At 37.1% G+C, this 60,948-nt stretch overlaps 1 protein-coding gene across 2 annotated transcripts; it reads left to right on the top strand.

Annotated features, from left to right (window-relative positions):
* Nucleotides 1-824: 824 nt before the first annotated feature.
* LOC149068453 (S-formylglutathione hydrolase) lies at nucleotides 825-45,898 on the top strand. Of its 2 annotated transcripts, none has more exons than XM_089251541.1 (8): nucleotides 825-954; nucleotides 10,467-10,619; nucleotides 20,768-20,866; nucleotides 23,442-23,566; nucleotides 24,118-24,179; nucleotides 25,133-25,352; nucleotides 41,183-41,287; nucleotides 45,674-45,898. In XM_089251541.1, the coding sequence occupies exons 1-8, from the start codon at nucleotides 861-863 to the stop codon at nucleotides 45,749-45,751; spliced, it is 936 nt and encodes a 311-aa protein (XP_089107667.1). In that variant the 5' UTR covers nucleotides 825-860; the 3' UTR covers nucleotides 45,752-45,898. The 2 variants fall into 2 exon arrangements, with proteins under 2 accessions (XP_089107667.1, XP_089107668.1); XM_089251542.1 differs by lacking the exon at nucleotides 825-954 and adding an exon at nucleotides 1,117-1,225.
* The last annotated feature ends 15,050 nt before the right edge of the window (nucleotides 45,899-60,948 follow it).

Raw genomic sequence — 60,948 nt, 5'->3', positions numbered from 1 at the left:
ACTGTAGAAAATATAATTACAAGAAAATGTACTTAATATGCAGGAAAAATAAGAACATAAAGGTACATGTAATGTAGGAAAAGTAATTACAGGAAAATACACAATGTAGGAAAAATTACAGGAAAATGTACTTTTAATGTAGGAAAAATAAAAAAAATATACGTAATGTAGGAAAAATAATAACAGGAAAATGTATTCAATGCAGGAAAAATAAAAACAGAATTATACACAATGTAGAAAAAATAATTATAAAAGAAAAATCAATTAACCTCAAATACATAAACCCAAACCAACAGGAAATTGATGAAAAAAAGAGAACTATAAGTATTTGTACTTGTATGTAGAAAATATTGATGGAAAAAAATAAAAATGAGAGCCAGAAAAAAATGAGAAAAGAGCGCAGAATCAGTGATGGTAACCTCGTCAAGCAAAATTTCCCTCAAAAATTTCCCTTTTGACTAAATTTTTCCCACACATTCCGAAGTGTTTGCTGCCATCTATCGGTGGAAATATGTATATTTTACACTAGAAAAGCATTGTTTGGCATTTATATATTTTTTTTCAACAGAAATTCTTTTGTTTGACCAAATTTCAAAATTTCCCACAAACGCCAAGAAATTTCCCATATGGACCAATTTTGGCCAATTTTTCCCACGAATATGGGAAATTTCCCACGAGTTACCATCACTGCGCAGAATATTACAAAATTACGAGAACGCGCGTGCGCATTGTAAGTTCCGAACAGTTTCCTAAGTATTGTACACGAAGTAACGACCGGTTCGAGAGTAACTCACTCCCGCTCCTCTGTGATTGGCCAAGTTCACCAGGGAATGTCGGATTTTTAGCCGCTTCTTTCCTCCATGCGTTTCACCCATCGATGGTTGCCTCCCCCGATACAAAGAGTTTACTTTTGTTTACTTACATTTGCCAAGGATACAAACGTCAGCAACACAGGTCTGTCGGAAGGAAAACTGTTATAACTTACAAAAAATGAAGTTAAAATTGATGTAGTAGTGAGAGGTTTCATATAATGACTATTCCGTTGAATTAAATAATAAAATTTGTTCTAAGACATTGGTGAAAAGTCCCTTGTCAACTGTAGCTACCGAGAAATTTCATAATCATTTTCGTAAACATTAAAAATAACCGGCGTTGGTAGAAAGATTAGATAAAGGCTGCATTTTTTTAAAAGAAATTAGCGACTATCATTTAATAATCGGGAGAGGTAATTATAGAAACATTCAAATCATCAAGAAATTTTAATAATCTTTTTCTTATCAAATGAGATGTCTGTTTTAGCAAATGGCCAATTTTGTTCAGTATAATTGTGTACACAATGATCAATCTTACTTAAGCCGGGTTTTCCTAGGAGTAGGTTTTGTGCATCGCGTGAACCGAATTAGCCATTTTGCGTCGGCGGAGAAGTGTTACATAGTCACGCTACGCGTTTTTTTCCCATAGCTTGGTGCGTCAGCTCTGGGCCGTTATCAGTTATTCTGTCGTCTGCACGCTCCGGTTTGAAGGGAAAGCCGGGTTTTCCTAGGAGCAGGTTTTCTATGCCGCGCGCAACGTGAATTGCCCTGCGCGACACGCTGTCCACTCACCAATAAGAAAAGCAGCATGACTGTTTTCCAACAGAGCGCAATACGCCTCACGGCAGCGCTTTACGTCGGGCATGATTGGCCGACTGCTGGAGGAGTCAAATGGGTCGTGCGCCAAGCGTTTTGCCTTCACTGGTGAAAAAGCAGTATAAGCACCCTTCTTGGCACTGCTTTGGCGCCGAGTCTAATATAACCCTGAGAAAGGGAAATAAAAAAGTTTTTTTTACCGCTCACCTGTTTTTTTCCCCATCCTGAACGGCACGGCAATAATCCATTAGAAACAGAAATAATCATTGGGGCACATGCACACGAAATTATCCTTAAGACACAAACACGTAAATAATGCAAAATCCATGTAATAAATTGAAAATAATCCAACGGAATTGAATGGGCGGTAAACTCATACTACCGAATTTTAAAAATACATCACGACAATACAAAATTAAAATCGAAGTGGTTGAAGTTACTAGGCCTTGGCCCAACAGAAGTCATTTAACACAGTCAAGAATTAAAAAAAATCGGTGCTGAAACGCGACTGCGAGCAGAACATTCGGCAACAAAGCGCGATGGAAGTGAAATGAGACGTAGTTCAGCAATGCATTAGTGCAGAAAACGTTTCGTCCAATCACTAACAGGTGCATGCGAACATGCAAATCAGTGGCTGCACCAGTAGGCCGAACTTCGTTCGGCGCACCCGCAAACAGTTTCGCTCCTCCGGCCATTAAAGGGGGGGGGGCCCCCCGCTCCCGGCCTGTAATTATCAACTATGTTTGCACCACAACTAGAAACAAGGCAATATTATTTCACTAAGCAGAATACATGGCAAGAATATTTCACTAAGCAGGAATAAAGCCCTAGAAGACAGTATAATCCAGTTGAGACTGAAGGTAAACGTTTCCAAGGTGCCATAGTTGGCGACTTTCTGAAGGGGTCTAAACTACATCCCACCCATCACCAGCATAGAAAACGTGACAAAAGCAGAAATCAACTATAATAGTATAAATAAATATTCTCAATATATAAATATAAAGCCTGGACTCTCTTTAAAATAATAAACCGATCAGGGCATAAGTCACTGTGGGTATCCAGCCTCTTTAAAATACGTAGTAATAAACTAAAATAATGATATTTAGGAGACTAAAAACGGTATTTAGGAGAGTAAAAACGGAAGGCATGGCAAAAAAAAGTTACAAAAATAATAAGAAATATATTGGAAAAATACAACCTGACAGTATGCTGTATAATCCAGATAATATCTTAATAACGACACAATGATGCATTGCAAAACGAAATGACGCTATTTCAAATATTACACAAATGGGGAAGATGCCATTAGCCGTTTGAATTGCTCGAGCTACTAGCACCACCTTGAATGCATGATTCTAGAAGTTATGGCAACCCAGCGTCATTATGCCATCCTTGTCGTTGTTGGCAATCTGTTAAATGCTGCATATGTATCGAGTTGCCAGATTAGTGGTTTTCCTGCCAATGCCAACTAACCACTCTAATAAAGTAATTAGAAATTGCCAAATAACATTAACGATTAAGATTCCGCAAACAGGGTTGTGTCAAATTTGGTGGTTTCTAATTTTGCCAAAGTTTTTGCCCCCTCTTCTACCTATAATTTTTTTTGATCAACATCATAAAAAGATGACAGAGAAAAAATAAATTTGGCAATATTTTTTTGGCAAGCTAAACAGGGCTGAACTTAGGCAGGTGTGAAGGGTGCAGTTGCACCAGGCCGCAAAATTTTAAAAGTCTGCGAAACAAAATAAAAAGGCTTTGATTTCAATGAGTTTTACTTTTAATTGCTACCATAGCAATAGCTTAAAATTTTGTCCAAGACAGGAAACCCACAGGTGTGGTGTTTTGACAGCCCCCCCCAAAGCCAATAGTGTGCAAGTGTTTGGTCGCTAGACCAGAAAGAGCGAAATTCTCTATTCGATGACGTGTTAAAATTGCATGGGGGGGGGGGGGGAGTAGCAGAATACATACTTGTCCCAGCTGAAACAGTATTTAGTTGCAGCTCTTGGTAGATTATCCGTCGTCTATCCCTGACATTCATTCATTCAAACCGAACTCAACTCTCATCTATCACCATGGGCAATTTACTATCAACTGAGTTATACTGGAAGTGTGTCTGTGTGTAAGACGTAACAGTCTGAATGAGCATTTAGTGTAGTGTTTTGAATTTTCAGTGCCGCCATCTATGAGTGAAGCGTAGTGATTGAATATTTGTACTGTTTGTAGGCCTGTTGCTCTGTGTGGCAATCTAGCCCTTCTATTGTGGTGTACAGATATTGTGGATATATGCCCCACATTTTTGCTGCAAGGGCCCCTAAGCTGGTATCTGTGGCGGGCATATTTTCATGGACCCCTTCTATAAGGAATTCACAAGGTGAAGCGAAATTGAGAATTATTAAAGGTCAGAGCCCTGTCACCCCCTTTCCTTTTGGGGAGTCATAATTGTAGAGTAGTGGTTCTCTGCCTTCAAGTGTGTTTAAATTTATTGCCAAATGTGTTTTTTCACCATTAAATGTAGTGCGTAGTATAGATTTGATAGTCGTTCTCTGGTGCCAATGTAAACCTGGCTGCGCCAATTTGCCAAAAACACCAGAAAATCAGGAAAAATCATTTTCAGGGACCGCGAAATACTAAAGGCAGTTCCTGAAGCTAGAACATGGTGAGGAGGAATTTTGCACTGGGCCATCTTAAGAGCATCATGGACTAGATTTTACCAGAATCCTCTTATAGGAAGATATGTTCTTTTTTATGTCGTTTCCAGAATCCTACTTTTCAGAAAATTTGCGCTTTTGTACTCCTTTTCAGGTTTCTGGAATTGTTTTTTTTCTCTGGAATTTTTTTTTGACATGGGTGTGTGTTTTTTCCACATGTTCAGTTTGCACACTTTCACCCCTTACCGTTGAAATTCCTAGAATTTAATAACGCAAGTTGCCTTCAGGCTTTGCAGATGCTGTTCTAAACACGGCCCAGCTTGCTCCAGTGTAATATGAAAAAAAGACGAACTGAAAAACATCTCTGAATGAAAAAAGCTGAAACATCCATTTTGAGAATACTATTGTTTGCTCACCAACGACTAAAGCTGCGCACTGAAGTAGGGAGGAAGGGTCGTGCCTGCATGGCTCAGGGTTCCTCAAATGCAGAAAACATCTCATGAAAATGATACCTGGGCAAATTTTTGACAGTGGGTATGTAAATTGGGTAGCAGGTATTTCTGACCAGTTAGGGGGGGAGGGGAAACCCGAGAAAAATTCTTTTACTGTGGGAGCTCTGATGCCATTTAAACACCCATGAGGAAGGGGAAATGTTACCTCTTCAGAAATATAGAAAACTAGCTATAATACCCGGTGCTGCCCGGGGTTTTTTTCAATTACTGAGAGGTAAAAAAGTGACAAACCATTATAAGGGCATATACATGTCTGAAATGCATTGGTAGGGAACCACGGTAACCAAAGTAAACATTCTGAAAGTGATTGTTGAGGCAGAGAAACCATTGTTGCCAGAGAGTTTTTCTTCAATTTTGGGCATTTGCCCATTTCTGAAAATTTTTTAAAGTAAGCCCATATCATTTATAAGTTGGGTCCTATTTGGTGTATATGCAAAATTTGGCGACAATAGATCTGAAATTGTAGATTTGTATAGGGAACACATGCACGCACGCACACACATACACAGAGATAATCAATTTTGTTTATATAGATAGTGGTCTAAAGTTCCGGAAAAATTAGAGTTTTTTTTGTCACCCCTCATCTTTTGTAAAAAGTAGAAAGCTCACGTAGACCTACAAAGAGTATGCATGCAGCGTTCTCCTTCTTCGGTTTCTGAATCTAGTAACCCTATCATGGGTCCCTGGACGAATGAATTTTTCACTATTTTTAAAAATTTCAACCGGTTCTATTTTTTATAAGGACTTTTGGGCTGTGCCCATGTGTTAAGACGGTACTGATTCTGGAACCAGTTCAGTGCTGATGATACTACTTTATTTTTTAAAATATGTTTAAAAGTTCTAGCGCGAAAGTGATTTAACATGAAGCAACATTGCTATTCGGCTAAAACAGGGGTGTCCAATCCATGGCATGAAGGGTAGGGTGGTCTGATGTCCCTCTCCCCTCCTCGGCTCTACCAGGGGGAAGGACGCTCAGAGTTCATTCTTTTTCTGTTAAATGTTGAAAAATCACTGGGAGGGGCTGCTGCAAAAATGGGTATACTGACCCTGAACAACAGAGTAAATAAATTTTTAGGGTTGGGGTTTTGGGCAGGACACGCAGGATAAACTGTCCAAAATTGTCTAAAACTGTCCAAAAGTGTCTGAAACTGTCTAAAACCTCCAAGTTTCAAAATGTTATGTGGAAACCTTTTGGATTTTTTGTTTTTTTTCATGATACTAACGTATTACAAAAAATACTAGCAGAAAATAAAACTAAATCAAAAATATTTCAAAAAGGTGTCATTTGTTTTTTTTCCTAAGTAAACTTTCACCAAATTGATGGTTTTAAGTTGGAAATCTGATAGTAAATTAATATCACGTATACAGTATCTACCAATAAGTATTTGGACACCTGTGATAGAAAAGCAAAACTAACTTTATTCAAAATCAATAGTTGGTAGAGCCTCCACGAGAGGCAATTACAGCGTGAACCCTCCGGGGCATACTTTCCACAAGTCCTTGTGTGACGGCTAGTGGTATTTTCTTCCACTCGGCTTAGAGAAGACATGTCAGTTCCTTCACAGATTTTGGACGGGTAGGGCACCCCTTAATCCGGCGATCCAACTTGTCCCAGAGGTTCTCGATAGGGTTCAGGTCTGGGCTCTGGGCAGGCCAGTCCATTCGATGAACCCCATTGGCACCATACCAAGCCCTTGGTTAACCTCGCAGTATGACAGCTGGCATTGTCGTCCTGGAAGTAACAGGGGTCCACCCCGTAAAACTGCCACAACGTAGGAAGCAGATTGTCATCCAAAATAGTGCAGTAGGCATCGGCGTTGAGCTTACCATGAATGGGGACCAAGGGTCCCAGTCCATACCAGGAGAAACACCCCCAGACCATAATTCCACCTCCGCCAAACTTGACTGTTGGCACAATGCATTCTGGCAGGAGACGTTCTCCAGGCAGACGCCAGACCCAGACCCTGCCATCCGAACGGTAGAGGGTGAACCTTGATTCGTCGCTCCAAAGAACCCGTTTCCACTGATCTACGGTCCAATTTCGATGTGCTTTGCACCACATTAACTGAGCAACGCGGTTGGGCTTTGTGATCAAAGGCTTATGGGCAGCAGCACGACCATGAAAACCAATCAGATGTGCTTCCTTACGGATGGTATTCATTGAAACAATACTCCCGGATGCCTGTTGAAACTCCTCGCGGATGAGGGCCATCGATTGGGTGCGGTTCTTCCGAATTTCTCTGGACAGCACCCGTCGGTCTCTATCTCCCAGTTTCGTTGGTCTGCCGACTCGGGGCAAATTCCGACAATCACAGCTCACCTTCCACTTCTTAATCACATAGGCCACTGTCAATTTTGGGTACTTCAGCTCGCTAGATATGTCCCTTAAGGATCGGTCATTTTTGTGATACCCGATAATTATACCTTTCTCAAAATCAGAGAGCTCCGAACTGCGCGGCGTCTTGCATGCGACTAATGCCGATGTTGTTTCCTACACGATATATACCGGCGGAGGGCGTGACGTATCTCAGGACCGCAGATATCGTCATTTGCATAGGTGTCCAAATACTTATTGGTAGATAGTGTATAACTGTTTAAATATAAACACGGTTTTCAGTTTTTTAGTTTGTCATAAATGTTATTTCTACTCCACATCTTATTTTTCATGTATGATTATGAAGCAGGTACTGTATTTAGTACAGTGATTGTCCAAAACCCTGCCGGATCTCTCCAAACACTTTTCTTTAAAAAATATATTATATTGAAGGTACCAAATACGCATAGTCACAGTTATAATCATTGCATTATTATGAAACTCAACATAAATATTATTTTTTATTAGATAGCAATATAATGATGTGAATATATATCAATGGTGTAGTGTTTATTTGATGCAAATTGTTCTGTTTTGACTTTTCAAACTTTTTTTTAAAATTTTAAACAGATCTTTCCATTTTACATTCTCAATTTTTAAAAACTAATTATAAATAAAGGAAAATATATCTGAAGAAAATGAGGCCACTATGTAGCACCTACTCATGACTAACAAAACACAATTTCACAAACACTGATTACGCCTATATTATGATAAAAGACTTCAAGACCCAAAGTTTTTGTTAAATTTAAATTGCTTCGGTTATGAGGCTAGGAGCTAATATTTTACCAAATAAATTCAAGCTATATTTACAATTCTATCACTCAATACTATCAATACAATACAATTGTACAATTCATACAATTACAATTCTATCATTCAATACGAAAAACACTGGAAGAAGACTTATCAAAAGACTGTCTTTAACACATTGTTTTTTTTTTATTTTCATGTCGCCCAAATTATGCATCAATTGAAAGAATATTTTAAAATTTTGTTATCTTAGAAATCATTTTGGCACAGATAGGGCAGCTAAATTAGTTATGTGTTATATCGAGTGTTAAAAGGTGCAGCTGCGCTTGATTATTAGTGCTCGATTATTACGTACGTTTAATTTCATTCTGTAGTCATATCTATTGTTTTTTTCTGATTTCCATGCAACAACTTTTCATCTCATTCTTGTATCTTTCATGTTTTCATAAATCTTATATCTAACCTCAAGACAGTTCGGTTTCAATTGTTTGATAACCTGATATCAGTCATATAACCCTTTGCACATACTGTTTTGAATTTCAAAATTTTATATTTAATGTAATTTTAATATTATAATATAATTTATATAATATAAAGTTTATTATTTGATTATAGAAGTTACCTCTTCATCAAATTGCAAAGTTTTTCACTTAGTTATAAATATGAGGTTTTGGACAGATTAGGACAGTACGATTTTATATTTTACCGTACTATCCAAAATCTTGCCAACTCTGGTAAATATTGTTTATGCCTATTCATGCCTTAAAAATACAGAAGACAACTGAATGCTATTGGGTAGCATCAGAATCACCAAACTTAGAATAGGCCTATGTATCCAACTGCTTTGTAATGCAAACTGTTGTTTCACCTATTTGCACCATAATTTTGAATGATGAATGCCAGTTACTGTCCAAGACCGTGAAGAGTAATAAATACAAAATTATTTTTTTTCAACCAGCAGAAGTTTTTAATGACTACTATACTTATTGAACCCTCAAACTAACACATGAAAAACTAATAAATCAAATGGTCCACATACACCCCGTCCCCAAATAACCTTTAAAGCGATATAATTTCAGCTTTGGCAGAATCATTAATTGTAATCTCCAACGTTTGTAATATTTGGCAATATATCAAGGATTCCCTGCTCAATTAAACTCAATTACATAAATTTTGTTGATAGAATTTGTGGTAAAAAGTAGGACAAGGAGGACATTTTACTGAAAAGTAGGACGAGTGGGAGCCCTGAAAATGGGTGCTTGTTGCACACCTCTAACCAGTTTAATTTCTGACCTCGCAGCAAAAAATCATGGCTCTTAATTAATATTCTTGTACTGAAATAGGTATTCTACTACCTCTCTAATATTTGGTCTAACTTTTTGAAACACCCTGTTTTCAAATAAAAAAAAACATTCAGAAAGTGACAAAAAATTTATAAAATGAAAAATAATTTACACTCTTCATGTTTCCTCTTCGTTTCCAACCCTTTGCATATACTGTTTTGAATTTCAAAATTTTATTATATTTAATAATATAATGTAATTAATAATATAATGTAATTAATAATATAATGTAATTAATAATATAATGTAATTTATATAATATAAAGTTTAATTGATTATAGAAGTTACCTCTTTATCAAATTGCAAAGTTTTTCACTTATAGTTATAAATAGGAGGTTTTGGACAGTACGGTAAAAACCACGGTATTTACCGTGGCTTTTACCGTATTGTCCAAAACCTTGCCCAACCCTGCTTTCTAGTTACAGATCTAGTCCAGAATATTAGCCCGAGGGCCTCCGGTCGTTTGTTTTTCCTGCCATATTTTGCTCAAATGCTTCACATCTGTTTTACAGGATCACAGGAGCTAAGATTCTGTAAGCTGGGTTGCGTCAAATTTGGTGATTACTTTTTTGCCACCAAATAATAACCTTGGCGCTTTAGCTTTTTTGAGATTTTTCTTTGGCGACAATGCTTCAAGTCAGCATACTATCCTTATTTATTGTCCGGGGCTGTGAGCGGTTCTATCTATCTATCCTTATCTATTTTAGCACCTTTTGTTTCTTATTATCACCAGCATTCTAGGCAAGGCAGCAACTAGACAGTTAGTCAGCCGACCAAGCATACATTTTGAACTGTAATGTTGAAAATGAGGTTAAATGGTTGAATAAATTCTATTCTCTCGTTGGATCTATAGACCCACTGATCAAACTTTTTAATGATAAATGACTGAAAAATATGATCATTTGTTTGGAAATTCCTGAAATATAACCCAGTAGCTCGAAAATGCTCATAATATGACTTGTCATAAAAATCATAGCCCTATTGATCACTTTAAACAGCGTGCACTGTATATAGATGATTAAATTGGAGTTTATATCAGTTGTGTTTCTGACTGGTTTTTTTTCCCTTCTAGTATCAAGGAGAAAATCAGCTTTTTACATTTTGTCGAAAGGATTAGAAATCACTACGAATGCTTAATTTTGTATGATGGAATGTTATTTGAGGCCTGAACTCAATGTTTTCATCATTTTTTTTTCTCCTTGTTCTAGCCATGCAGGTAACATTGTCCTCAAAATGCCACGATGGCATACAACATATCTACAATCACAAAAGCGAAGTTTTGAAATGTGATATGGATATCTCCGTCTTCGTACCATCGCATGAAGATGGTGAAAAGATGTCTGTCTTGTACTATCTCTCAGGTAAGCCTGTTTATTATCTATCTCCTCTCTTTGTTTTCCGGAATTAGCCCCAAAAAATAATGCTAAATTATTCTTCCTCTCATACTGTTAATCACAATGGAATGGCTGAAAGTATGTTGAGTTGTTAGTTATTTATACAATATTGTTTGGCTGAGGCCTATACAAGAGAATGTGGTGGTGAAATATATAACAGAAATGACTATGTAGGTTATAAATAAAATCGGAAACTGTTGTATTATCAATGATGTTTGATGGGAGGTTGTTCCAATCGGTTATTGTTCAAGAGAAGAAACTCTTTCTCTCTCTCTAAATTTGAAACAATCTGGGAATGCAACGATAGGTTTCTAATTTGGGAATGATTGATTCCATTGGAAAAGTGGGAAGGTTTTGGACTAGAATATGAGAAATATCGATATGAAGAAGGCTGTAGAGGGTTTTGAAAAAGAAAGTTAATCGGGAGATGTGTCTATGAATAGAAAGTGGTTGGATATTGAATTCACGCTTAAGTTCAGTAATGGTGGTAGAGGATTACCCATAGGCGGAGATAGACTTGGAAGTCGGGGGGGGGGGCCCACGATGATGATGATGTCAATTCATATGTACATTAGATCAGTCCACTCCACCTTTGATGCTGGGGGGGGGGGGCATATCTCCGCCCATGGGATTACCAGCAGTTTAAAATGAAATTGGCAAACTTATTTTAAATGGATTCTAAGTTGTCTATATCATAGGCGGAGATAGACTTGGAAGTCTAGGGGGGGGGGGGCACGATGATGATGATGCCAATTCATAGGCTATATACAAAAACATTAAATTAGTCGACTCCACCATTGACGCTGGGGGGGGGGGGCACGCCCCCGTATCTCAGCCCATGGTCTATATATTTGAGAGAGTATGGGGGGTGGGTGTCCCATATTTCACAGGCATATAAGAGTACTGGAAGGATACATAGTCTGGAAGCAGAAATGTTGGAGGTGACGGATGGAGTTTTTAAAATTTTACTTAGAAAAATAACGTTTTTGGAGACACTTATGAAAGACTTGATTAATATGATGGTTCTAACAGAGGTTGGCAGAAATTATTACACCCAGATATTTATAACGAGAAACCTCAGTGATTATAGAATTGTTGATAGAGTAGAAAAATTCAAGGGTGAGTCTTTTGCAAGAGAGTGTTACAAAAAGTTTTTGAGGAGTTAGGAGTTTATAATGTTGAAGTTATGTTGAGATTCTAGGTAAGTGAGATTTGCGTACTGATACAATCAACCGCAAAGAGTCTGATATGACAACTAATGGAATTAGATAGGTCATTTATGTAAATCAAAAATAATAACGGTGAGGGGACAGAACCATGGGGTGTGCCAGACCTAGAGGAATGGAGAGTTCTGACCCTTAAAGTAGACTTCAAGTAACTAACCTTGTAACTGACAGCAGTTGGTGAGGAAGGCTTCCACTCATTTAAGTAGTTTAATACATAGGCCGAAAAAGGTTTTGGAGGTCAAGAACAAATTATGGGGCAGCCTGTCAAAAACTTTAGAATAATCCAAGAAAATTATATCAGTTTGCAGGATTTTGTTAATACTTCTAGATAAATCGTGTATGAATATGAATGTTTCTATTGTGAGATAACTTACACTAGGGCAGCGGTTCTCAACCTGTGCTCCATGGAACCCTTGGGGCTCTCACTCTCCAGGGGCTCAGCGGCCGCTCGGGGAAAATAAAAAAACTATAATTAAAAAAAAATTATTATAAATATTTTTAAATAGTGAAAACAAATCAGTAACTATGATGGATAATTAAAAAATGGGCCTACGGGCGCTCCACCATAGAATATTTTTACTAAAAAGGGCTCTGCGAGTCAAAAAAGGTTGAGAACCGCTGCACTAGGAGATTCTTTTCACTTATCCCAAATTGGAAAACAGCAAAAGGAATAGATGCAAGCCAATTTTTCACAATAAATAAAACGTTTATTCACATTAACAAATTTAAAAATTACACTGTCAATCAATTACTTCAGCATATCATTTTTCATAATTAAATAGTTTAACATTTTCTGTAAAGAAATCTTTTCACAATCGATGCGAACTTGCGACAAAAAATATTCAAGTCTCTCTTACCCAGAGATTGCACTCCAATTTAATTTATCTGGCTCCCAGACTCAGGTTATTGGCAAAATCTAGTTCCTTTTAAAGTTAAAATGGGTTCCTCTCAAAAAGAAAATGAAGTTGGGTTTTCCACTCGTTTACAGTTACCATGTTCAATCTAAAGATTCACTGACAAAAAAAGCTTAATTCAACAATGTTTGGTTATATTCATTGCTAAATATTCTACTCGTAGAGAAAAGTTGCAAAGAAACCGATCAACACTGAGGAATTATCAAATTTAAAACAAATGTAATTAAGTTAGGCACACATTTATATATTTACTAAATAGTTGTATATCAGTCTACATATAAATTCTCTTTATGATTGATTTTTTATTTCAGAAAGCCTCAGTTCTTTCAATAATATCTTCTGATTAAAGCAAATAATTCTGATGTGTGACCATCTTTTAATACATATAAATCTTTTTTGAGCGATTTTCTGGTGGAATGATTTTGTTTTCTGTCTCTGAATGGTCCACAACTCTGGTCCACCACCATTTAACTACCACATATTTCACAACTGAATATTGGGAGCTTTATCAGATTCCGTAGTGATGAAACCTAACAATGCATTGTGAGTGTCCTGTGTTCAGTAGGTGGTGCTATATCAACCCTCCAAATCGCTAATGTGTGGATTTGCAATTTAATCTATATTTTTGTTGTAAGTCTGTTGATCAGCATGGCAGGCGCGGTTCAAGAAAAATCTCCAGCCATGCAGGACTTGATTTTGGTGCACTTCCTGCCCACCCCATCCCAATTTTTCACTAGCCCAACAATTCATAAATTTTTTTTTTCTCTTTTCATCTCAGGTTTGGGGCGCCTCTTCAAGGGGTAGACAGAAATATTTTCCTTTCATTTTTTTTAAAAATCAATTTTTTTCACCCCTTGGATTTGGTGCCTCTTCCTAAAACAGCACCCAGTGTGATGGCATGGCCCAAGAGTTGCCTTTGCGTCATGGCAACAGAGTGTAACATGTCTTTGTTGGATGCTTGCCTGACCTTTTGACCTTATGTAACAACAATAATAAGGCATATATTATATTTATTTTGAGTTTATGCTATGTCTGCATAATGTTGTGCATGTTGTTTACAATAAGCAATTTCTGTTGACCAAAAACAATTTTAGGTTTTTCTACTTACGGACATTCCCAGTATCAACGTGTCATGAACTACTCTGTTGGGAAAGGAAACTGTTTTCCAAGGTTGCTGGTTGGAACATTGATGTCAATGGGGGTGCATGTGCATTACTCCTCATTTGCATGTTCAGTGAAGTGATTTAGAAGCTGTATATATAATCATGGCCGTGCTCCAATATGGCACTTCATTCGCAAGCAGCAATAAATTCGCAAGTTGACTGAACAGTTCCACTGGTCTGACACTCTCCTTATGGAACTTGCTGCCAATCTCTGTCCTTCAAAAGAATGCTATTCAAAACCGCCAAATGCTCATGACAAAAAGCCATTAAGGATTGTTTTCAATCATGCTACCATCATCAGGGGACCCTCCCCATCCCTGGTTTTAAAAAATACAATGGAAATGGACAAACAAGGTGAAATATATATGTATGTTATAGTGAACCATCTACAGACCCAATAAAAAATTCACTATAACCCAAAGTTCACTATATCCAAATTTGCTGAAACATTGTTTCTTAGCATTTGATGGTAGTTTTATTGGAAACACTCACTGCGATAACACACACAGAATTTACTAATAAATTATTAATCACTTAAATAGACAAATATTAGAAAGGAAAATTTTTTGAAGCAGTATTACTTACTGTAATTTTTACATCCTTGGAAAAAGTTTATTATTTTTGATTGAATGCATTTCAATTTTGAGTAAAGCTCATCAATTTTCTTATTGACGATTAGGAAAGAGTCCAAAGTTTTTTGTCCTTATTTTCTGTGGAAAAAAAAAAGTATTCAGAATGTTTGCGCAGCTACTTTCACTTCAGGGACTAATGCAGCTTCTTTGCTCAGGGTCGGAACTAGAAGGGTGGGGGGGGGGGGAGTTTTAGGTAAGAACAAAGAACACTGTTATAGAATTATTAGATTTTAAAGTTGTGAGAGGCAGCAAAAATTCTGGTTACGACCCTGTCTTTGCTCCATCCAGATTTTTTTTTCATGAGCAGCTGCGATTTTTCCAAATGTTGGAAACTGTAGATTTCAATAAGGAAAATTCCTTGCATATTGCCGATTGATTGGCTTCATCTTCAATAAGTTTGATTATTTTTATTTTATCATCAATTGAAAATGCTTTTCTCTTTTTGGAATTCAACATTTTTACAGAGTTTTTTTAAAGATACTGCTGAGATTAGAGGTGTAAAATTCTTGAGAATAATCTTTTGAAGAATATTCTTATCAAGGAGAATATTTGAGAATATTATCTGGAAAGACTACTACTGTAAATAACATGAGAATATTCTTATTCTTAATGAGAATATTCTTCTGTTATTTATAATATAATTATATATAATACCTTCAGGGTTGTTTGGTTTAAACCAACTGGTTTTTTTCAAAAAATCAGATAAAAGTTGCCTAAATACCTTTTTTTTTCCTTGAAAAATATCACATTTGTTCATTATTAGCCAAAATGTTTCATTTTTACCACATTTTATATCCTTGGGGTACATTCTGATGGTATATCTTTAAATGACATAAGATTTTATAAGTGGTTTTTTTCAAAAAGTCTCATAAAAGTGGCCAGAATATATATATATTTTTCATATGAAGTATCTTTAATCTTGAAGTCATTTAAAGTTATATATAAAAGCCAAAATTTCTCATTCCTACAACATTTTCTAACCTTTGGCTACATTCTGACGCTCTCTCTATCTTAAGCAAATTCATGAATAAGGATTGCATCACACATCTAAATGTAGTGGTGTATTATCTCACATGGTTTCTTTTTCCCTTCACAAAGAAACAGCTACAGTAGTGACACCATCATGCTAGGGGCAGGTGGTCCTATAATCCAATAAAGACACCAGCTGTCCTTAAAGTACAAAGACTAGTGTACTAGTGGTTACATTACCTCACATACATTTTCATTTTCTTTCCCATAAGAAGTAGCACATCTCCTACTGTATATCTCCCAGTCTTAATATTCAATAGTTGTTTTTTTTATACTTTCACACACACGCACACGCACACACACTGTTAAGCCCAGTTAATCAAGGTTCTACTGTATAGTAGTAACAGATTTATGAAAAATAATCAGCTATATACAGGGTGATTATAATTAAAGTTTTGATTCCAAAACTATACAATAAGTACTGATCGGAATGACTTGAAAATTTGCATGGATACTCCTGAAGCAATGAAAGTTTCTTTCGCAAAAGAAAAAAGTACAAAATGTGCAAGTAGATGATGCTGTACTTGGCCAGCAGTATAATCTATTTTGTGCAACCACATTATTTCGGCACATCCACAGCATCAGTGTGCGGATAGAACTTCTATCAAGATGCACATTGCAATACCAGCAAAGCAGCTGCTGAAGACTTATTTTGACAGGATGCACCTTAACCCTTGCAACTTCTGGCTGTGGGGGTACCTCAAAATGTTATAAACAGTGGTCAGATTGCAAACTTTGGTGAATTGCAATCTCCAGCACATTCCCTATATGTTAGAAGTTCCTCATTCCTCAGGAATATGAACGGGGGAAAGGGGGTGCGTTTGGTTTAATAAAGCTGAATTGCAAGCACATCCACATTATGACCATGGCATACTCCGATTCTGTTGTTGAACAAGAATTTTTGTGCTTTCAACCTCATAGTCAGAACACGCGGAGGACAACATATTTAAAATTTTTTGAGTAAGTCGTAGTTATTTGTTCAATTACTGCATTTTTTTTTTGTGATGCTTCCGTGAATTATGGAGTCGTGCAATGCTATAATTAAGTTATAATTTTGCCATGACTGGCTGTCGTTTCCATTCTGCAAGCAAATTTCCCACATGTTAGATGATGTCATTAATTTTACATTTTCAAGTATTTTTTCCCCTTTATCAAATAAAATTGAATTTTTTCAGGAATATTCATGTCAATTTTCCAGTCATTCTGACAATCGTTCTTTTTTTACAGTGTTTTGAAATCAGAACCTTAGTTATAATCACCCTGTATGTCGTAAATCATTGCTAATTAATCTGCATTAAATGCATTATATTCACCTAATTTTTATTACTTTTTGTAAAATAGCTTCGTAATTAAGTATACTGAAAGTAACTGGAGAAAAACCTTTATACAAGGGGTGATCAAATGAAAAGGTACGAAACGACGTAAAAACGTGACAGTTAAATATTGCATATTCCGCCATGGGAGAACGTAGTGAGACATCTCGGGATGCGATTGGAGTCTCTGACTGGGATCGGAGCATGCGCAGGCACCCGCATGTGCAGGAGAGAGAGGAGAGGCTCTTATCAAAAGCCTCGTCCAAATGATGCGGCAGTCCGTATGAGGACAAGATGGCGTTTGTATTGCAAAATTCGACGATTGAGGAGCAGCGAGGTGTTATTCGATTTCTGACAGCGGAAGGTGAGAAACCGGCAGCTATTCATCGCCGGATGGTGACAGTTTATGGGGAGAAATGTGTCTCTGACAAGTCTGTCAGAAAATGGAGTGCCCGTTTTTGTGCAGGCCGTGAGAGTGTGGGTGATGACCCGAGACCAGGCCAGGCAAACACTGTCATCACGAGCGATCTCATCGACAAGGTGGACAACCTAGTGAGAAGTGATCAGCGTGTCACATTGCGAATATTGGCGGTGAAGGTGGATGTCAGCTATGGAACCGTGTGGAACCGTGTTCACGACAGGTTGCGATATCGGAAGGTGTGTGCCGCTTGGATTCCGAAGCAGCTCACCGACCAGCAAAAGGAACTACGTATGGGGCTAGCACTGCAACATCTGTTTCGGTATCAGGAAGACCCCGCTTTCATGGAGCGGATCGTCACAGGTGATGAGACCTGGTGCCATCACTACGAGCCAGAGACAAAGCGGGACAGCATGCAGTGGAAGCATGCGTCGTCACCTCCCCCTAAAAAGTTCAAAGCCGTGCCGTCAGCAGGCAAGGTGTTGCTCACCGTCTTTTTCGACGTTCAAGGTCCGCTACTTGTGGAATTCCTCAAGTACAGCAAAACCATTAACTCCGATGTGTACTGCGAGACACTCCGACGCCTACGCAGGTCCATCAAGAACAAAAGACTGGGGCTGCTCACGAAGGGTGTGGTTCTGCTCCATGATAACGCGTGTCCACACGTCTCCAAAGTCACACACATGGAACTGGCCAAGTTCAAGTGGGAGCCGTTGGACCATCCGCCCTACAGTCCGGACATGTCGCCCTGCGATTTCCATGTGTTTGGTCCACTGAAGAAACACCTGAAAGGGAAGCGCTTCAACTCGGACGACGTACTCAAGGACGCTGTGAAGGACTGGGTCTCGTCACGGCCACAGGAATTCTGGGAACAAGGAATCCTGCAGCTTGTTCATCAGTGGGATCGTTGTGCTCAGGCCTATGGTGTATATTTTGAATAAAGTCTACATTTGTACCCACCGTGTCATTTCGTACCTTTTCATTTGATCACCCCTTATATATTATATGATTAATAATAACATTAAAAGAGTTTTCAAACACATAGTAATCCATTGAGTTAAGCAAAAAATAATTAAATGGCAAAAGTTGGTTTTTGTTAAAATGTAATAAATATTTATTGATTAATTAGCATGGGAATAGTGTTAATTACATTAATAAACATTTTATTTTTGTTAATTATTGGAAGTTTGAATGATTTTTCAGAAATTTCATTGTTTTTAATGTTAATACTATTTAAAACAAAAAACCGGTTTAAACCAAAAAAACCCGGTTTTTTGGTTTTTTTCAAAAAAACTGGTTTTTTTACCAACCCTGACCTTAGAGCATATTCTCTGGAAGTACTACTTTCATAAATTACTGGGGAATATTCATATTGAAAATAATAAGAATTATTCTCAAGTTATTTATAGTTCTTCCAGAGCGATACAGAATTTAAGTGTATGAAGAGTGCAACAGTTCTGTATCTTCTTAGAACGAAGGTGATTATATAGGAATAGCTTCCTTTATTAATTGTGGTTTAATTTTTATGTTTTGAACTTGTTTCTGAAAATGTATCTGACTTTAAAATAATTTTTCACTGTTGAAAATATGTATAATATCTTTTAGATTTCTAACATCTTTACAACCAAACTATTAAAACCTCTCATCATGACCTGGAGAATATTCTGAGAATATTCTCAAACTAAAAGTTGTCATTAGAGGTGATTATGCTAAAAATTGTTTTCTTTTAAATGTTTCAGGCAATGAAAACTGATTTATATTTCACAATATAAACAAAATTAGTAAAAAAATTCATTATTTAAAAGAAAAATGAATATTCTTGATTATTCTCCAATTGTTACACCCCAGAGAATATTCTTGTTCTCCGAGTATATCTGGTTCGATCTGTGGGTCACCTATCACATTTTGTATATAATTTTTGAAAAAATAAACATTTCTGTCCATTCCATTATGGGAAGCATTTTTGCTGTTCAAAGGCAAAAAAAAAAAAAACTTCAAACTAAGATGTTAAATTATAAATTGCCAACCCATTGTCTATCTGAAATGGAAAGTTTTGATTTTAAAGTAGCTAAATATAGATGAAAAATAAATTCTTCTATGTGCTATTTCGGAAAAAAAAAAAAATCATGAAAAACTAACAAAACGACAGAAAAAAAGACAATTTTTCTTTTTCAAAACTGTCTTCTTTTCAGCATATGTGTAAGAAATAAGCTGATTTCATTATTTTAAGAGATAAAACAGCAGAAATAATATTTTTTAATGCAATATTCGTTTTTGTAACGGTGGATGAAATCCGTGACTTTCAGTCTTAAAACCAAAAAAAATATTATTACAAATTAAAAGTGGAAAATATTTATGAAATATTGAATTTCAAGTCATTGGCTATAATTTGAGGTCAATTTCATTTTGAAATTTCAACTTTTGAGTTTTTCAAAAATATGGAATGTACACTTTTTTGGGAATGACCCATATATCTTATATGTAAATGTGAAAGTATTTATGTATGCTCTTTATACAAATCCACACCGTTGATCACACTCAATTTTTTTTTAGGATTCTCTGTTAATGTGTGGAAGGATCCGTAAGCATATTCCTGCCAAAAAATATTTTTATCAAATTTTTTTCATTGCAGAAATTTCTCGAAAAAAAAACCCTTTCTTTTCACAATTTTTCCATGTTTCCAATCAGATGCAACAGTTTTTTTCCTAAATTTTTTCAACACAAAAGATGCACATTATAATGGGTTGCTTTTCTTATCTTCACTCTACCTCTACACAAAAATGTTTCCATACTCGTACAAAAATAAACAGACGCGGTAGCCCAGGTCGATAAGATAATTGCTTCAAGTACCAAAGGAGGTTTAGAGGTGTCACGAGTTCGATATCCGCTCCGTCCTTGTCAGAAAACTTTCCTGACATGGGTACAATAGAAACGCAGATAAGACCACAGAAAAAACTGCTACCGCAAGGAGTTCCCCCATCAAGGGGTTAGCTCACCAATCTCTCGATGAGTATAAAAAAAAACAAGCCTGCTGTTCGGAATTGACATTAAATTTTAGGTCCCGGTCTAATTAGCCCTCGTGTGCAGAAAATGATTGTGGTGCGACAAAAATGATCAATGATCAACAAAAATAAACCAAATCATAACCACTGTTCATTAGATCCACCCTTATATGAACAAAATTTATCAACATACTTACCAAAATGGTCTTTATGCATAATAACCACATATATCACATTCGTTATGACATGTAGCTGACATCCTTCTCTGTTATACCTTGTTATATATGTGTATAGCATGACGAAAATGAGTCTGATATCCACACGTTGAGGAAAAAGAAAAATTGAACTAAATATTTCTAACAAACCATTGAATGCATACGTTATTCAGTACTGGATGTTAATGTCTCTTTCAATCCAGGTTTGACTTGCACTGAGAAGAATTTCATAGAGAAGAGTGGTTTCCAAAAATATGCTGCAGATCACAGGATAATTGTAGTTGGACCAGATACAAGTCCTCGTAAGTTTACATTTGCTCGATCCTTGAATTTACCAGTTTCTTTGATCTTATTATTGAATAACTTCATTTGTTGGCTCAAAGGTTGATTTCTTTTAATAGCGGTAACAATGGTGTAGTGACACTGAAATAGAGCCAAAAAATGTTGTTTATACCACAGGTAAGTTAAATGCCCTCCCTCAGAGTAAATGAAATCGCCCTTCCCCCTCCATATGTGTGCACAGTGATGAAAGGAACAGCAGTTGTGAATGAGAAGGATACAGTCACAATGTTTTCAAAGCAAGAGTAGAAGCTGATTAAAAATTGAATGTGCTAGAGGCCTGATGACTGCCTTCAGAGCAAGACTCGAAAATGTGTCAGACATGCCTTGATCTGGTCATTCTCTAGTAAGTGACTGATAATTGTGTGACACAGACTATGTTTGTATTAGTTGAGATGCATCTAAACTCCATGATTCTTGCCCATGATGTAGAACTGGCGCCTTTGACTTTGCTTTTTATCCTGAAGAAGGCTTTTTAGCCTGAGAATGTGTGAAAAATTGCCTCACGATGGGTTCCACATGATTTGATGGAAATCCAGCAATGGTTGTGATATGGCGCTGTGCATACTCACTTGGAGCACCATAAACATGGAGAGTCCTTCTTACAGCATATCATTGCACTTAATGAGACCTGGGTTGAATCTTATGATAACAGTGAAAAACCACCACCACGGATATAACATATTTTCCTTGATTTTTTTGTTTCTGTTTCAATGGTGCTTTTGTAGGATTAGTGTTAATCACGTCCAACGTTCATCTGTTGTTCTATTTATATGTAATGTCGAAAAAAATATTTATTACATGTTTGACACTCCGACTTGCTCATTCACATTGTTGTTCATTAAACAAAGCATTTCCGTATTTTGCTTTTCCTGACTTTTTGTCATAAAAATATTTCATTAACGAAGCTTGCTTTTACTCCTAATCTTTCCTAGAACCAGGAACAAAGGTAATTTGCATAATTTATAAATTTTGTTATAATGAATATATCTCACATATTTGGAAAGTTAATTTTTTTTTCCATGAAATAAATTTTCATCGGCCCTGTATTTGTTGTCAAGGGGTATTTATAAGCCACTATTTGGATATTTTGTTGACAATTGGGAACATGTTTGGCAAGAACTTGGGGTTTTTCATATTAATTACCCCAATTCGGTTTCTCAATCAAATATGGTCACCCCTAATCATAAAGAAGTAAAAACTCCATGCACTTGCTAACCTTGGTTGCAATGACACCTGTGTTATAACAACATTGACATATTGATGGACCTGTAAAAACCAGCTTCACATGTCCAAGAGGAAATTTTAAAGCCATTCCTAAGGAGTGTGTGCATCCGGAAGTCCTAACAAATCTTTATTAAATGGTTGTAACAACAAAATTTTGTGGAATCTTCAATGCTGTTATAACTGAGTTTGCCTGTATTTGGAAAAAAAGGGAAAAAATCCTATAAGGTGACACCATTTCCAACAAGATGTCTGGATTTAATGGCAAGCTACAAGCACTGAGAGATTGGGGAGGTGCAAAATCAGATTGTAGCCAAAAAATACATTTCTATGTATAATTGTATTTCTAGACTACTGCCACATTCAAAAACTTCCGAGACTTATTTTATTACAGAAGAATGAATACAGATAGAACCTGTTTATTTGGTGTTTCCTTCAAAGTAACTACCCTGTGCAATTATGCACTTTTGCCGTTGTTCATACAGAGATATAAATGCAGAATTAATTTTTTTTTTGTCACACCCTCCAGTGCTTTCGTCGCTGCACTTCTTTGGAACCTGAGAATCGTTAAGCAAATTCTTTATCCTAGGGAAAAAGGGAAAAATCACATGGAGGCAGATCTGGGAAATAAGTTGATTGTAGAAGTATTGGAATGTGATGTATCAGATCACTTGTCAAAACAACACATTTCGACAAGTGATCTGATACTAGGAGGGATCTGTGAGCTGACACATTGCTGTGATGGAGTCGCCACCCATGACTTGGCCTTCCAAAGATCTGGTTGCTTGCGTCTCATGAATCATGTTTAAAGACTCGCAGGACCCTCCTGGTGTCAGATTACCTTTCAAAACACCACATTCTTATACTTTCACAACCAGCGCATTCCCTTGATTTTGCCCCACTTGACTTTTTCCTCTCGGATAAAGTATTTGCCTAAGGGGCAACGATTCTAAGGTTCCAAAGAAGTGCAGTCAGCGGGGACTGGAGGGTGTGACAAAAAAAGGAGTGCAATCCGCATTTGCATCTTTGTATGAACTATGGCAAAAATGCACAATTGCACAGGGCAATTACTTCAAAGGAAACATTAAATGAACAGGTTCCATCTGTATTCATTCTTCTGTAATAAAATAAGTCTCTGAACTTTTTGAATGTAGTAGTATTTCAAGCATTCCTGGCAGCACTCTAAAATGCCTCTGCATACTTTTTTTGAGAATTGCTAGATTTGCACATGTGTAAGGATGAATTTGGTAAATTAAAATAAATAATATTAATGCATATGATTTGAATTGTAGTAATATGGATTCTGTTATGAAGGTGGTTGTAACATTGAAGGTGAAGATGTTAATTGGGATCTGGGCACTGGCGCTGGTTTTTATGTCGATGCTACTGAAGCCAAGTGGAAAGAACACTATAGGATGTATTCGTACGTTACTAAAGAGGTATGGAAAGTTTTCTCCAGAAATGTATTTTTATGGTAACCGTTCTGAACATTGCGAAGGGTTGACAGAGTAATACTTTTTGCATCATGAATGTAAATGTGTCATTTTCAATCTTCTATATGTATTTTGCTATCTGAAATTTAGAATGAAGTGATTAGGTTAGAATAATATCCAGACACAAATGATGTTTCTTCCCTTCCCCACCCCGCCAATGACTGATAGCAAAATAGCTGTGTGTTCATTGTTTATTTTCATCATGTTCAGTATAGTTATAGCAAGCAAAAGAAGGATATTTCAGCAAAATTCGCTGCCTAATATAATTTCTTTGAGAAAAATGTGAAGACATAATTGAACTGGGAAATTGTTAGATGTAGACTGCACATACTTATTATATGTATCAAAGTATAGCGATATCAGTTTCATAAATTTCCTTAATAAACAACTATTTTTTTTCTTTAGTGATTTATGCCCTTCTTGATAATAATTTCGCTGCTAATGCTGATGTCATTATAATATTTTATGAATTTTCGTATGTTTTTGTACCATTGCAGTTGGTTGATTTGGTTGAGAAGAACTTCCCGGCTAATGGGAAGAAGTCTATATTCGGCCATAGGTATGTGTCTGCAGCTCTGTGATATTTTGGATGATGTGTTATATTTTTATGTTTTCACATACAGTAGAACCTCTTTAATCCAGACAGATCCATAATCTAGACATTTCTTCCTAGATTTTTTTCCTCTACCGGGAAATTTGCCTGTTTTTCTTCATCCAAATTCCATCTCAGCTTTTCTATTACATTGGCCATTTTCGATATTTTTGTACCACATTTTCGCTGATGTGTTTGTAGGTGCTCACTGCAGTTTTCAGGCTTCTAGGAAAGTGGAAACAATGCTGGCACCTGCATGTCTCAATGAATGTGATTAGTCAAAAGTGTCAGCTTCTGGCGAAAAGAAGTTTTCTTTCTTTCATTTCTCTGCGCTGTACAGTTAACCTTTATGTTTTAAAGCTCTATTGTTTCCTGTGTTTACTTACAGTGAATTTCCAAACATGCCGAAATAATGAATGCCAAATTTTTGTTGATCTGTATTTTGTGAAGGGTCAGTTTTTTGTCATAATTTTGTAAAGGGTCTGAAAAACAGACCCAAATTTTGGTTAGACAGACCTCTGGTTATGTTCTTCCAGCTCAGAGGTATATAACTTATATAGTGTAGGCAATCTAATCCAGACAAAAAAAAAAAAAATCTACAAAAGTGTCTTGAACAGTGCTAAGCAGACATGCTTCTTTTTTTCAACTGTGGATCCTCAGAAACAGTGCTGTCTTAGTCTTAACGTATCAGTCCACCTGGACATAGCTTAGGTTCCTCATGTACAAAGGGGCTTCTCATGACAGTGGGATTTGGTTATAATTTTCAAGAGCTAGTTATAAACTTATCTTTAAACTTTAGAGAGCTACTTATTAATGCTAATTGGAACGCTTGATTTTTGTGAATTGGAATGCTTGATTAAATGTGTTAGCTATTCATCTCGTGCATGCTCTAATGTCTATTATGTTTTATTTTTTAATAGCATGGGTGGACATGGTGCTCTCATATGTGCATTGAAAAATCCTGGGTTGTATCAAAGTGTCTCTGCTTTTGCACCTATCTGTAATCCAGTGAAATGTCTATGGGGCAATAAGTGCTTCAAAAGTTATCTCGGCGAAGACGATAGAACTTGGAAAGAGTATGATGCTTCTCATCTGGTGAAATCTTACAATGGACCGAAATTGGATATTTTAATTGATCAAGTGAGTTTTGTTTCATAATTTGGAAAAACTTTCCACTTCTTCATATTTAACCCCTTCATGTACGTTCATCAGCTACTCTGTCGTCTGCATGCTCCGGTTTGAAGGGGAGCGAAAGAAAACGAGAGAGAGAATGAAAAGAACATCGGCAAAACGCGCTGCGCACAACGCATTTGACTCCTCCAGAAGCAGTTGCCCAATCACGCCCGACGTAAAGCGTATTGCGCTCTGTAGGAAAACGGTCATGCTGCTTTTCTTATCGGTGAGTAGACGGCGTGTCGCGCTAGGCGAATTACGGAATTAAGTTGCGCGCAGCACAGGAAACTTTCTCCTATGAAACCCCGGCTTTATTCTTCAACAACCTGCGTGTATATCAATACAGTACAGTGTACAAAGTAGTAAAACCAGTTTTTCAAATTCGCGCGATCATGATACACGGTAAAAAGAAGAAACAAAAGAAAGGGAAAAGTTTGGGAGGTTTTTCTCTCTACTTTTTTCTTCTTAGAACTAGGAAAAAACGCGTCCCGGAGGACGCGTGAACAAAATTTTTACGCGTCCTTTTCCGAAATTCTGAGTATTTGATTGAACGCGTCAATGGCATCTCTGTGCATGTATATAGTAGAAAGATACAATACATAAAATGGGAGGGGGATCACTAACAAGAATATTAAAAAAATGGAGGGAAAAACTTTCGGTTCATAGGGCTACAATAAAGCTTCACAATGTTGGGGGGGGGGGGAACACAGAGAACGGAATTGAATCAATTTCACTGGCGTTTAGATGAAATATTTCATTAGTGAAATATTGTCTGAGGCTTTCATGGCCGGCGTTAAATGACTTGCAAACGGTTTCCGGGTTATTAAACCATGGTCCAGGAGATTTTCTTCCCGACGTTTTGCCCACATCTGTGGCAGGCATCATCTGAGGTTATTTGGACGAAAGTCTCCGCGGGAACGAGAAAGGCTTCGTACATCTACTGTCATCGACTTGTTCTCTCGACTTTATGGGCTCCCCAAGATACACAAAGTAGATGTACCGCTGAGTCCCATCGCCAGTGCAATAGGATCGGCTACTCACACTCTGGCCTAGCATCTAGCCACTCTACTTCAACCCCTTGTGGGCAACACTTCTTCGCACATCAGAGATTCATCACATTTCATCCAGAAAATAAAGGATCTCCCATTTTCTCCATCGACCCACATGGTCAGCTTCGATGTGGTGTCGCTCTTCACAAAAGTCCCTCTCAAGGACGTCATCTCACAAATCAACGACATGTTCCCACATGATATAGCGAACCTGTTTCGCCACTGCCTCACGTCATCCTATTTCATCTGGAATGACAGTATATATGAACAACTTGATGGTGTAGCAATGGGCAGCCCCCTCAGTCCGGTGGTGGCCAATTTATTCATGGAGCGATTTGAAGCTGAAGCCTTACGGTCTGCCCCACTAAGCCCTTTGGTATGGCTTCGTTACGTAGACGATACAGTTGGCAGCACGGGGACCTCGAACTACAAAAATTCATGGAACATCTCAACAGCGTTTACAATGGAAACTGAGAAAAATTCACAACTAGCGTTTCTGGATGTTCTGGTGAACAGAACTGACGACAACCGCTTAGGGCATAGTGTTTTTAGGAAACTGACGCATACTGACCGGTACCTCCACAAAAACTCCAACCACCATCCGAGACAGAAGAGAGGCGTGATAAAGACACTGGTAAACCGTATCTGTGAGCCGCAACATCTCGACACAGAACTGATCCATCTACGGAAGGCCCTCAAAGTTAACAGTTATTCGGTAAAAGAGTTTCAGAGAGCCATACGACCGCGCCTGGAAAATAACAACAATAGTAATGAAGGAAATCGGGAACCCCGAGCCAAAGCCTATTTACCTTACATCTGGAAGGTCACCGATCGAATCGGTAAAGTTTTGGAAAAGTTCAACATCAAGCCCATTTTCAAACCCACCAGAAACAAGCCAACAGCACAATCGCTACGCTCGGCAAAAGATCCGAGAGACCCGCTGTGCATGGCAGGTGTCTACAGGATTCCACGCTTGTGTGTAAAAGTATACATAGGAACTACAAAAAGAAGTACTGCTACAAGAATAAAGGAACACCAGAGGAGCTGCCGCCTGGGTAAAACGGAAAGTTCAGCCGTTGCAGAACATATGTGGGGAACCGGCCACAAAATTAAATTTGAAAAGACCGAGATAATATCGTCGGAGGTGCACTACCATGCTCGTCTTCATAGAGAAGCCATTGAAATATTCAAGCACCACAACATGAATCGAAAGGAGGAGACGATGAAGGTGCATCCCACTTGGGTCCCGGTACTTCAGCGGCGCATTGAGTCGAGATGTGCCCCCGATGAAATGCCAGAGAGAAAATGACCTCGACAGCCAGTCGTCGCCAGACACCACTTGCAGCCAATCGGCGCGCAACACATCCACACAAGCCAACCAATGCGGTTCTTCTGCGGCCGATCAAGTCTCAAATGCATATAGAGAACAAGTCGATGACAGTAGATGTACGAAGCCTTTCTCGCTTGCTGCGGAGACTTACGTCCAAATAACCTCAGATGATGCTGCCACAGATGTGGGCGAAACGTCAGGAAGAAAATCTCCTAGACCATGGCCTAATAACCCGGAAACCGTTTGCAAGTCATTTCATTAGTGATCACTAGAGCCCGGATTATATGCAAATGCATATGTGCATATGCTTTTGCATATTTTGACCTTTTTTAGCATTAATGCATATAAATGCATAAAATCAAAGAATTTTCAGTATAAGTGCATATTTTGAAGGTTTATTTAACTCACTCAATTTTTTTTTATAATTTTTAAAATAAATATTGTTCATATAAATAATATATTGTTCAAATAAATATTTTTATAATATCGATTTTTTTCCCGCAGGTGAAATTTAGTGAATTAATACATATTTATAAAGTATTTTACGAATATTAGCCGTTTTATTGTCGTGTTAAATTTTTTTTAGAAATAGTGTCGAAATTTTTTCTTACTGGTATTTTCGTTATTGAGCAACTACAACGAACTAAAAGTAGAAAAGATGCATTTTAAAAACACATCTGTGCTTTTTTTTGCATGGTAATTTTTTTAATGCATATTTTCTCATTTTTTGTACATACTTCGGAATTTTTGACTTTTTCAAGATTTCTAGTGCATATTCTGGAGTATTTAATGCATATTTTGGGATTTTCAGTGTATATTTTGGCATTTTAAGTGCACATTTTGGCATTTTAAGTGCACGTTTTGACATTTTAAGTGCACATTTTGACATTTTAAGTGCACATTTTGACATTTTAAGTGCACATTTTGTATTTTAAGTGCATATTTTTGTAGTTTTAAGTGCATATTTTTGCATTTTTCAGTGCATATTTGCATATTTTTAGAGCATATTTTGCCACTTTTTAGTGCATATAATCCGGGCTCTAGTGATCACAAAGGGGTTAACAAATGGTCGTTTTGGCATAACATCTAGAAAAATCTTATTTCTCAATGATTGGTTTGATACATATTCAATTGATTTCATGCACTCATAAAAATTCCTCTAAGAAATTTTTTAACAAATTGGTTTATATTCAGGAAGTTTGTTGTGTGTATATGTGTGACTGTATATGTTCGTGTTGTCAGAGTTATGTTTTTTTATGTGTTATACTGGTGCTGCTATCTGCCTTCTATATATTAAAGGAAAAATTGCAAATGCTTGAATCTTCATGTTTTGTTAGTATGGTGTTGATAGTTTGCCTGTTCTCTGTGGAGAATGGTGGCAGCATGTGACAGAGAATTCTGGGGTTGCCGAAATTGTTTTCTTATTAGATCATGATATGGTTAACCTATTACTTTTTTGTTGGTCAAACTATTTTTCACATTGTCTGTGCATCTGAAAAAAATAATAATGCTCTGTCAATGCAACATTAACGTAAATAATTTGTGCAGTGAGCCTAAGTGATATTTCTCCAACGTTGAAAATCATCTTCAGGTTCAGCAGTTGCCATCAACGATCATGCAAAAAAAAAGCAAATTTTGAAAGTAAATACTCTTCTTTCAATCTTTCAATAATATAACCACCTCTCAATTTTATGAACCTTAGACTTACAAACTAATCTTTTGGTTCCAAACAATATACTCTAGCCGAGCACAACTCAGGTCTATTGCCATGGGTAATTTACTACCTAGTGAGTTGTGCCAGAAGTGTAAGTATGTGTACCTAACAGTCTGAGTGCGTATCTAGTGTTGTGTATGGTTTTTAGTGCTGCCATCTATATCTCAGAAGTGAAGTGAGTGAAGTGTAATGACTGAATATTTGCTTACTGTTTGTAGGACTGTTGCTCTCTGTGGCGAGACTTTTTAACATGGAGATCGGCTCGCATTTGCGCCTTGAAGTTGGGAACCACAGAAAACCAACTTCAGCCGACCACCACTGTGGTGACGGCGGGGCTCAAATCCGGGACCCTGCGATATGAGTCAGTCACTATGATCAAGTGCCCAAGTGGCATGGTGGTAAGATGCTCGTCTACCATCATGAAGGTTGTTGTTAGGGTCCCGGGTTCGAACCCAAGGGAGGATGTAGATAAGAGATTTTCCCAAACAAACTCGAGGCGACCACAGATAGACAGCACCTTCACTTCCAACCCATCTCACTAATGGCAGTAAATTGCAATATAGCGATATGGCCAGAGTTGGTGTTTGGTGAAGTAGTAGTCACTATGATCACTTGACCACCACAGCGGCAAACCTTCAATTGTATGAATTGTATTTTCATATCTGTTTCTTTGTTAGGAACCATCGAGTTGATTCCGACTCTTGGTGACTCTATAGATCATGGCTCTCCAAGCTGGTCTGTAATTCACAGCATGCCTCAGTTGTGCTGGCTTCATTCCGATGCTTTGCAACACCTCCTTTATCCATCTGGTGCTTGGCCTGCTGTTTCCTTTCTTTTCTTCCAAGCATTGCCATTTTTTCTAGTGAACCTTCTTTTTCCGCATTTATGACCAAAGTAAGATAGTTTCTGTTTTTTAACTTGCTTCTAGAGAATAGTCAGCCTTGACTTCTACGGTAACCAATTTATTAGTCCTTTTAGCTGTCCATGGAATTTTAAGCATCCTCCTCCAGCACCAAAGTTCAAAGGAATCAATTATTTTTTTATCTGCTTTCCGTTTTTCATTCCTGTATAAGTTGATAAAAACAAGCGTCAGCTGTATAGTATAATTTGAAAGGTAGATTGACAGCATCAGTATCTGTAGGAGCTTTTTCTGAGTGCCCAGGTGTTATAACTCAAGTAACAACCCTCCTCCCTCTATTTCCAAGGCTCTATCGTTCAGTGCTTGGTCTTTGTACCCCATTCTGTGTCTAGGGTGACCATACAACCCGAATTTTACAGGACACTTTTTCTTTTAATTAATGCTTTCAATTTGTTTTTACCAAATTAATTTGATGTAATTCAATGGCATTAAGTTGATATTGAATTCATTTGAAGTATTAAATTAATGACTTAAAATTTTCAAGGGAAGCACAGTCCTTTTCGCCCTTTAGGAGCTGCCTCTGGTGGAGAGAATCTTTAACCTTATAATTAGGGTAAAGATTTCCATGATTTTGCATATTTTGCTATTTTTATACAATATAGCAGTAATTTTAAGGCATTTTTCATGATTTTCACAATTTAGCCCTTCAACCGTCGAAGATTTTGAAATTCTTTCCGTGTTTATATTCTCCTGTTTTCGAAAATTATTTCGAAAACGGGCAAGGACGTGTTGACGCGACCAAAAAATTCTCTCGAAAACGGGTGAGGACGCGTCCTGGTCAGACCAGTGCCTTCCCCTAGCTGCTTTGTCTGAGACTTGTCACCCATGCTGATTGACGAGCACCTCCCTCTGCATTCAGTAATGCTGATCTCATTGTAGGAAGCTCTTCACTGGCACATAATACAGCAAGCAGGCATGAATAAAGGACACTGTGTTCCCTATTATGTACTATAGTTATCTTGAATAGGGAAATCTCTGTGTGTGTGTGTGTGTGTGGGTGTGTTATTTTGAAATATGGTTATAAAACTGTGCATTTGAGAAAACTCGTTTTTTGAGGAGCACTTTTTTATAATATTCCCAAAGAACTTCGGAAACATCATAATATAATTGATTGCATTTGTTAAATACAGTAATAGATCTGACAAGTTCAAAATTTTAAACTTTTAAAATGAACTTTCTTTAGAAATTAAATATCAAGATTTCTTTCTCTAAAAATTATCATTTCTTGAATAATTGTAATAATATTTGTTGTAATACTTCTTTGATAATACTTCTTAAATTATTCTTGAGAGTTCGAGAATCATTCAAGAATTCAATAAATAGTTAATTCACTCAGGGCTGCAGGCATAAACTCGGCCAGCCCAACAACATCCATTTCAGCACACCTCTGGTCCGTCACACTTTGTTTCATCTTCCCCCCCCCCCAGGTCCGTAATTAGAAATTTTTTCCAGGGGGGGGGGGACCACTACGATGATCAATTAGCAGATGAAATGTTTTTTGCATCACATAGGGGGAAAAAAATTTTCTTTTAAATTTTTTTGTACCTTAAAAATTGTCTCTCTTTTCAACCCTTCACCCCCACCTGTTTCACCTGGTGTGTTGAAAATTATGACTTTTTCCAAAAAAATGGCTGATATCATAAAACCCTTGAGATTTAATTTCTAAATCACTCCAAAATTTTTCATCTTTATATACTGTAGCCTCCCAGAAATCGATGTAGTTTCATTACATATAGTGTTATGATCAAATAAAACAACTCTTACTTGATGTTTACTTAATATATTCTACTATCTCAGCATTAATCCCGAGATTATGTTTGAATATCAGAAATGTGCAACTTTTCATAGAAAATAGAAAATCACGCAATTCGTGGTAGCATAAGTTGGGATATTACTGTATCATTGTAGAAATTACAATTAAGTCATAATTTATAATATTTTGATGAGGTAATAAATATAAAGGAGGTTAAATGTTGGCTTGTTATACAAAATATAATAATAGTAATGTGTTCTCTCTCACGGAGGAAGTTCAGAGACGCCCCGGTTGCCCCAGCCTAGTTACCCACCTGCACAATAAGTTATCTTAGTGTAAACCGCACCTTTTTGATTTGTTATTAATTTGATATTTATTCTTTGGTAGTGTAGTCTTTTTGTGTAACATCATTTTGTACACGATAGGATAATGGAGTTCAAAGAAATCCTTGAACAAAAGAAGTTTCTAAAAAACCATATTTCCGTAACTTTTCACGATTTCCACTGTAGTTTCATATTTTGTAGTGTAAATCCGTAGCAACTGAGTAAATTCCATAGTAGTTGGCAAGTACGCTTATAAATAGGGCTAGGGTTTTCATGACCTAATAACTGATAGAAAATACTCTATAAAAAATGAATATGCCCCGAAAGACCAAAAATTTGCCTTCGAAGTTAAAAATGATACAAAAAAATTACTTTTTCTATTTACAGTAACATTAATTTTAGCAAAATGATATGAGAATGAGGAATATATTGAGATGCAGTAATTAATATTACACAACATTGTATATAAAACGACGCTTTATGTGCAGTGCTGAAAGAAAATTGCGGATTCCAAGAATAATCCGGATAACTAGAATCCTTTTGAATTGGGGAAGGTTTTGTACAGCCGTATTTGTATGTGACTAGCCATGTATTGAAAGAGAAAAAAAGAAAATGTCAGATAGGTGTGTACCTCTGTAGTAGATAAACCGTTTCACAGAAACCATTGAACACATTGTAAAGAACACCCCCTCTACAAGTACATAATGAGTTCTTCTATTCATTGACTTATCCATAAGTCTATACAACATGTATTGAAAGTAAATGGAATTTCCTTATCAGTTGGTATGTGTGTTTGTTGTCAGCAGCGAAGAGTAAAAACATTCTTTCAATATTATTATTATAGACGCATTTTACAGTATATTTTAATGTGCTGCAAAACTGAGTTAAAAATAACTTTACTCAGGTTCGGTGTGCTAGTTTTCAACCTTTCTGAGACCATGTCCTGGTGTAATTAAAACAAATAAAATAAGTCAGTGTTCTAAACTTTTTGTGTTTCACAGATCCTTTGTGCCAATAACGTAAAGGTGACGATATAATATCTTGAATAATATACAAAGGCCACCAGAACAGTATAAGGCCAATGGCGGTCTTAGGGCAGTGACACCTGTGCAATTGCACAGGGCACCAAATAATAAGAAGTGTCGAAACAAGTTGAAATATGTGATGTACATCAGTAAAAAATAACTTTTTTTGGTATTTAAAAAAAATTACTGTTCAAAATAATGCATACATGTAAAATGACAGAGAGATGGGGGGAAAAAATTAAAAGTTTAATATATGCAGTTGATTTTTTAGAAAAAGAATCTTTAAGCAGTACACCTATATACATGTTACTGGCAAAGCCCAAATTTCAACCGATCTGAGACGAGCCGGCCACTTCGCGAATGGGCCGAGAGTTTTGGCCAAAGTCCGTCTGAATTGCAGAAATGATTCGGGCTTAGATTTCGCAAAGTGGCTGGAGATCCCTGGCCAATGCTTGATGTGCTGATGGCAGGAACAGGAAATCGTTGAGATTGATATTCACAATTGATCTTGAACAATATTCGACAGTTAGTCTATGCCCAATTCATATAGTCACTACGTAATTTTCGATTTGATTTTGAATTTAATTTTAAATACAATACATAGTATATAGGTAGTAGAGAGACATTAGTATACATAGTATACTAAATGTCTCTATATTGGTTTTTATTCCTATTTTACCCGTCAGCAGAACTACAAATTAATTATTTCTCTCATTTATTTATATTTGTCGCTGGTCCACAAATTATTTCTGTCGTTTACTTTTTGTTCGTCCAAAAAATTATTTTATTATTTATTTTTTGTCGGGCCACAAATTTTTGTATCTCCCACACACACACACACATTTTTGTTTTCTTTTAGCAAACACAGTATAAAACCGAACTGAGAAAAACGAGACGATGCTTATATTCTCACTAATAGATATGTATTGTCCTCATTTACAAACATACTTTTGTATAAGATAAGAAATATCTTCCCTCTTTTTCTTCAATACTATTCACGAATACATACTCATTTCTATGCTCGCGTTCCCCCTTCCCCCTAAATACATTCGTCTGTATTGAAGCAACACTCCCAAAAAAAACCCTGACCCTTCTTTGGGGGTGTTGATTGAGCTCTTGATCCTTGAGTCCTGATAACAGGTAACTTTTGACAAGGGCAAAGCTAATCCGGCATTGTATTTTTTTATTTCGACGATCGATACACGCCTTACGGTGAATTCTTTGCGAATTTAAACTTAGTACCAAAAATGGGTAAACGATAATCCCAGCATTGTTCTATACTAAAGATATTTTGCCCCACAGGTGGAAACGTACAATAATTTTCTTTGTTAATTTCTGTAATATGCGTGGAAGCATCAGATTCATTTCATTGATTCATTTTCCACCAAATCCTTTCTATTCATTGAATATTAATTCAGTTGGCTCTCATACACAAGATGTTTTGTGTGTGTGTGTGTTTCTTCTAGAACTAGAACTTTCACCAAGTCACAATTTTTTTATCGATAGCTAACGAATGGTATGCCTGGGTCAACAATCCGTTGCCGGGCCAGATAAGTGAGATGACTACCTGTCGTGGGCATGACCTCCGCGCCCCCAATTCCACACACACACATGCAGACAAACAATGGATACGTACTCATAGCCTTCTCCGAAGGTTCATCGTGACTCAGAGGCATAGTGGCGAGCTTGAGATATTGATTTGTGTGCCTATTTATGCACTTTGAGGTGGTTCTTTAAAAAGTCAAAGTACAGTACCAACAAAATTATTGATGGGCAAACTACGGTCCACTTAGAGATTCTGTACGGCCGCCACAAGTTTCAAAATAATAGTATAGAAATTTTCAGTTTCAGGTGTTTTAAAAAAATCCATTGGGGAGGAGGAGTTGTTCCCTTTCTTGCATATGGAAAATATGACTGTGAGAATTTGAACACAAATTTATTTAAAAACGTTACATATACAAAATAATGGAACACATATGCAGTAAAGTTATTAAAATATACTTATTTGTTTTTTTACAGTTGTAAAAGATGAACCACTGTCTCTCATTTGCAACAATACCGCAGGAGTCTTCAAAGTCTACAACACATTCCGCTACTTCATTTCTAAGCATAAAAATTCCAATTATGAATCAATGTCCGATATGTCCGGACTGTCAAAATTTTTTCTTTTTGTTTGGTGATCCTCATACAAAAAACAGTGTACCCATCACTGTACTAAATGATTCTGGGGAGCCGCAGATGAACCATGAATTTTGGGTAAGGGTGCCACGGGTGAAAAAAAAATTGAGAACCACTGTCATATAGAATGGGATATCTGGCGTGTTCCCAGGCAAGGATTTATCAAGCCAAAACCGTAACAAGCAAAAAAAAAAAAAAAAAAAAAAAATGCAGAAAACTTTCGAATTACTCAGAAATTAATTCATTTCAAATAATCATATTGTAACTATTGTTGAATATAATTTTTCTTTGAACTTAAAAATTTCTTTCCTAAGAAGGAAGCAGTGACGGAGAAGATGAGTGTTTTCTGTTCGGTGAACAACGATCAATGGACAATAGCGTTTACAATACTGTTGAATTATTAATAGTAATGATTTAAATATAGCTTAAATACTAATACTTATACCATATAACCAGATGTTCTATCTAAAGAGTTAATGGTCAGAAACTTGCACTATTTTGTTGAATAAAAAACCTAATTTCTACAATTGATGTCATTCAGCGATGATTTTCAACAGTAACCAACACTTACCATAAAGATCACTATCATAAAGCAGACTCACAGCTTTATGATATTTTTTTTGTCACTCGCAGTTTCCTTGCCCCTCTCATGGTTCATCTGTGGCTCCCCGGAATATTTTAGTAGGTAATCGAAGCATTAATAGGCACACATATCGATACTTCCATCTTGTTGCGACGCACACTTTGAGGAGCACTGCCACAAAGGCCATTGCATATCATATAGCATATTGATTTTTTTTCTTTCTGTTTATGGATTTGAATTTCTGCATACAAATGAAATATGTATATATTTCACTTCATTATTGAAAATAATGATTTGAGTGGAAAAAAAAAGGAATCATCTGCTACATATTATGATCTTGATTCAAACTTCAGTAAAATGTATTGTAATTCATCTAGAATATAACCTCGTAAATATTCAATTCAATTAACGTGATTTCCGGTGAAGAAACCACTTTAATGACTCTAGAAAGAGAGAGATGACCAGAAAGAGAAAAAAAAATTCGTACAAACACTGCAACCGACACACAGAAGCTTCGTATCAGCCTACTGAAATAGAAAAATTGAATAAAACTCAATTATGAAAAATCAACTTAACTTCTGGATGCATCCTCCTATCTTGAAGCAGGGCCCCTAGACACGATCGCCTTAAGAGCATCGTGAGCCCTCAGGTAAAGTGATCTTTCTAGGGCCCTCTACGTGTTTACTTTCGAAAATTTTAACCTGATTTTATTTTCAGCCCTCCCCGTCTACACTCCAGGCCGTGCCTGGTTGGGCTCGTGCATTAAGACAGCACTGTCTTGCACTCAGGGGCCCCTTTCAAAGTGAATTTATGGCATTGGAAAAAGGAAATGATGCGAGTCATAAGAGATCCCAAGGTTGGAGTCGTGTCAGCTCCACCCTTGTGGTGGATCATGCTTCTGGTTTCTTTACAAATTTCATAAAATTACCGATTGAACACTAATCCATTTTTTGGGGTGTAAAAATGTTCATAAAAGTTCATTAGAATCATCGAAGCTATAGTACTAAAAAAAATTTCGGATAGGCCGTGAGACCTAGAATTGGCCACTAATTGGAGCTAAAAATTGACTGTAAAAGTTAAATGTGACACCGCTCCATTAAAGAAAATTATAGCTATTGTTTATACATTTTTGTATACGAATTCGTGTCAGATATATCCATTCAGTGATACGTAATTTAATTATTTTTAATCGAATGCGAATATCAGTATATATAGCAGAATTTTATCCGAGGATGTTGTTGTAATTTTTATAATCAGTATAAATGGGAATAATTTTTTGTGAAGCAAAAAAAAAAAAAAAAAAACAGGTGGAAATGATTTTCACTGACGGAAACTTATTTCCTGAATTTCATGGACCTTTTCCACTCAGTAAGGCTATTATCATCAACTTACAAAAGACCTATTCATACTTATGGCTTTATTGCTGTGGTGGGAGGAATCCTATCAGTGAAAATCCGGCACCCTACTGTTGACAACTGGGGAAGGCATCGTCTTACCTTAAGATACCCTGACGTTTTTCAAAGGATTTTGATAAAATCGTGTGCCCGATTCAGAAGATTTTCTTTGAATATGCGTAACTGTCGAAGGGTTAAGACATTTTAATATTTTAGAGCATTATTATGCACATTTCAGTGGAACAATAAAAAGGGATATTTTATTCTCAGAGCTCTCTCTTCCCAAACTTCATTTCCTACATTTGGTGATTTTTCAGCAATATTAGTAATAATTGGCACTTTCAATTATGTAATATGTATTTGGTTGATGCTCGCTGGGGTTGACCTTTTGACCTTGTGTAATACAATGCATATGCTACTGCCAAAGCTGAAAATTTGGCCACTTCGCGAACTGGCAAGCCAAGTTGACCGGACTGATGTTCCGAAATTCAGACTCACTGGCTCCCATATATCGATCCCTATGACTCAGAGTTATCACCACATTGGTGTATTTTTTGTGATAACTATTGCCATTTATAATTAGAAAGAGCTATCCGTAATTATTATGGTTAGCTATGGCAACCATAAGGATTAAAGGAATCGGAATATCGATGTCTTAGTGACTTATATATAGGGAGTATAAGGATCAACATATGGGACTGGCGAAAGCCCATATTTGAGACATTGACCAGATCAACTGGGCCAGCCAGTTTGCAAATTGGCCAACTTCAGGCTTTTCGTTCACAAGTGATTTCCGCTCACTGTTCCTCTTTCCGCTCGAAGTATTTCGGCTTAGCTGCCATTTCTTTGAAGACTCAAGATACTGCTGTATGAGGAAAGCTAGTAAGGTTAGCAGTGTTTCAGAGATACTAGAACCACCCTTTCTGGCGCCCACAATCATGCCGCGTTCAAAAAATAACTCCAATCTTTCGTTTTCCTCATGAAAAGACAACTACTAATTTGTTAGAAGTTCCGCAAAGGAATGTTGAGGTGATATGTGGTTTAGTAGTAGTAGGCCATAGATGCTTGCATATTTTCAAAATTTTTAAGTAAAAAATCTGAGCCCTAGTTATAAGTAATCTTTATAAACAATTCAAAGTTTTTCTAGTTACAGGCATTTTCAGTGTCGTTGTATCATAAACTGTTCTGTTGGTAAAAGAAACTGTTTCTTGAAATTTCTGCTTGGAACATAGATGTCAATAGGGGGTGCTTGTGTGTTATATTCATTTGCATATTCTATGTTTTGGACTTCACTTCGGTCTCAATCAGCATCTGAGGACATCCACGGTTCGATAGAGTAGTCAGTAGTTCAGATGATCCCACATTCCCACTATGGAATTTCCTTGGCACCTGCTGTCCTTTGTGATTGCTGTTCAAGGCCCAACGGGAAAAAGCCACTAAAGGCTTTCATCGCCTTGTAGACACCTGCCAATCCAAATCCTATTTGGATGGTACCATCGATCTTCATGTGCGATTCTACTGATCCCCAAAATCGGATGTCACTTTCTCCTCAGCACCTTGGGCCGACCTTCGACCTCCATGCATGACTCTGTCAATTACCAAGTCAGATGTTGCTTCTTCATTCATCCATGTCTTGGGCTGATCCTTTGCGCATGACTCCTCTGGTCTCCATCGAAATACTATTTCTACTTAGACACGCCATAGCATCTTGAGGTTGGTGTTCAGAACAATGACTTGGATTTTGTGAACACAGTGGGCCTGATTGACTTTTATTGACTGATAAGTATATTTTGAAATTACCAGTTATTCATTGAAAGATTTCCTTTACCTAATAAGTTGTATAATGGGGGGGGGGGGTTTATTTTGTACTTAATCTATATATATAAAATTGATTTTCTGTGTGTGTGTGTTCTCTATACAAATCTACAATTTTAGACCGATCGTCGCCAAATTTTGCATATATACCAAATGGGACCCGACTTGAACGATAGGCTACTTTAAAATTTTTTCAGAGCAGGGCAAATGCCCCAAATGGGCAAAAAACTGTCTGGCAACAATGGTTTTTGGGCCTCAACAATCACTTTCCGAACGTTTACTTTGGTTACCGTGGTTCCCTAGCGATGCGTTTCAGACGTGTATATGCCTTTACAATGGTTTGTTACTTCTTTAATGCTGCCAGTTATGTATAATAGTTTATGCCTTTATAATGGTTTGCCACATTTTCAATATACTCTCAATAATGAGGCTTTTTGAATAGACGTCATAATCATCATCATCATCGCTTTGAAAGTCAGGAAAAGGGTGATCCTCATAGAAATCAGTGCTAAAATTGTCGATTTTACTGTAGAAATGCGGAAATTAGTGGGATTTTCCGCCCCATCAATAATTTTAAAAATTGTATTGAATTCTCAAGTTTTGAAATATTGAGGTCGCTTAGAGATATACGAAGCCCAGGAGATTAAAAATGAAGTAATTAGCCGGACCTACTTTTGAGTTAGACATTCATACAATAACATTGATTTCAACTTTTTATTTATATCTTCTCAAGCATGAAAAATAATGTCTCCGTATTGTCTTTTGATATTCAACTGCATTAATTCATATAGTTTAGAATGTTTTAAAATGAATTATGGGCCCGTAAAGTACATCGAAGAAATTCCACAGCTTCAATTCAGCATTTTTTAAAGCTGAAACAGGCAGATGGATAAATTAAAGTTCGGGGGGGGGGGGGATCGAAATACCTAGCGCCCCTTAAAAAAAGGGGAAAAAAATATATTCGTTTCTATGTTTCTTTAAATCTAGATTTGTTTATTTCATGAAGTCCCTCAGGAAGTCGTCATATTGGTTAACTTAGACACGGTTTGCATGTTCTCAAAGAAAGAGGGAGATATCACGTGATCCAAACAGCCTCATGGAAGAAAACCCGGGCAGCGCCGGGTATTATAGCTAGTACTGTAATAAAAAGTGTTTGAAACTGTTTTTGTGTTTGTTGGTGGTCAAAGAGATGCGTTGCAGAAAAAATTTGGGGGGGGGGGGTTGAACCAGGATTATGAATCTAGGACCTCTCGCTCCCAAAGCATGAATCGTACCCCTAGACAACCAAGCTGTGAACGTGATTCGTTACACTTACCTTTGGCATCATTTTTGGCAACAATTGGTGATTTTTCAGCGATATTAGCAACAATTGGCAATTTTATTTGTGAACCTCTGTCATCATTTTTGGTAATGATTGACAATTTTCTATATTTTTCTTGAGGAAATGCAATCAGCTTATTTATGAAATGCATATTGTGGTTTTTATGGCATATTTTAAGTTTTGTGGCATAAATAAATTTTTTATGGAGTGTATTCTGTCGGTTTTTAGGTCTTAAAAATCGTAGGCCAAATTATAACAAATGTTTTTTTAACATTTTTATTTTGTAAGATGTTGACAATATGCAAATTTTCAATATAAATATGCTATTTTTTATCATAGATTTGAACACGACCATGTCTAAACTCTTATATGTTGATTAATTCTTTTTTTCAGGGTGCTGATGATAAATTTCTCAAAGATGGTGAGCTGTTGCCACAAAATTTTGAAGATGCTGTCGCAGGTGTGAAAAATGTGACTCTGTCATTGAGAATGCAAAAGGTGAGATCAATAAAATTTTACACAAATAATAATACGAAGTTGATGAAAAATTCTGGCTTCATTACAAAATGACCCCTTTAAGCGTCACAGCCATGTATGGAAACTTTAATGTTATAAGAGAAAACTCATAGTTTGATGGGCTATAACAAATAATTCTTATTAAATCTTTATATGTACCTTAGCGTTGTTAATAAATTAAAAATGACATAAGAAAGCTATGGTCGGGGAAAAACTATGTTTTATAATTCTTATAAACATTTCCCGCTTAAATAATTAATATTACAAGACTTCGAGATTGCAAAACAAGAAGAGGTTCGACGGACAAACACAGATTTATTTACAGAACAGCAATTTACACGTATTAACAACTTTCTCGCAAAATTTAAACACAACTGACTGAATCTCCTTGTGTCCGCCATCTTGTGAGCGCCACGTTTTTATTTATAACCCCGGAGAAACTTCGAGAAAAAGAACATTCCACAAAATTCTATTTTACAGTTTCCTAGTCGGCGGCGCTACTGTACAGAGGGGTTGGACCACTGTCTGGAGGGGCGGGACTTTCTAGAATGTTACTGCCAATTCTCCGCCAATCGCATGTCTATGCGCTAGACCAAACCGGTATCAACCGATTTCGATATTTCTGAGAGCCATCGAACGAATCGCGCCATCTATCGTCGATAGTTTGTAACAATATGTATATATACATGATAAAATATTATACAATGCCCATAAATTATACTTAGTTGTCTTATTCTAAGTATTGATAGCTTCTCGATTTAACCCGGGTTTATCATGTGTTTTTTTCAATTAATTCTTCAATTGTGTTAGAGTTTACTACCCCTGGGGTACTCTCAACTAGTAATGCATCATAAAATTTTGGGTTGACATATATTGGTCTCCCCTGGTATTATATAACAAGATAATTCATTTCTATCTCCTGTGCTGTTTTTGATAAGCGAGGAGACAAAACGATCTCCTTGGATGACCGTTGTCCACTGACACTTTTGCTGGAGATTTGGAAGGATCAACCTCGTCATTGTGATGGCGAGCAAGTGATGTGTTAATGGGATGTGGCGGCTTCTGATTGGGTGGGTGAGGATCGAAGCAGGAATGTCATGCCAACTTTTTCCAGGGGGGGGGGGGGTCAAAGAACATGTACTCAATGTATGTATACATATATATTTGTATATATATACCATTTTTAGTGTACTTTCAAAAGTCGGGAGGGGGCTCCTCCTGACCCCGACGGCCCTGGATCGAAGTCTTCAAATTTGAATGTGGGTCCGAATTCGGAACACTTGATTTTCTAACTGCCCTGATCTTGGTATTTTGGATTGCTAGGTGCCATATCTTGCTCAAGAGAAGCCCTTCTTTCTTCCTGTTGAAATTATGTTTGTGCTTAACGACCTCAATAGCTTCACAGTTTAGTCGGGAGTAGAAGTGTGTTTCTGAAGAGAGGATATTTGTCTCTCTTGGAAGTGGATGTCATGACCCTTGAGGTATGTTCTGCAACAGAAGATTTTTTTTGTTTGCCCCAGGTGACAGTGATGTTCTGTGAGGAGAGTTTTTATTGAGCACAAAGGGGTGGTGATGTAGACAGATCCATGTGAACAGGGGATCCTATAAACTCCCGCCGATGAGAAAGGGTCTCAAGGGTCTTTAGCCGATCGAAAAAGAGTACCTATTGCTAGAGTGGGCTTGTAGAAGAGAAACTCAGAGCCGATCTGTTTTGTGTGCACGCGGGAGACAATCTGTAAAGCTGCAGCACACTGAGCTAAAAACAGGTTCTTGAGTAGTTCAACACGATGGGTCCAGACCCAGCTTCATTTGCATGGTCGAGCTCATGTAACTTCTTTCAGAAATAATGTTTCTTCGTAGGTGCTGTAGGAGGTCTGATAAAAACTGCAAAATAATCCAGCCATATAATAATAATAAAATCCATCCATCAAATAAGAAGGGAAGTTCTAGGGTCGCTAGACGTCCGTATATACGGTCCACAAGGGCGTACGCAGGTTGGGATTGCATTGAATACTCCTGAATTATTAAGGGACTGTGACCTCAGAAAGTTGCTTCGGGAGGCCTGAGCCTTCTAGGTTCCATGTCCAATGAGATGCTGTATTTAATGAACTTTCAATTAAAATTTAAAAAAATATTTTTTTGAGTGATTATTTTTTATTGTAATATGGTTATGTTGGCATAGGGGGGTACCCCCATGGCAAAGCTGAATATTTATCACTACTGACAAGCTTTAAGCCAATGTTGGCATGTCTGTCTTTGCAAAAAACGTGATATTGTGCAAGCTTTCACTGACTAGCACCAAGTTACAAATCATTGCTAAACATTAGGAAAAATTACCTTCATTACTACTCTCAAATCAAATCACGCCAATAAAAAGTTCTCATTGGGCCTGAAATGGGACTTATAATTGAAGCAGATACAATTCATATAATCAATTTCGAATAACGAAAGGCTGAATCTTTCTCTACAATGGCCGTTTGGCGAATTTTTTCTCCCCCCCCCCCAAAAAAAAAAAAAAAAAAAAATATTTTTTGTGATGTGATGCAATCGCAACAATTTACATCACATAAGGCATCATTTTGGGGATTAAAAACAAAACTAAAGGTTACCCTTTTTTAGAGGTAAGTTCTTTGGGAAAGATCCCCCCCCCCCCCCATCATCACAAAAGTATGAAGTTTTTACAATCGCAGTCGAAATTTGGGAGGTATAAGAATTTTTTGGGAGTGTTAGTAGATGGAGTAGAAATTCTGGAGACTTGGCAGCTATGTATTCTGTTTTGAGGGGAGGGGGAAGATATTTCCTTACGGCCTCCTTGAATCTAAGTTCCTTCTAAGTTAGTGATTTTGGATTTCAAATGCATTTCTGTCAATTTTGGAGCCATTTATTAGCTCCCCATTGCAACATTTTACTGAAAAAAGCACACAGCTCACTGGGCAATTTACCTGTTGTGTTCTTTGTTGTTTGTATATGAAAACAATTTCAAAATGATTCTACACGATGTTATATTATACAACAGCTCATAGGCTAATAACAGGACTAAATGTTCAACTGCTGAAATGGGTGGAGGCCTTCCTTATTAACCGTAGCCAGACAAGCGCCAAAACTCCCCTTTCCTTCATGTCAAATCTGGCACACCCCAGGGCTCGGTCCTCTCGCCATTATTATTTTTAATTTACATAAATGATCTACCCGACTCCATAAACTGCAGCATCAGACTCTTTGCTGATGACTGTGTCATTTATAAAACAGTGTCCAATCTTTCTGATTAAGAATCTCTCCAACACAACCTTAACATTATTTCCAAATGGTGCTCAACCTGGGAATTGCCCCTCAATTTCTCAAAAACTATTTTTATGAAAGTTACCCGTAAAAGAATCCCCCACGAATTCCCCTATTCTATAAACGACTCTTTGATCTCTGAGGCTTCCCATTATAAATACCTGGGCATTATAATCTCTTCCGATCTCCGCTGGAACCTTCACATTGATTATATCTTTAATAAATGTCTCCAAAAACTCTTTTTCCTTCGCCGTAACCTAAAATACTCCACCCATCATGTTCGTCACTTGTGCTACCAAACAATATTCTCCCTGCCCTCTCCTATGCCTGTGAAGCTTGGGATCCCCACATCCAAACCAACATAGACAAATTAGAATCTATCCAAAATAAGTCCACTCGCTTCATTTTCAACTCGCTAATGTTTTTTTAATATTGACACCTCCAATATTCTAATCAAACCTTCTCATTTCTCTGTTAGACTCAATTATTCCAAAAAATTACAGCCCATCTTTGCCTCTTCAGATTGTCACAAATTTAGCTTTTCCCCCAAGAACTATTATCGACTGGAACAACCTACCATCAAATATTGTAGATTGCACCACGATTTGCGAATTCTCTCGCACCATTAATCGTCACTTTCGCCATATATATAATTCCACATCCTCTTGTATAGGCCTCGGCCAATCAATATTGAATAAATAAATAAATAAAAATAGGAATACACAGAATTTTCTCGGGGGGAGGGGTAAATTTTTTTTCCTGCAAACTAACACGATAATCTTGGCATATGTCAATGCGACAGCTACACTAATTCTTAGCTGTGTGGCGCCTTGATTTTGTTGGCATAACATACGTTTGCATCATTTTGCTTCGTGACTTTGAGCAGAGATTGTTACATTGCTAATGAAGATCTGCTGATCAATCATTATTCTTGTGACATTAGTGAGAGGTGCTCGTGCAGTGGGGTTTCTTGAAAAATTATTGGAACTAGTAGCTTATAGTCATTTGGATAGCAATGATTTTCCGATAGAAAATAAATGCTTATCGATTGGTAAATAAAAATGTTTTAACGTGTATTTTGTATTCCAGGGATATGATCACAGCTATTACTTCATCCAGACTTTTATAAAAGATCATTTTGCTCACCATGCCAAGTATCTGCTTTGAAGAAAGAAAAAGGGACTAATGAGGGCCTAAATTTCTACAATGATTTTTCTTGTTGCAAATGTGAAAACAGTATGTCAAATAGTGTTATTGCTGGAAATATGTTGGAATATATTTTTTCCATATTAAATGCCTTGATTTTCATTTCAATTGAAGCATGGTAAATACATATGAATACAATATTCCTAGAAAGACTGGCTGTATTTGAAGATGATAATTATGTGTGCATATGGTGAGCTACTACTACTTTACCATACATGCACCTCATACACATTCCTCTACAGAGGCGTTTCTCAACCTATAGTCCATGGATCAGAGGTAGTCTGTAACCATGTTACAAAATCTCAAAGTAGAAAAATGTACAGTACGCACAACTTTTAACCCAACGATGGCGATATCTTGGGTTCTAAAAGTTGTAGAATGAAGCAGTTTTCACCAAAAATTATGGTTTGTGATTTTCTACTCGAATATGTGCAATTTGTCTTGATGAGGAGTCATCTACATATTTATTATTGCTCAAACTTCAAAATTTTCTATGTAAACCCTTATTTTTTTTCCCATTTTATATGATTTATCGCATTGCATTTACCCTAAAAATAAAATTTCATCGCTGTAAGTATAAAAATGAGAGAGATATGAGTGAAAATGTGTTTGGGGATGCTCTCAACATTGAGAAACTTAATTTGAAGGGTGTTTGTGTGTGCAGGGGGAAAAACACACACCAAACAAGTTATCGTTCGAAAATACTCCATATGCTATGCGAGTGCTTGGATTTAGTGCTGTTAAAAAATAAATAGTTTTCATTTTATGGAGGTGTGAAAAAACAAACTTTTTTTATTCTTCATTTTAGTGACTTAATATCCGTGATTGAAAGAATATTTATACCATAATTATTTCAAACGATGTGTCACAAAAAGCAATTGTTTGTGACGACAATTTCATCAATTCAGAAAAAAAAATATAAGAATTTTCCATCGAACATATTGCACTATTTTATATTATAATTATGTTTAATTTTGCAATTCCTCAATTTTTAATAATGCTAAAAAAATACGGATGAAACGAAATGCTGTGGTTTTAGCAGAGACGACTCCACCAATAGCCACTACTCTAAACTTGACGCACACTAAGATGATTTACGCTATTGGGAGAACCGTTATTTATTGATTATTATCTCCATGAATATTAACATCAATCTAATTGTATGGTATTAATTTGCCAGTTCTTTGCACATTATTATATTTACCATTTCAGCTCATGAATGTTGTCTAAGGAATAAAACAAATTTCTGAAATAGTGAAAACTTTTAAAATTTCATTGTTTATTTGTTTACTCGAATACTTAATTTTTTTTTGAAAAACTCGATGGATGACTAATTTATCGTATCACCGTATACTTGAAACAATAATTGCCCATTTCAGTAAAGTTATGAGGTTCATATTTAAACATTTTCGCATAATTTGTCATGAGAAATTTTTCAATGAGTTTCAAATTTATATCTAGTATATGGTCCCTAAAAGCAGTTATTTTCATATAATCGCTCATATCTCGCGAAATAGAGGTCAGATTGGAATGAAAATTGATTGTTAGGTTTTCAACTATGCCGATTCGAATGAAGTAAAAATTAAGGTATGCTTCTATTTTTACAAATTTTTAAAATATGTTTTAATAATTCATAACTCGTATTTAAAAAAAAGCCAAATTCAAAATTAGTAACAAAATTATGTTTGGCCTGTTAGAATCTATCATGTGAAATAACAATTAATGAGATATCTACATTATTTCAGCAATTATGCTCAAAAACAAGATGTTTCTTTTTAGCATTAGGACATTCGTTTTTCAATAATATATATTTCACTAAATGTTCATTCGAAATTGATGAAATTTGGTATTTTTGCATTTCTTGAGATACTAAATCCAAATATGGAAGAAAAAAAATAGGGTTACCATTGAATCTTGTTTCAATATCTAGATGACAACGTAAGAAAAAATGAACTTGATACGCTTATGGAAACTCTTAAACGAAGAAGAATGCTACCTTTCTCTTTTTTTCTTACAATAAATATCATCCAAGATAACGCCATCGTTCGGTTAAAAGTTGTGCGTACTGTACCTCTCACAAAAGAACTTCAAAACCTGGTGATCGCATTTCTTCGAGGGAAAAACGCAGAAAATTAAGGTATTGAATACGGCAAGAGGACATACGGATAATGCCAATTGTCGTCAAAAACATGGTTATGTCTGTAAAATTACCGATGTAAGGTGAGTGAAGGGGACCACTGGAAAGCGCAGTTGAGATGCAGTTCCCAATGGAAAAAAGTTGAATATGACCAATATAAATATTTATAGTCATAATTATCAGAACATAGTTTATAAGTTATGGAAATCATCTGAATTTGTACAGTTTTTTAGTAAAGATAACATCAAAATATATGAACTTCATTGAAAAACTCCAGACGATTGTATAAAAATTGTCGGTCCAACCAAAAATACAGGTGTTATAATCGGGGGTTCGTTGACGTTTTTCAGATATTTTACTGGTTCTTGGATATAAAAAGGTTGAGAAATGCTGCTCTATGGAATTTGTACTGAAATTGGTACATGCTGGAATGTGTATGTGTTGTAAGGTTTGTTACTGTGTAATGCTTGTTATATATGGCGCTGCCATCTGTCATCAATTTTTATAACTGTAATGATTGAATAATTGTACCGTTGTAGACCTGTTGCTTTCCGTGAGGAGACTTTTTAACGACAGTGCGTATCGGGGGGGGGGGGGGAAAGAACTGTTGTTTTAATGTGTTGACAAATGGGAATTCAGCTCTGAGAATAGGAGGGAGGTGGCTGGTTCTGCAAAAGAATGAAGAACTCCAGTTCTACGAAATAGAAATGCTTGTTTTCACATAACGAATGAATAAAACAATAACAGGAATAGGGAAGAGCTCAACAAATTTTTGTAGCATGGTTAATCAAGGTTCTGGATCCAAAACTAGTGAATATGTGCATATGAATAAAGTAATGATATTTCACTATAGCAAATGTGTTTTGACCAGGAATTGGGCAATGACAATTATAATTAAGCATTTGCTTATCACTTTAATCTAAGTATCGCCAGCCTAATACATACCTGCCAACTGTTACGATTTTATCGTATTTAGTATGGTTTTAGCAAGTTAGTACGATTATATGCTTTTGTTTCTAAAAATATGATTTTTTATACTTAATTGCTAATATCAGCGTTTTTCTTCCTGTGCGGCAAACTGGCCAACGTCAGAAATCATCTTTGATCGACATCACTCCACGGAACCAGTGGCCTATCCATTTGATAGATCAATATTTTCCCGAAAGGGTTAGGATGGTATAAGAATTTCGTTTCATGAATTATATAGCGTTTTATTTTTTTTATTCTCTCGCTAAATTTTCTAAATGAACTTGTGCCAAAAATTAAGTTCATAACTCATGCATTTTTGATAGATGCAATAATAACCATTATTTTCCGATATTTGAGTATTGTTACAAAAATTTTTGTCCGAAATTTGTAAAATTTTGATTTTCAGGATTTTTGACAAAAATATTGCACTTGATATAGTTCTATTAATATTGATTATTCAGGTGACTAAAATGTCTAATTTTCAGTTATGAATATCGGTTGATTTTCAACCCTTTAGCATCCATCTAATGAATCTTTTTGATGTTTTCACGTGATCGGGAGACTCGTGCGAGTAAAATCATATTTCATTTTAGATGAAACATTACATTCAAAAAATCACCAACAAATGAAACAAATACCAGGAAATACTAATTTAAAAGTATTTGCCTCATTCGTTGGTGATTTTTTGAGTATTATTAGGCAAAGCCATCTACTCTTCTATAAAACGTTGCAGTAGCGCAAAAATGTCAAATGATGAACAGACACAAGCAAACATTTTTTTTGTTACAGATCTGTCTTCCTCAGGAGTAAACCATATGTTTTACTTCTATATGGTTGCTCAGCAGAAGAAGTACGTCTGTTCACTTCAAACGCTGTGGTCAGAATGAAGCTGTGAGCCTGCGTGAGATACTAATGCAGCGTCCTGATTGGACACTTGTGGAATAGTGCTATCCGATTGGTCTATTCAAATTTTCTTATAATTCCCGCTCAAAATGAATTTAAGTCATGGTGTTGCGATCGGGGGTGTAGATTTATTATCGTTAACTAGTGTATTTTTGAAGGCCACTAAAAACTTTGGTTTCATGCCCCCTAAAGATGCTATACCGCAGAATAAACAATGGGGCATTTATTACATTCCATGTGGTGATTGCTCTCTTGGTTATATAGGACAGACAAGGAGACCCATAAAAGCAAGATTAAATGAACACGCTAGCTGTGTTAAGAATCAGGAATGTGAAAAATTGACCATCGCCGCTCACTGTTGGCAAGAAGGCCATAGATTCAAATTTCAAGAAGCGAGAGATTTTCACTAAGTCCACAGTTTTGTGTGGTTTAGATTTCTACGAAGGCACATATATTCGGTCCTTCAAAAATATACTAGTTAAAGATAATAAATCTACACTCCCGATCGCAACACCATGCCTTAAATTCATTTCGAGAGGGAATTATAAGAAAATTTGAATAGACCAATCGGATAGCACTATTCCGCAAGTATCCAATCAGGACGCTGCATTAGTATCTCACACAGGCTCATTCTGACCACGACGTTTGAAGTGAACAGACGTACTTCTTCCACTGAGCAACCGAGTGTTAAGATTTGGTATTCAACCCAAGTGCAAATCTCAGTCATTGTGACTAGTGGTTAAATTTTCCTCTGAATACGGCATCCATTGGTGTTGAAATGCATTGAGACTTTTTATTTTCGTGTATTTGCCTTATTCGTTGGTGTCTTATTAATATTCTTAGGCAAAGTTGATCAACTCTTCTATAATACGAAATACGATACTGTGTTCTGTGCACTTTTTTCTGTCAGTTCAGCAGTTGAAGAAAGTTGCTGTTGCTTTAGGCTAGGTGCACACAAGTTAGATAATCCTAGTCATTGTTGTTCACATTAATTTATAAGGTGTGGCATTTCAAATTGTATGCCTAATCGGTGTGCATTGCGCCATACAGGGTGTTCTGTTAATGGACCAACAAACTCAGGGGTACAAAAATTGCAATGAAGCATGGTGTCGCAAACCATGTCCAGAGGGTGAAAATTGCAAAAAATGCATGCAGGCTCTTGGTCCAAGGAGACAAAAGGTGGATGTCAGTTGATCTCTGAATGCGTGTGTGGGTTCGCTCACCATATCTGACGTAAGCAGCATCGCGAAACACATGCGCTGGGGTAGGATTATGCGCTGCGGACGACATCAAAAGCATACCTGTTATCTTCGAGAGCGTCCGGGAATCGTTTTTACATCGTTGTAGACATTACAGATGTCAGCGGCCGCCACTTCCAATAACTCTTGTAATAATTAATCAAATAAATCCTTTTGTAGTTATTGTACTTTTTGTTGTTCCAGCGTGACGTCGAAACCTGCATGCGTATTTCGAGATTTTCACCCTCTCAACATGGTTTGTGACACCATGTTCCATTTTTGTTCCTCTTGATGTCTACTAACAACCCTCTGCGTTTGTCTGTCCATTAACAGAACATCCTGTATAAATCAACAATAATGACTAAGCTTGTCTGAAGCTGTCTTGTTCAATCGGTGTATGCCCAGCCAGCTTTAATATTAAAATGTATCCTGTTTTGCAGGGCAATTCTTTAAGTTTTTGCTTTGTTTATTCTTTGATCATGCGTTTAAGGTTTTAATAAAAAAAACTTCATGATCTAACTTTTCCATTTAGCTCATGAAATTTACGAGAAAGAATGTGATTAGCGTCAGACATTTGCAACAAACTGAAATTCACGGTAACAAAAGGAAAAGTCAAATTCTAACTGCAGTAGACTCTTGATATCTGGCGTTTTCTTGCCGCTTTGTTCTTTTGTGGACCACTTTTTCACTGGAAAAACTGTGCATGTAAACATGTTCCACAAATATGCAGACAAGAAAAGAACATGAAGACAAATAATAAAAAAACAGTATACGTATGTTCGTGTGTGAAGCCTCAAGAGACTATATGCTCTTATTACCTTATCTATGAGTGTTGGCTCCTTGCGGGAGAGAGTTCTATTTCTCCTTGTGGAGAAATAGAAAATGTCACTACATGTCTTTGCACGCATCTGCTGCTTAGAGGAAAACAATACCAAACAATATTGTGTATTGTAACCCACTCATCACATCTATACAGTCCAGTCTTTACTTCAATTTCGTTCCTGGTCTCCTTCATTTGTGATAGTGTAGGGAGGCAACACTATTCATTGAGTATATGTTCTTTGCTTTACCCCCCCCCCCCCGGAAAAATTGGAATGATGGTCCTGTCTTGTCTGCGTCCCTGTTGCTTCTCTTGTGTGTGCAATGTCGTAGCGATCGAAACAAGAGCATAAAACACATTAACTCTCATTCAAAAATAGATTATTTAAATGCTTGAGAAAAATGCTGGAAGTTGAACCTTGTCAAGGAGCATGTCCCCCACGTAATCCGTTTCTTTTACTCCAATGGAATAATATAGTTATCAAGTATAATTACATTTTTTTTCCCGTTAATGGAAAAGAAATGTACTGATCAGGGTACGCCAATTTAAATCGCTTGATTTACATCATAAAATTTAAATTTTTTTTCTTCTTTACATAACCTTAATAGTATTGAAGTAAAAGTAACTCGGTATTGTATGCATGTTACTGATATGTGGTAAAATTTGTGATTAAAAGAAGTACAGAAGATCTGGGGGGAGGGGGGTAAATATAGACTTCAACTTAATCCCTTAACATTTCGATTAGCGTGTCACATTACGGATGTTTTCATAAAGGGTGGTTGATGATGTGTAAGCATCAGTCAAATCCCCTTTCCCGTCATCAAATCCAAAAACCCCTTCCCCTTTATCCATGATGATGCAATACTTGAATGGCTCCAAAAACTTTCCCGAGATCACTCATTCAGGGGTGGGAACTCTGCGCCAAAACTAATATCTTGCGCCATCCTGCTCCAATAGCGTATTTTTGCATTTTCTGCGCCAAATAGCGAATTTTGCTTCAGTATGCCCGGAATTTCGGAAACGACGCCAAAAAATTTTTGTTCCTGCTAGCCACGAAACGTTTCTTTACGAGAAGAGCGTGTTTTATTCCACTATACTTAAACTATCGGTGCCTGATCGGGCTTTCCATCGTGAAACCCCGATATTGTCTGTGATCGTGGAACTGAAGATGGTTTGCAATGCCTTTCAGCTTTAAAGTGCAAATTCGAGTGTTTCCGCTTAAAAAAAAAAGTCGTCACTGGAAGCAGCAGAAATTACTGTAGTCGATTGTCATTGTGCTAAATCCCGATGTTTCGTGAAAAAAATTTTCATTCCGGGAGTAAAAAGTGCATGTCCGCCGAATTACGAATGTCAGTTTAGAAACTTTGCAGAATATCGCCAATGTTGCCGAATAACGAGCGTTAAATTGCCAATGTTGTCGAATAACTAGCGTTAAATTGTCAATATCGCCAAATAACGAGTGTCAGATCGCCAATCTCGCCAGATAATGAGATATTATCTGGCGATAGATAATTATATAAATTGAAGTGCTGCTGTTCCAGGCAGCAAACAGTGCCCTCAGTAAGCAAAAATCATCTTAAATAGACGGGTGCAAAAAATTTTATGACAGCCGCTCTTTCAAACAAGGTGTCAAAAGCCTGAAACACCAAAAACAAAAAACAAGCTGATGAAAAGATGTTTGATAACAAAAGACAGTGCAGTTTTATTTTGAAAATGGTTGAGGGTTAATGAAAATATTCTTGTTAATTTCACTGCTCTAATTTATAAATATCTGCTCTGAATCCCGAATTTGCTGCTCCAAATCCTGAATTCGCTGCTCCAAATCCTGAATTCGCTGCTCCGAATCCTGAATTTTCAGCTCCAAGGCTGCTCCGAACTGGACTTAAGTCACTTCCCACCCCTGCTCATTTTGAAAACAAAGGAAATATGAAGCATTCCTAACACTATTTCTGTAGATTTTTATTTTTTCACACACTGTAATGGCTAAAATTTCTTTCCACGAGCCATAAGAGAACAACCTTTACCCCCCCCCCCCCAACAGTTCAACAAGTTAATTCCATGAAACTGATTCTACGAGATCATTTTTGGAGCGTTCTGTACTCTTTTGTTAATTTTCAGAAACTTTTTTTTGAATTTTTCATTTCTCGTAATATTGGAATACGCAACACATTGTTCCTATGTAAAATCATCTAAGGATTAGAGAAGTTTTCATTTCAAGATTTTTGCTATAATGGTATTCAGCTTCAGTGATGGACTGGAGCAGCATGCAGAGAGAGATTGAGAGATTCTGAAGAAACGCCACTGGTGCGCCACAGTCAGGTGTCCTAAAGACACTTGAAAACAATTAATGGATATGGATGAACAGAAATGCACACAAATTATATATATTTATTGTATCTATATTTCGAGAGATGAAATGGGTAACGCTCACCGCTACAAAATTTTAGGAGAAGACACGAGAAGACTAGCTTAATCGCAATTATCACAGAAAACCTTTTATCTTGTCTCACAAAGATAACGATTGACTATATTACATTTATATGAAGTTTTTTTTCTTTTCTTAAAATAAATAATGGCATCACCACATACAGAGATGTCATGTAGCGTTTCTAATACTGCCGGTTAGGTACATGCCTACCCTGCTTCTAAACAAATGGACTCTATCCCCTTATCACTTCACATGAGTCCTGAGAAATTTTCTAAAACTCACGAACATCAAAGTTGGTAACAAGTGAGAAAAGTTGGTTAAGAAATGCGGGCCTGCAACCGGTAAGTGCCCATTCATTGCTCGTGAATAGTATTTGATATTGTCGTCGCACACGAAGTGACTAACCCGTACATGCACGTACCATTGTCCGCAGGTCAAATATGACCCTCAAAGTAATCAAGTCATCTCTGTGACCAGTAACCTCAAACCTAATCTTGCAAAAATTAACTAAGTGGCACATAAGTGGATCACTTAAGTGACCCGCGGTACAGTTCTGCATCACTTTTACATCATATGGCCCGCAGAAAAACTTGCTACCGCAGGGAGTCAGTCTCCCATCAAGGGGTTAGCGCACCAACCCCTCGACGAGTATAAAAAAGAAGCCTGCCATTCGGAATCGGCAGTAAACTGTAGGTCCTGGTCTAATTAGCCCTCGTGTGCAGAAAATGACCGTGGTGCGACAAAAATGATCAAATTACATCATATGGCACATTTTTACATAACTGAAGTGGACTGTGACATGTTTTCAAATCAACGAAATGGCCTGCCTTCTGCAAAAATACTGAGTACCCATGCTTTAGATCAATGTTTCTCAACATATGGTCCCTGGACCAGAGGTGTTCTGCGAATATGCAATAGGTGGTCTGCAGGCAGATTTGAGAAATTCAAATGAATAAAATTGTCAGTTTCTCCCGATTAAATCAAGGTTCAACTGTATTTTATATAGAAATTTTTGTGGTGGTTGGATTCAGAAATGTTGAGAAACACTGCTGCAGACGATATTTTATTTTTGCGACCTCCTACCTTTCCAAGGGCCCTACACTCACGTGTCCCACCCATGGCCCCCACATCCCTAGGCTGGGATCTTTTGCGGGGTTCTTCTGTAATTAATTTATAGTATGAAAAAGCAAAAAATGAGAACTGTTCCGGGCCCTGTTGGCGCCCCCCCCCCTTTGTGGGGACCACGGTCCCACCTCTCTAAATTACTGATAGTACAATCTTCTCTTACCGTTTGCTGCCCATGGCCACGGATCTCCCTCCCAAGTTGAACAAAGACTGTTTTTAAAAATTACTGAAGATTCATCCCACTTTGTAGAGAGGGTCTAAATTGGCCTTTGGCTTTTAAACATATATGCTCAGCCCGAGCCTGGGTTTCGGCTGCCTGGTCAAATTTGGTCATCTGATATGGCCTGTGTCCTCGAACCTAATTTTTTGTAAAAATAAATGAAGCAACACGTTTACAGATGACTCAAGTGATTCACGACCTATTTCTGGAGCACTAATCCAGCCTGTGCCACACTTCCAGATCACTTAAGTGGCCTGCGACACAGTTCCAGAGCACTTCAGTGGCCCATGGTGCAGTTCCACATCACTCAAGTTATCTGTGGCATATTTAAAGATCACTAGAATGACTCGCTGCGCTGTTCCAGAGCACTCCACTCGAGTGGCCTGAGGTGCAATTCACATTGCTCAAATGACCCTTGTCATACTTACGGATTCCTTGAGCGACCCACAACCTATTTCTAGATCACTTAAGTGGCCCACGACTTGTTTTTCAAACCCAAGAAGTGGCTCACTCTCTCTAAAAGACTGAGCACTCCAGTGGCCTGTGTGGTGCAGTTCCACATCACAAGTTACCTGCGGCATATTTAAAGATCACTTGAGTGAAATGTGGTACAGTTCCAGAGCACTTATCACAGTGTGTGTCACAATTCCAGATCACGTAAGTGACCTGCAACTTGCTTTCAAACCAACGAAGTGACCCACATTCTCTAAAAGGTTGAGTAGCCCCGCGACACAGTTCCAGAGCATTTGAGTAGTCCGTGGTGCAGTTCCTACATCCTGTTACCCACGGTATATTTACAAATCACTTGAGGAGTGACTCGATACACAGTTCCAGAGCACGTGAGAGGCTTGTGGTGCAATTTACATCAATCAAGTTACCAGCAAAACTGTTTCAGGTATCTTAAGTGGCCTGCAACACTTTCTCAAACCAATAAAAGTGGCCAGCACTTGCTAAAAAATTGAGCACCCTTAGACTAACCTGTGGCGTAAATTTCACTGACTCACTTCGTTGCATGACATCTCAACAGCAGTGTTGCTGCTATTATAAAAAAAAAAAAAAAACCAGCCCTCCTGTAATTGGAAACGAGAAAAAAAAAAATGACGATGCCCAAGTTTCATGAACATGACAAGTGTGTGTGTAATGAAATATGAATACCAACAAATACTGACATAGGATATGAATATGCGCTGAGCCCCAAGAGATATTAACCATTTAAAGACAGTTTCTCCAATTCAAGAGGAATTTCATCATGAGCGTCTTTGTGAATATGCAAACGCTCGAGTGAGCCAAAGCCTCTGGAGCACAATCCGCAATCGTGTTTCAAAACCCGATGTTTGAGCTCATGTTTCACTAAAGCATCTCTGGACAAAAACTTTGCGTTACAATTGCCGCATTCGTGTTCTCTCTGTTCTTTGATGCTGCGCTCAAATTTCTTCAAAGTCATGTGTGAAAATGGATTCTTGTGATCTTTTCGAACATGGTAGAACGAATCATTGAAACTGTCACGGCTACCCACGGTTTTAGCATAATGCGTAGAGCACTTGTTCCGATTTTCATTCTCGTGGATCTTCAAATGCAACAACAGGACAGATCTGAGCACGAATTTCACTCCACAAACGGTGCACTCATATGGCTTATCCTCCGTGTGGAACTGCAAGTGAGCGATGATTTCAGACACTTGCAAAAGTTTTGCGCCGCAGAATAGGCACCTGTACACTTTCTCTTCTAAGTGGGACTGTTCGTGCATGCAGAGTTCCGTGATATTAGAGAAATGCTCTCCACAAATTGAACAGTTGTATTTCTTAGCATATCTAGTCCGGTGTAATTTTGAGACCTTTCGATGATGCTGGTGAGGGAACTTAACGCCGCAGATGTTACATTCGTATTCTCTTCTGATGGCATGTAGTTTCATATGTAATTTCATGCTGCTCTTGCGGGAGAACTTCCCATGACACACAAGGCATTCGTAGAGCTTGCCCTGCTTGTTGTTCTCCAATGGATGGAGACTAGGTTTCAGACATTCAGCCTCGCATATCAAACACCTATGGGGTTCGGTATTATTGTCATTAGCATGAAGCTTGAGGGATCCGCCGGCCGTGAAAGTCAAGTGCCCGATATGAAACTCGCCGTTGTCCTCTTCCATGTTCTGGGAGTCTATGCTTTGCTCTTCCATAGGAACTGATCACTCTTGCACTGCAATTGGTATGCAGTTCACTAAACACCACACAATGGCTTTACAGTTATATTGATATTCAAGGAAACACGGCTGATCTGATACACAACTAGTTATACAGCGCTATCTATTGACATAAAAAATACGAACAAAACCACTACTGATATTTCAGTGCAGGAGATGGCGTGTTCCTTTTAATTATTGCCTAACTCACACTTCACTACTGATAAATATTAATTTTTCAGTTTCCGATTCAAAGAAGCAGCTTAAAAACCGCACCACAAGATGTCACCACTGATGACAGTAACTCGTAAAACAATCCACTCTGTAGACATTGAATGTTTTAAAGGAAAATACGCGATTTCTTATCTCGAATATCATTATTTGAACTCAAACAACCACAATACGTATTATACAAGAGACCTCCAGCAACTAGGCCATTCCCTGAAAAATAAACACGTAATATACAACTAAGCAACCGTTGCCAGATACAGATACCTTAACTGTCGGGAACATTTTTTTTTTTAGTCTACAGATAAACTTTATTTCTTCAATGACGTAGGAACACATTATAAAAATCGAAAAATCATGATATTAGCGGGGGGGGGGGGGGGGTGATGTGCGTTAGCGTTAGTTCTAAGGGAGTTTAATTTTGCACTAGATCCTCGAAACTAATTTCACAAATGCACCGCTATTCCGCGGTTACACGATTTCAGCCAATCACGTCTCTTCTTGGTTTACGATTTTTTTTTTTTGCGATAATTCTCACTACCTAAATATCGTACGATCTGTTGTGCTTTCGGTCACAAAGTGGCTTTTCCTTATGTAATTACTGTAATGTACATATAGAAACGTCCTCTCCACTTGTGAATACAAGATTCATCGAAAGACTGGTTATTTGTGGAGATGAAGATTACAAGGAAGAAAATTCATCACTGCCCCCACGGGAACTCGAACCCCGGTCTCTCGCTTGCCGGACGAGTGCTCTACCATCTAAGCTCTATGGAAGCAGATAGAATATTTCACGTGCGTCTAGAGCCTGCGGTAGACCCAAAACCAGCAACCAATCAAAAAGCAGCATTTTATGACGTCAGTAAATAGGGAGTGGAGAAGGTTTTTTCCTCTCATCTTCACTAGAGCTTGATCGCAGGATATGATCTTGGTTATTTGGCACGATTGTTGATTGACGCCAACATACTTGGCGCCGTTTAATGATAGATATGCTTAATTTTACAAATGTTTTATAACCGCAATTAGTACAGTGGTTAGAGCGTAAAGCCGGCGTTACACTATAAAAGTTTGATAAAATTTTCTTTTATAAAACTTGGCAAAGATCTTTTATAAATTTTGTATTCAATTTTTTTTTCAAATTATTTTATAAAGGAAATGGACCACTTTACACTATATAAAAGATTTATATGAAATTGTTTTTGCAAAAGTTTTCGTCCGTTTGTCAGTCTTCGTGAGGCTGGTATTACACTATAAAACTTTGATAAAAATTCTTTCATAAAACTTGAAAAATGTAACCAATAAACACATCTGTTACATTCGAGCGAATTTAACTGATTCGCCTATTGGTTGCATTTTTGAAGTTTTATAAACGAACTTTTATCAAACTTTTATAGTGTAATCCCGGCCTTAGTCTTGTGCTGTTACTGGTAGTAGTTATGGATGAAGAAATTTTTTTACCATTTGGTATAGGAAATTTATCATTTGCAACCTCTGTAATGGCCTCGGTTTTAAAAAACATGAAACTTATGTGGATGATTGTATTGGATGGAGTAATTTGCGGAAGAAGCTAATTATTTTGATGCATTACATCTTTAGCTAGGAACGCAATTTAATGAATAATGAATATGTCAGTTTATGAAGAAGTTGAGGAATACAACGCTCAGAGTAAAAGTTTAGCGACTAAATTGCCCGTGTTTCATCATATTAATAATTTCATCATATTAATAGTTTCATCATATTGCGTCTTATATGTAACGGTAAAATCCCAAAGACTCGGGTTTTACCAAAGCAAGTTGGTGAAAGTCAAAAAAACGCTTGTAAACGTTTTCATTTCGGATTTTTACAGAGTCAAAGTCCGTTTTAAATGAATCAGTTGATCACCACGAACTTATTAGTTCCTGATGATGATTAGTTTATGAATAATAATTCATTAATTATAAACAAATAATGAATTAACAAACGAAATAACCACCACGATGAGTTTTGTATGCTATTTAAGTAATTGATGCTCATAATTAATTTACTCCTACCAGTTAAAGCCCGTTTTAATTAATTTAACATCATTAACTCAATCGTTCCCCCAACCATCTTGATTAATTAATAATTGTTTAATAATTATAATTACTAGTGTGAATGATACTTATTGATGAATTAATAGTAATAAGTATTTAAGTAAAACTTATTTCGTCATGAGATGGCGCGCGGGGGTGCCGAGCATGGGCGGAGATACGGGGGGGAGGAATGGGGCATTGCCCCCCAGCATCAAAGATGAAGTCGACTGATCTAATCCATATATGTATAGATGAATTGACACATCATCATCATCGTGCCCCCAGACTTCCAAGTCTATCTCCGCCTATGATGCCGAGTGCGCTTTGCCCACTGATCCGCCTCTCCACGCATTCAGCGCATGATGACCCCGCACCCCTCTGGAAATGTCGGGACCCTAACTAATGGCCTTGAATACAAGTGAACCTAAACCTGGATGAAATGAGTAATTTTGTGGGAAGCGAAATAATCTAGTTGCTCTATAGCAAAAGAAATGAAATTTCAAATTTATGGATTCATTATTTTCTATTTCGTGAAGGGTTCGTTTTTCGGATACGAAAGACCAGACGTGCCTCCACGTTAATATTCGTGAGAACCTCTAACGTATTGGAGACGCGCCGTTTTTCGGATACGGAAGTTTGTAAAGGGTCCGGAAAGCGGACCCAAATTTTGGATGAACAGACCCCTAGTAAGTGTAAATTTTTGTGCGCCACATTCGGCTCGAAGCCCTGGGACAGTGCCCCGATTGCCTCAGCCTAGTTATAGATTCTTGCGGTTTTTTTTCAACAATAAATATGATAGAAAATCAAGTTTTTTTTTTTAAATCCAAGAAGTACACACGGAAAAGAATATTTTTTTCTCCCCA

This window comes from Pholcus phalangioides, unplaced genomic scaffold (assembly GCF_987345545.1).
Source record: "Pholcus phalangioides strain wild (caught in Gottingen) unplaced genomic scaffold, Ppha-v1.0 ptg000027l_1, whole genome shotgun sequence".
Classification (NCBI taxonomy): Eukaryota; Metazoa; Arthropoda; class Arachnida; order Araneae; family Pholcidae; genus Pholcus; species Pholcus phalangioides.
Note: the sequence above shows the minus strand (reverse complement) of the source record. Positions and strands in the feature narration are given on the sequence as shown.

Excerpts from the sequence above, each read along its gene's own strand:
- LOC149068453 (XM_089251541.1), top strand. The coding sequence starts at position 861 with ATGCGTTTCACCCATCGATGGTTGCCTCCCCCGATACAAAGAGTTTAC. Across the intron at positions 24,180-25,132 it reads AAGTCTATATTCGGCCATAG|CATGGGTGGACATGGTGCTC; the intron begins GTATGTGTCTGC and ends ATTTTTTAATAG. Across the intron at positions 25,353-41,182 it reads TGGATATTTTAATTGATCAA|GGTGCTGATGATAAATTTCT; the intron begins GTGAGTTTTGTT and ends TCTTTTTTTCAG.